Raw genomic sequence first — 72,089 nt, 5'->3', positions numbered from 1 at the left:
ATTTCATATTGAAATAAATAGGCTTCTTGTTGTCCTTCCTTCACCACATTCGCCTGGAATGAAATGTCATCGAAGTTTCGTTAGTAGTTTCACATCAAAGTATGTTTTTGTGTGGATACTGACACTTCCAACCTTGGATAATATCAATGATGAATAGCTATTTAGGATGTGTTAAATAAATTCCTTTTTAGCTCATTAAAGTTTATTTTAGCTTATTAAAGCCTAGTTTAAATGTAAAGGTCTGGCAATGAATGAGACGTCTCTCCTAGCCAGCTCGTTAGCAGGCCAGATAGGTAGGTACTGTAGCCTATGTGATCTGTAGGGGGGTATTGTGCAGTCAATATCCTACAATCTACAACACCAAGATGACAAAAAATGCATAATCCCCAAGACTGCCATAATATAGTTTAATTTATTTGTATTATTTTTTAATTTACCGTACAACCTGTTACATATCCATAGTATGCAAGATGAAAAATATTAGGCTTTTTTATTTTAAACCCATCCATTGCACATATAGTTTAGGATCTTGAAAATGATCTGTGTTATATAATTATCTATATATAGAAAATGTATGGATTACGGTTATCCTTATTCAAAATTTTATGATAAAGGCTTAGTGTTTAGCACTGTGGCCTTGCTCCTAGAATTCAAAAACAATTGTTGAGACACACAGCGGCAGCCCAATTTAAACTATAACAGTCAAGGAATGGTGGACCCCAACACCAATCCCCTTGAAAAGCACTTTACTCACACATTTGAAAGGCATCCAACAAGACTTACATTGTACAAAATCATCAGCAATCTTCAAATTCAGCTCTGATGCTCTTGATAGAAAGTGTTTTAATTAACCTTTATTTATTCAGGGTAGGTTGACTGAGCAAGCATGCTCAGTAGCCTACATTTCATGTCTTTGGATTCTGGGAGGAAACCAGACTACCTGCAGGAAACCCAGGGCACAGGGAGCACATGCAAACTCCACATAGAAACACCCCAGCTGCGATTTGAACCCAGGACCTTCTGTGTTATCTACTACACCAACGTGCTGCCCAGTCTATTCAGCCTCTACTGCCCTATGTTACTCCTTGGGTAGTTCATGATTTATTTTAATTAGACAAATGAGTGCTTAGGCAACGCCACATGCAACAGCAGTAGCCTACACACCTCACCAAAGGTAAACATTACCGGATGATGTTCCACACGTACCCCTGTAAAGACAGTTGTGTAGGCAGAGTTGTATGTAGCTCACTCTATGGGCCTTTTTTTTTAGTATAATAGGAAGTTTGTATTTTAACATTTTGTCAAGACAAGGCCTGTTAATGCCCAATGTAAATGTTTACTGATGTTTTTTGTGCTTTTATATGCCGCTAATGCCGCACTCCACCATCTCATACGCGGACGCGCACACCTCCATGACATCTAGCTACAGCAAGGACCACAATGGAAATAAGTCTTGTGACTTTTTTGTGTTATCCTTGATGTTCTTTTAACATTTTACATTGGTGTTTGCAACCATTTCATTGTCCTTTTAAAGTGAATCGTCAAATAAATAAACTAAACTAAAAAACACTAAGTATTTTCTCAAGTTAGGAGATGGAGGTATGTGTTGAGTGATGCCCTAAATGACAGCAGTTAAGCAGGGAAGGTTATTGATATATCCCCACCTTAGTGGTCAGACAGACATTTTGACATGGTTAAGTAATGGCTTGGCAACTGATTTAAAATAGCCATCCAACTCTGGAAACTCAGATACCTTTTTCACCTTGTCTGTTTTTTTTTCTCCTTCTGAGATCCACTTTTGTGTATATATAAGGCATTTTGATTTGCTTAGTTGAAGCTTAGACTCCTCTCTACTCTCTTCCTTGGCTAGCTAGCTAACCTTAAAATTTCACTGCCAAAACTACCGAAAAGTTGCTGCATCATCACTATGTCATTCTGCATGATCATCACATGATGAAAAATTAACACCTAATATTGGACTACAATTTACACAAACACACTGTATTTCCCAATAATTGCATCTCAAAAAATACCACTAATACCAAATAAATAATTTAACTGAATAGTTAAACAATATGTCTTCTAATGGGCATATAGGCTATGTTTGACATGATCACAGGCTATTGCACAAAGAAAGCTTGATAACCATGAAGGAGATGAGTTTTCTCATTGAAGGGTATATAAAACAGATTTCACTTAAGAAAAATCGTGTGTTTTCTCTGATACTTAATGAGTGACTCACATGCAAAGGCATGTGCAACAATGAACTTTATGATGTCGGGTCTGCCCTCCGTGATGGGATCACTGGCCCCAGTGCAGCTGCAGTGTCTGCTCCTATTCAAAGTTGCTCAGAGAAAACAATATTTGTCACAAAGTGGTAGAATTGTACATGGCTTAAATGTTTTTTTAAAATTTGATCCACATAATTTCAGCTTTGCTACTGACTTAGAATTACTGAAATACTATACAAGTAAAGTGTTTGCTGCATGTGTAAAAAACAGTTGCAGGCTTCAAAAATGAGTTTACACAGTCTAATTGCTCATTTCAATCTTAAAGATATACAGTATGTTGGTGAAGTTTGAAAAGAGTTTACAGAAATGTTATCTCCAGCAACCTAGCAACCTGTATTTTACATGCATTGTATCCCATGGCCTACAAACTTAAATCACATGTTCCATACAGCTTTGGAACCATGTCTGAATGCAAATTAAGCATTGAGTATTACAGGTATCATTCTATACGATGCTCTCAGTACTTACACGGCGTAGAATACACTGGACTTAAGTACATACTGTACACACACACAATCACCATGTTTGCACACACGTGGCCAGCTATCGCATTTTCACGCTATGAGTGCAAAGGTGTCCAGCCAGCCAAAAAACCTTGTGTCATGTAATGAACATTCCAGATCCCTTGATTAAAAAGCAACCGAAGCCTTCACCCACTCAAATTTAACATTCTGTAAAACTATTTATTCATTCATTCATTCATTCATTCATTCATTCATTCATTGTAATTCAGTCACTTACATTGGTGGTAATTGGTATTAAATTAGTAGCTCCTTTGAGCCGAGGATAATGTATCCAGTACTCCCTGCCCCTGTCCACGCTAGCTGGCTGTGGCTCTCTGGGGAACAGAGCCATGGCAGTGCTTGTAGAGACCAACAGAATTCATACTTTCTAAGCTGTTGTTTTCGGTTTCAGTGCGATACAAATCAAGGGCTAACCAATTTTTAACTGCTCCCAAAAGGCAAGAGTTGGTGGCCTTGAGAGCACAAACAGACGGATAGGCACATTTGAGCACAGCCATGCGGGTAATCTCTGTGCCAGCGGAGTCCCTCGCGGACCTTTCCTTTAAAAGATCGGCTTGAAGCATAAGTATAATTTTCATGGGTAACCATGTTTAAAATAAGAGTACCCCTTAAAATAAGAAAAAGAAATCTAACATTTAGAAGTGTTTCCGTACCATATAATTCACTTCACCTGGAAACCCATGGTGCACGTATAAAGGGAATTTAGAGCACAGATAATTCACCTATAATATAACCGTAAAATATAAATGCATGAAAAACATGCACATTTTAAAATCACACCGGTGAGTCGTATGTGATATGAGAGAGAATAAAAAAGGAAAATGTAATATAAATTATCTTATGTGACACTAGGGTCATTTCAGACATTTCAGAAAATTTGCCAGCAGTTCCCGTTAATGGCTCAAGAAGAAAAATGTGTTCTTTATTTCAAACCCTCTGGCATTTTTTTTTTCCAGATCACCATTGTGTAATGTCAAACCATATCACTCATTATAGCACAAATGGTTGTGATGTCAATACTGGAGATAACTCCATTGGATTCTGCCAAGGAGGTAATTGCCATTGTCATGTCTGTTTATGCAATTTGACTTACATCACAGTTTAATGCCATATGAATTGGCTCATTATATTTCTAGCTGGACTTAGATTCAGCACTTTAATCATGGTGATGAAAATGGCTCACATTTGCTTGTGCCCTTGGTGTTGCTGGGTTATTAGGTAAGACCCCCCCCCCCCCCGACCCCGACCACTACACTGAATCTCATCTGAGCCCTGTTGGAGATCCCCCCCCCCCCCCATCCTTCCCCAAATAACCCACTCACAGACCACCAGAGGCCCACCCTGCAGTTTCTGAAGATCTATGGGTTTATTCTGGGAACTGAAGCTTTCATTTGTTCATATACCTGCATTTGTGTTCCAACCCAGTTTTCCGGGATTCTTCAATTCCATCTGGAGAACATGAAAATGCCTCCCTTTCAGCTCCGTATGACTGTGCTACTATGTGTGTGTGTGTGTGTGTGTGTGTGCATGTGCAGGGGGTGTACAAGGCACATTCATACTCTCCCTGCATGCGGTCCTTACACACCACACAAATACCTTGTGATTGTTCTTGCCCATGAACTGAACTGCAGCCAACTGAAAACTGCATTGCTAAATTCTCCAAATTAGTGTGCAGCCCACAAACTGACACATTATTAAGCAAACGCTACTTTAAAGATGGCTGTTCCGTGCCAGTCTTATCAAAGCCATATCACTCCTGTCTTCCCAAAAGACGATTACAGCATATCCTCTCTAATTAAGACAGAGTCTTTGTCTGGGGAATCCTGCATGCAGTTGCATTAATGAAAATTACAAACCCAAGATAATTAGTAAATCTGTTTTCTTTTTTTTTTTGGTACACACTTTTAAAAATTTGGAACGACTGGTGTTTCCTCTGACAACTTATCTTCAAACCTGGCAAGAATGTGACATAATTTATTCCTTTTTTTGTTACGTTTTAAATCGTATCAGTTCGCCTTTGTATCAGATCCTGAGTGCCCAGCCTTGAAAGGAACAGCTGGAAAGGAAGGGATCAGAGAGAGATCTCTCCATTTAGGCTGGTGGAGAGGAGAGCCGCTCGTCAGTCGTCAGTTGAGAAATGGATACTCTTTATCATCCATTTGCTAAATGGGTCAGTTCAATGTCACACGTGATCAGGCCCTCTACATTTCACAAAGCAGCAGTATGCTGAAACAAACAAACAAACAAAAAATTATTATTGTAATAATAAAAGAGAAAGGCATTCTGGTCACAAATAAGTTACCTGTCTCAAAGGCAGATAGTATGGAAGTGCAGGACGATAAAATAGGTAGGGAGAATGTATTTTATTTTGAATTTCGGGATAAAAATAAGCAAATCCAAAATAAGACAAGAGATTAAAATACTAATAAAAAAAGAACACAGAAAGAAGGAAAAAATGGTTAAATGTCACTGATAATGTACCATTGGTATCAATGTTCTACATCTGATAAACAGACAAAAGTCTAGCACTGCCATCAGCATAAAGGGGTGTTCACTCGTACTATCTAAACCAGACTTCCTCTATACCCCCAGAGAAGATTAAACCAAAATACAAATCTCAGGTAATAATGCAAACAACACATGAACAAAACAACATAACTAAATTACATTTTCTGCACTTTACACTCTGAATGTAAAGCAAACGTAATACTGATGTAAAACAGTTAAATACTTTAAATGGACCTGATGAATTAACTTTATGCATGAACCTGCATGAACCCTGTTTTGAAGTGGTGGAACATATTTCTGACCCCAGCACCAACAGCCCCCCCTCCCCATAAAGTACCCTGTTCCAGCTGTAAAGTTACAAATTATAAATTACACAATCATTAAACAGACATTGTTGCATTGATATGATAAATTGAATACTATTAGAATATGATGTTATTTTAACGCAGTAAATTAAAAGATGCTGACACTGCATTGCCCAATAACTCCGACCATACAAAAACAGGCCAAAAGTCATGGAAAATATGAAGGCGGATTAGGTGAGGAAATGCACACTCGTTATTATAAATCCATGTAGCATGTCCCAAAGGATGTGTGTACTACTGGGCATTTATGGTGGTAGATGGAGCTCTTTACTAGAAGTGAGTATAATGGCGGTCAGACAAAGGCTCATTATTTTCAGCAGGCAGCAGGAAGGAACTCAAGCGGTCCTCTCTCATGGCCCATACGTCACTGAGAAAGGGCTTCCAATGTACTATTCATATGTTAACATGCCTACACAGCAAAATAATCAGTGCACAATCATCTCTCCGTACTTTAAAATGCAACAACATATACGTAGTCCCAGTTGCACTCACATCAGCTATGCTACAGTGTAATGAACCGTGAAAGGCACACACTCTCTGAAGAAGGGAGACACCCGAATATGCAAAACCTCATCAGTCCCAACCCCCAAAAATAACTCAGTTTAAACACAATTATAATTGTAATTAAATGTAGAACATAAACAATGAACAATGCAATAAAAACACAAAGCCACCTTCACAGAAGTGTCACAAACAATAAACACCACAACCCCAACCCCTAATTAATAGAACCGCCCTACACCATTAACAAAAATTGACACAACCCAGCACAAAAAAAAAAAAATTCAAATAAATAAATACATAATCCCAATACACAATCTATAAAGATCACACACTCCCTAAGCAATTTACAATACAACTCCAACCCAGTAAAAATAAATATATAAATAAATAATATAATAAATCTACAACTATACAAACCCAGCTGCACAGTAACCCCCACAAACAATAAACAACACTGGCCCACCGGCACAATAACCCCCACAAACAATAACGGAGACAGGCCCACCGGCAAGGCAATAAACAACACGGTCCCACCTGAACAATAACACCGCAAACAACAATTAATGTGCCGCCGCCGCCACCGCTCTCCCGCTCCTGGCGCCGTGCCAGCTCTAAACGCGGGGGGAAGGGGCGCCCGGGAGCGACGCCGTAAATAGACGACGCATATTAAGGCTCAAGAGCTGCCCTCTCCAACCTCCTGGGACAGGCCAGCAGAATAAGGGTGCTATTCCTGGTGAGTCACACCTCATAACTAATTTTCCAGGGAGTCTCACTTTTGGTTATTCTATTTTTTTATTTCAGAGGAAGGGGGGGGGGAGGGGTGTAGAGTAGCGTGAAAGCTACATTGCATTGTGTTGTGCGATGCTTCATTTTAATCCGAGTCATGGGAGCGCAGTAATTTGCCCATTTCTAGACCGTGTGAATGACACTTCCCTGTGTGTGCAGGCCTCCTTTGCCCAGTACTAAAACAAGTCAGACGTGGTTCTCGGTAGAAGTTTTAATAGGCAAGACAATTTTGCCAAACTTTTACTATAAGTAACATACTGCACAAGTCAATGCACATATTCATATTCAGTGCATATATACTGCCCATACAGAAAAGTAATATATGGACATATATAGTCATATATAAACTATACATCTGCTCCCTCTGGATACATGGTGACGTATGTGTACTTCATATAGGTTAGACAAATCTATGCAAAGAACATGTATGCAGTATTGATGAGAAACATATGCCAGATATGGATATACCATCTAAAGTTTTAAGATGGCTTGCATATACTGTATATGTGTAATACATTTCAGACATATATGGCCATATATGAATATGTTCCAGTCCCAGTAAAAGAATTGTCTACAATTATACTGTGGAAATAGCATGCATATTGTACTTTTACTAATAGATATGGAATAATTCAATAAATAGATGTAGAATCAAATGAATAAATATAAATATAAATAAATACAGATAATGTATGGCTTATCTGGTTGCACCAATTCAGACCTTAATGTCTCCAAATTGTACAGCTGCTAGGGAAGTTGCTAGAACTAAGGAAGGCAAACATAAAAGTCTGGTGCTCAACTTTCTTCTTTGGTTGCCTGTTAAATTTACAATTAACTACAAGATTTTACTTTTAACGCATACAGCTTTAAATGGTCTGGCTCCACAATATCTTAGTGAGTTATTTACTCTTTACTGTCCTCCAAGATTGCTTTGTTCACAGGGTGCTGGCTATTTCAAATTTCCAAGTAGATCTAAAATTACAATGGGAGGCAGTGCCAACTCTTACAGAGCTCCTGTCTTATGGAACAATTTTAATTAATAAACCACCCTACACCATAAAAAACAAACAAACAAACAAAAAATCATGATCCCAATGCACAGTCTATAAAGAACACACACTCCCTAAGCAATTTACAATGCAACTTCAACCCTATGAAAAAATAAAAAATAAAATAATAAATCTACAACTATACAAACCCAGCAGCACAGTAACCCTACAAACAATAAACAACTTTAAATGGTTTGCCTCCACAATATCTTAGTGAGTTACTTACTCTTTACTGTCCTCCAAGATTACTTTGTTCACAGGGCGCTGGCTATTTTAAATTTCCAAGTATATCTGAAATTACAAAGGGACACAAAGCCTACTCTTACTGAGCTCCTGACTTATGGAACAATCTTCCTATCCATGTTCAGGCTTCAGACAATCTCTGTCTTTAAGTGTAGGCTCAAAACTAACCTCTAGTCAACCCCAGTGTTAAGGATATCTGGAAGGGGTGAATTATGTGTTCTGTGAGCTGAGCTGACTGTGCTGTTGCCCTGTCCCTGCATTTGAACACTCTGGTTTGCTGTTCTGTGCCATGCTAATTTGATTTGATGGTCAAGCAAACTGGTGACAGAAGTCCGCAATGTAAAATCTCTAAGACAAATTCTCTAACCTGAAATTTAAAGCTGTTAAAGTTAACATCTCATCTATTGCTGGAAGTCCAGAACAGTAGAAAATGCACATGAGACACATTAACCCTATGTCTATTTAATCACCAATCATTCCACTCCTTTGCTAGTACCACGTTCAAGCTCAGGGGCAGAAGACAGTGCCACCAGCAACACTTAACACCTCTGAGACACAGCAGAGCTTCGCCGCTCCAACCTCCCCCACCAATACCATCAAACCCCCTCTGCTCCTGAACAGAAGGTGTGAAATAGCTTCTGAGGAAATTAATTAGCACTCCACTTAAACCACATCATCACCTCGATGGGCCTACAGATCCACTGCAGGAGATGCTGCACTGGCACTACTATAGGGGTCAATGGGGGAAATAAATAAGAAATAAAAGTTATCTGTATTGCTCCTGAATGAATTGAATCCATTTCCTTATAAATAATATTATTAAATGCTTTATGAACATGGAATGTCTACAGCACTCTGTTCAGTACTAACATGTAATATGGGCCAAATATAATTATGTGACAGTAACCGACAACATCTAACAGCGCTAATAACAGTGTTGCGGAAATCATATTATATTGAAATTATATATGCAAGGCTGTGGATAATTTGCCATACTGTCACCCATGGAGGGACAGTTTCAACTGGCAGGATTGTCCCTGTCTTGTCATGCTCCAGAGTGACCTCTTCTGCTCATTTGGGCACCTGTGGACTACCTGTGCCAACTGTGTATGAAGTGAACCTTAACTGCTTGGGTCACACACACACACACACACACACACACACACACACACACACACGCGCGCGCGCACATGCACACGCACACGTACAAGATCCAGAATCCTCACACTGACAAAAAGGAAATGTTTTTACAATGCTCTCATGGGTGATTTTTCAAGACGTGGAACATCAATTGAATAGATAGTATGGACTTGAATACCAAATCAGATGAAAAGCTAATTGTATTTGCCGGGCTTTGGAGAGCTAAGAAATAATGAGGCATTATGTGGTTTAATGAGTAATGCACCATTGATTAACATTCATCATCGCCAATCTCACACTATTCTTGTCACCTACGTAGTACCCTGAATGTATAACGAAGCTCCTTTATATTGTGATTCAGCCAAATATACAGTTGTGCTTAATGGTCTGTTTTGTGCATGTGTATGCACGTGTGCATGTGTGTGTGTGTGTGTGTGTGCATATGTGTATGTGGTTCACACCTTTCTACTTTGAGAGAAAAGGCAATCATCTGGAATCTGGAAATAGTTTTAAAAAAAACAAACAAACAAAATAAATAAATAAATAAATAAATAATTTCCAAACAATTGAATGAACTGATTTAGAGAAGGAACTGCATGCATTTTACTTCAGACAGGGCATTCTGGGGATCCACTCAGAAATCCATGTATGATACATTCATATGTATTTATTTTATACCTTTGTTCACAGGAGAACAATCATCATGAGTCATGTTCTTGAACCTGGGGATAGACTGTGGAAATGCAGCATTATTGGAAACCTCATGGACATCTGTTATTTTTAAACAATTTATTCAGTACCATCAGAGCAAACTATTAAACACCACCTTTTACAAATCACTAAAGTGCATCTGGAGTCTAATCAGCTGAATTTACACACTGTCACATTATTGCATTTAAGGACATAAGTGCTTTCAGATATTAACAGAATCTGCTGCTTTTTTCAGACATATCATGTAAATCAATATAATTAAATAGATAGCATCGTTTTCTGCACATTCAAGGGCTTTGCAAACAGATATTGGAAAGTATTAACAATCATTGGATTTTTCTACATCTCTTGTGCAATTAAGATTTAGAATTTAGAATAAATATGTTAAAAGAATAAATAATGCCAAGAATGGACCTTTGTTCTGTAAAATAAGGAAACAATATCGCTGAAATCTTGAGCTGCTATCAAGCTTGGTAAATCACTGTCACATTTTTTTATTTATTTTAACATTTAACTTTTTTCTCTGAAAGACCAGCATGATATTGGATATTGGAAATGCAGATAGACTATTAATTTAATAATCCTTCCCCATGTTTCATTTTACTGTGGTTATTCGTTATATATAGTCATCTGGACTGTCGCATGGACTGATTAGCCTTTTGAAAATGATATTTACCATTTCCAAAAAGAATATTTACTATTATTCTGTTCCATGACAGTATATTTACACAATTTTCCCATGGTTTTCCCTGATTTACCATGCATCCACATTTTTAAGCTTTGATGCCAGTACTGTGTTCTGAAGCAGGATATTTACCATGATTATCCTTTCAACAATCATTTTATCATCATTCTATTTCCACAAATGACAGTAACCATTTTGCCATTCCCAAAGAGGATATTTGCTATGATTTATACTGATTTACCATGTATTCGTTTATAAAGTTTTCATGCTCAGATCCTGTTATGAAACAAGATATTTACCATGACTAGCCTTTCAAAAATGGGGTTCATCTTATTTCAATTTCCACAAATGATACTCACCATTATTTTACTCCAAATAAAGATATTTACTCTGATGTACCATTTTTCCATTTCTGAAACTTTTAAGCCAGGATCCTGTTATGAAACAGAATGTTTACAATGATTAGCCTTTCAGAAATATAAATATTTACCATGACTGTATTCCCACATAGGACATTTACCATAATTTTATTCAACAAGATGCTATTTTCCCTGATTTACCACGGTTTACCATATTTCAGCTTTTTAAGCTTTTATGCCAGAATCCTGTACGTAACAGGACATTTTCCATAATTAGCCTTTCAAAATGGTGTTTGCCATGTTTCTATTTCCACAAACACACATATTTTGAGGAATCTAAAATGTGTTTTATTTTAACTGCTTAAATTGTATTTGGAAAATGTTGTTACATTTTGGTAAACCAGTCCCCAAGAAAGCATGAAAAGACATTGATTAGCAAAGGCCTTGTATGTCCACTCAACATACTCTCCCTGGTTGTCATTTGGTAATGTCCCAGAAAATGCATAACAACAGAATAACCTGCGGATGGGAACAGAGTGCAAATAAGACAGGCGGTTGAGGGGATTCAGAAAGATCACGGTTTGACTATAAATAGTCTGGGTGCTGTGTTTGTGAAGTTGTTTTTGGGAAATTATCTGACTGATGTTTTCAGTTAAGGTTGGCGCGCCTAACACTGGGGAGAAGATCCTTTTCCATCTTCTTTTACTTCCTGGAAAGGTGAAGGCATGTGAATAAATGTTGACTTTAGAGCTCTGTGCTCTGCAGTCTCTGGAGATTTTATTTTCTTTATTTTATTTTATCTTCACAGGGGAAAAAAAATCTAAATCATTTAACAAAACTGCATCTTTTTGGAAGAGACTGAAACATTTTTGAGACTGATTAAAGTTGTATGGTTCTGTAGTATGGGGCTAAACTTAAAACATGCGGAGTGGCGATACTTCACACCACAAGTGGCTTTGGGGCACAAGAAAACCTATTACTCTTCACATAGAATGCTGAAATGTAACATTAATGTATATCACATTGTCGCTATGTTGATACATAATACTGAAGTCATATTTGATTTCCATGCCAAAGTGTCCTTGACTGTATATGGAACATTTCTACATATATTCACACTGCCTGCATAAAACAGACTCGACTGGCTTGTACAGAGCATCATTTATGAATGTTCAGGATTGAAATTTCAGGGAACAGAGAAGTCCCAAATACAATAAAGATTATGATGGCGTGGGCTGCTTTGGAAGAGACGTAGCAGTACAAACCATACAGTGAACATCCCTTATTAGGTAAAGCAAATATGCCATCTGTGCCCCACTTTACGATGCAGACTGGAGATCCACATCTTTAGACGACAGCATGGCTCCCCTGATCCTCTTTAGCAAAGCTTTTTTCCTACTTTTTGGATTTCCATTTTAGTTATCAGTGGTATACACACAGGTTCGCTGTGCAATAGTGTTTACTTTTGTTTGCAATAATAATTGTTGGTCTGTTCAGCTAAACATTTGTTGAGTATAACTGGGCTTTCTGTATCTTACTGTACCTCACTTACTAGCACTAATGCTTTCCACTTCTGTAAGTTGCTCAGCAAGTAAATGTAATGTAACATAAAGTAATGCAATGTAATGTAATCACTATAATTAAATAAACTGTGATTGGCACTTTTTGCTGATGGACAATTAGCAATCAAACAATTGTTACAGCCCTTTGCACCCATAGCTACCTGATGAAGACCAGATCAATGAGTTTAAATATTCTCACTGAGGGAATGTACAAGCATTATTAAACTCCTGGAGCATCACTAGAAGCAGGACTAAGCAGATTGCCTATAAAGGTAGAGTACATGGAATTAAAACTATAATAGCAAAAATATACACTGACAATAAAATTTGAACCAATCATAGTTTACAGGTGAGAGGATGGAGAGCCAGACAAAGAGGCCTGGAAGGAAGAAGCAGCTTCATTTTCACAGGCTAACAGGCCATCAGACCAAGCAAAATAAATGAACAAGCAGAGAAAACAAAACAAGAAATACGTTTTAAAAGAATGATAAATCAGAAAAAATAGAGAGCTGCAAGACATAAAGAATGTATGCCCTGTAAGCTCAAAACCTGGAATATAGCCCAAAAAGCCCTCTCACATAAAAGGCTCAATATCTGGGACTGTACACCAATTGAGGAGGCAATAGGCAACAGCTGCAGTGATCAACAACCAGCTACACTACAGCTTCTGATAAACCTGTGATTGGAGATGGAGCTACCCTTGGTCCTGCAGCTGTCCTGTGGCTGGAGCTGGAGCTGTCCAACGTCCTGCAGTTATCATGTGTATTCCAGATATGTAAAATACACATAACTGTGTGTGTGTGAGTGTGTGATTAAGACATTTTTACTTTTTGACAGAATACTACAGATGTAAAACAAGGAGCGATATGAAGTACTGTGAACCATGAAAAGAGTGTATTCATTTATTTTTGTTTATCTTTGAGTTTTACAAAGATTGATTTAATCGGAAATGGAGTTAAACCGTTATCTACAAGAGGCCACTTAACACTAAAAGCAATGCAGCATGCTGATTTAATTGAAGAGTAATGTAATATTCAGATGTGAAGATCACTCAACACAGATTGTCTACAAAAACAGAAGCAATACACCATTCAGTGAAACAAAAGCATCTTGTTTAGCTGATGTAATGAAAGCAGCTGCATGCATGGTGTTTGACTACCATCATCTTCATTATCACCACATAAATTGACAGTTCAGTACTGAAGGCTGCAGTTTATCTGTATGAGCATGTTCACAATGTCACGCCCATTACAATTTTTGCAGATGAAAGGGATTTTTTTGATATTGATATTGATCGAAATTTCAAATGAGTCCTGTGTTTTTAATTAAATCATTCAGGGGTATTGGAGATGAGCAGCATGCACAGCCTAATGAATCAGCCAATCAACTGTCTTCAAAGCGTACCCCCATTATTGAGTGATCCCCGGACAGGGTGAGTCACCAGCTACCGGTTCGTTCTTTCTTGTTCACATCACATTGAATGGCTCACTTTTCATGCATTATCAATTACTTTGGATGAATACCTGTGAAAGGTAGAGTGCCCCAAATGGGCATTAGATTTAAGATGTCCTGACTTACTTAATCATTGCACTGCAGGCTAATCATGCTAACAGTGACAAGCTATATTTATTCAGCTCCCTGTGCGTAATATACAGTATAGCAATTTTTATATATATATCCTGAATTTCCCTTCCTTATTGCAAATATTGATTTGACTGTAAATATTCAAATGTCATATTATATTAAATTATATTATGCACTGCCTACGTACATGAATAGCAGCTTCGTGTTCCAGTGACAGATCAGTAGGGGGTGAGAGGGACAGAGGGCGAGAGAGGGAGGAAGAGAGGAGAGCATACAGGGACGGTGGAGTTATTTACGCAGCTGTGCCCCGCTTCTCTGTGTGGAGCTCAGCATACTCTCTGCACATCCGTCTACACACATCACAGCAGACTGCACTATGGCAGACTGCACTAATAGCAACGACAACCGTTGTAGACTATTTTTGGTCTGTCTACTTTTTGAATACATTCTGCACTTACTCACAACCTCTCTCTATCTGCATGTCTATCTCTATTTATAATTCCCACAAATCAAAGTATTCATCAGTTGAATCAACTCAGGTTTTATTCTGGTAGAGTACAAGTTGTCCTTTTAGCAGGTTAATACACAATGAACAGTTCTCTGCAGCAAGCTGAGTTAGGCGGAATGGCCTGTTCTTGTCATTATGTATTCTTATGATAAACCAACAAACAAACATAAAAACAAAAAAATCTGCATCAGATTCAAATTCAATACGGAACTATGTTTCATGAAACATTTCTAAGATAGTTTCAAAAGTACGTAATATATGGGTATGGGTATAAAATATTTAATACATGGCATATCCATGTCTGTGAACAGTCCATTTTGTTTTATTTTAACTTTAAGTTAAACAACCTTTGACATCCCGCTGTGCTGTTTTGAGGATTCTGCAAATGGCTCGCCCCTTCATCAGATTTTCCTATTCACTTTAGCCAGAAACAAATTAGTAATTCAGAGAGCTGTGAAAATTTTGATGAATAAGAATTAGATTTCACTGTAATCTGGTACATGCAGTTAAGCAATAACATTACCTCAAACAGCACATTTATTTCTCAAAAGCAGCATAGCAGATTAGATGTTGAGATGTTACACGAAGACTGGTATTCATTTCAACAGCTCAATCAAACCTAATTAAGTGAAATTTCAGATGGAAGGAGAGTCAGCGTGCATGCTGGGCTTCCCAGAACCAAAGTATGAGAAACAGACCACGTGGGGACAATCTTGACCCGGTAATAGAATCTGTCAGTTATTACTGCTCTGTGTCTGTTTCTTCCTTTTGCATTGACTTGGGGAGGGAGGGGGGTCAATTAAAATCTGCTGCAGATACAAATCTGTGCAACGTGTTTCAGAAGAACCCAAGACTGCTTTGCATTGGTAGTCCCAAAGTAGATGATATTGCATTTGGAGTACATGTGTTCTCCGGCAAAAAAAAACCAATTTAGACACAGAGTTATGATACCAGATACAGAATTTCTTTCCCCACAAAGGACACTCAACACACAGCATATCAATTGAGGACATCACCATCACCATAGGGGAGTATCTAGAGAGGAGCTGGTCCCATGAAAAGGTCATTGAGACCTAGAAGTTTGCCTGTTGGCATTATAGCATTTGGCCACTTAATCTAAAGGTTTCCACAAGCCGGAATAGCTATGCTGGTCTCTCTCCATGTTCTATAACAATGGAGGCACTTGTGCCATTGGTCGTATGCAGAGCTGCAGATCTCAAATCTGTCATAACTGACCCTGACCATTGACTGCATTTCAGCTATGCAGCCCCTTTATATAATACCAAACACAGAATACATTATATCTCATCCGAAACAATATGTTTCTACCCAGTTGGAGTCAGGCTGTGTGGTGGAAGGAAGAAAACAACTCCAAAATTGTCTGCCTCTGATTTTATCCATTGTGATGTATGACTGCTTATGACAGGAAGCACAGTGGTATGCTTAGCTGAGCCTTTAATGAAAGTGACTTGCTAAAATACATCTTCATGCACAGAATGAGAAAATCATAGTGATGTCATATGCCTTGTGGGGATGTGAATTTTGACTAATTTAACATTCAAATTGAATACTGTGTGGCTCGCAAGATCAAAAGTCAAAATAATTGAACCCCAGGCACAATATAAAGCTTAATATATATGTTTCATTTTTTGCAACCAACGATGCACTGCAAATAAATCTGCATTAATTAATGCACAATATACAGTGACATTATATATGACTATAAAGACATATTTTTGTGATTTGGCTCAGTATTTTAATGGACTTTACGTTTTGGTTTTACCATGTAGACATTACGGCACTTTTTATTTCCATTTCAGGGTACCATGATGTTTGGGACAAATGGCTCAACATGTGTTTCTGATTAGTCATGTGTGTCAATTTGCTTCCTTGGTGCAGGTATAAGTGAGCTTATAAGTAATGTCTGTTATTGCTGTTTGTCAACGTGAGGTCCAGAATTGTGCCAATGATAGTCAAGGAAGTCATTATGAGGCTGAGAAATAAGAAGAAAAGAAACAGTCAGAGACATAGGCTAAGCCTTTGGCTTACAAAAATCAGCTGTTTGGACCTTCATTGAAAAGAAGGAGAGCACTGGTGAACAAGCACCCCCTCCCTACAGTCTCGTCCGCAATTACACCCCCCACCCATGACATAATGGAGAATATTGTCTATCTGGCCATTCATAAAAAATATTCTCTGGAGCCTTGATGTCTAATTTTGCTTTTGGAATAGCGTTGTATAGGTCAGCAAAACCAAAAGGTTTCTCTTCATTACATTCACTTACACATTCACTCTGTGGTACCAGTAAAAGACGCTGCACCTGACCAAACATTGTCAACAATTTTTCGTAATTTCTTGGAAAATACTATTATTATTGAGGACTTCGGGCATAGCCAAACCATATGTTTTCTGATAGACCTAGCTGACATTGTTTCCTGGAGTAAAACAGAAGCGGACAGAACTGTCATTGATTTACTGCCTCTATCTACTGAACACAGATCAAATTTCATCATTGCTATGTAAGTATTACTGCTCAAAATATTTTGGTTATATATGCTATTTTTGAAATTGAGTGTCTTTAAATAGGTTAGTGGTATTTTATAATCAGGATATTTCACACTGTAGGCCCTAATGTAAGCGTTCATTTGTAGTTTAGTCATTTTTGGCTGGACTGCAACAGCGGGGCCAGCCCTACAAACGCGAATGTCTGTGACTGAGTGAGTGATGAAGTTACACCATTGGTCGTTCGGAGAGGTCCAGACATATACTAGGTTTTGACCTCGTCTTGTTGTGATGATGCATACAACAGTGATGATGAGAGAGTTGGAACATTGCCAAAACGTGGTGGACGGTTGAAAATTGTTTTCATGTCGTCCCATCCCCATACAAGAAAACATACGAGAGTACAGAGTATAGAAATACATACAAGAGTTAATTATTACACATTTAGGTACTGTATCGCATTGTGACAATATTTTTGCATTATTTTTTAAATCTGATATCAATGTTTTCATCTTAAACCTTAATCAGTTGATTTTTATTTACTACCTTAACTTTTTGAAAACATAAAAAACTGTAGGTTTTTTGACGGCCTCCTGTTTGTTCACTTCCCATTCTTGGTGAGGCAACAGGTATCCGCCCACTGATTGCCACTCATGCTTCTTGATTGGCTGAATCAAATTCAAATTCCTACAGTCAATTACAGCCCAGCAGCCTGTGTAAAAACCCACCTGTCGGCCATCTTTGCCATTGACTTGTGTTGGGTGAGTTTGTGCCTGGTCTAGCATTTATTATTTGTGCGTAGGGGTGCATGGGCTATTTTGATTTATGTCACATTTTCATCTGTTGTATTTTTTATTTTAGTGGCAGATTAGTTAAGTTTGATTTTAAGATGGTCCTCGTTTTGGTTGTTGTTGTGGCCTTTAAATGGAAGTAACATAAGTTAAAAGTGACATGGTAGGCCAGTTTTGCAAAGTACAGGAGAGTAGTTACAAAACGGTGCAACAAGGAGGAAAAAAAGACCAGGATGAGCTCAGGCCAAAACAGCAAACAAAACCAAGATTCCCCATTCACATTAATATGCTTTTAGTTACACTAACATTTCTGTATTCAGCCTTCCCTAGTGTGAAAACAAATGCAAAGTGTTGATACAGTTGTTTTTTTTTTTTTTCCAATGATGCTGCTGCAGTGATGTCTGATTGTTTCATGATCTTAAAGGAATATAGGAACTTGGAATTTATTAGAATGGTTTCAGGTTTTTTGAGTGAAGGGCTTTGGTTCCTTTTTATTATGCTGGTACGTGGTTTTTAGAGAGAAGGTGTGGGAAAAATGTTAGCCTACTGGCAGAGTAGTTTGTAGATGCTTGCAGATTTTAGCTTTGAGCTTAGAAGGGCTCGGTGGTTATCTGTGTTGCAGATGATTAGATGATTGTCTGTAGTAAATGTATAAAATAGGATTTTTGAGTGGTCTGACTGGCTTACTGACTGAGGTTCAGAGTTTGCTATGTCCATGGCTATGATGTCCATAGTGTATGTGCCCTGAGATGGATAGGTGCACCTCTAGCCCAATTCATGCTGGGATAGGCTCCAGTCAACTCCACCCCATCACCCCCCTCGCTGGTGAGAGAAGGTGAGTATGAATAGAATGAGACAGAAGTGAACAAGTTGAGTGGGAGAAATCAGCAAACTGGAGCTGACCATATCATGGAAATAAATCTGATGAAGATGATGAAAATAAGCTGCTGATGTGCTATTCACTTGTGGAAGAGATGCTTGAGTGGATGCAGATGGAGGAGAAGAGCTTTGTTATCCTGCTGTAGAAGTGTCATGTTTTTCAGGTGAACATGCAAGACGGATCATCGTGCTATAGAACTAGGCATGGCCTGGTTCGATGCAGAGGTTGGCTTGCACTACATTGAAGGTTTGGACCAGGATCTCGTCATGGTAGACACTGCAGGCTGTTGCTGGAATGTCCTTAAGTATCTTTTCCATCAGCCATTTGAACATTGCTAGGCTGTCATGGGATGAGCCTGTGCCAGAATAGGGACCTGCCAATAACTGCTGTTGGGGTTGAGTGAGCTGAACCAGTTAGCATGCTGCTATGCTGTCCAGGATGTAGTCAATGCTGGGAAGAGGCTACAAAGCTTTGCAAGTCCCTGTGTTCAACTGCCTGTTATCCACACAGAATTGGAGGGAGATATTTTTCTTCCACACCAGCACTGTTAGGGACTCGCAGTGACTCTTGGATGGACAGATCATGGCTGCTACTAAGCTCTCCCAGACCATAGCCTCCGCCTCCTCCTGGCCCTGGGTCTCGCATTGAGACTGGAAGGATTTTGTTCACCGGAAGCGGCTAAATGAGCTTGGAGAAGGCTTTGTGCTGACAGCACCAGGCCTTGGGTCTCCAGAACGCCACCTTTCTCCACTTACTGCATCAAGCCATCTGAGTGATGTCTTATCCTTTTCACAGTCATTGTGTCACAGTGTGAGCAGTTGAACCACCTCCCAAGGCATAATACATAAATAAATAGTAATTTAGAATAGTTCAGGATGAGGGTTATAGTGTATGACTGTACAACCAGAGGCTGGGAGTGGCATGGTTATGGGGGGCACAGTGTCCATCATTGCTGTTATTTACATCCTTGTGGACTTCGCTGAAAGACCAAGCAGAGGGCCCAAGACAAGATCCAACGTGTGGCAACCACTGACATTAACTTTCACAGACAGCATGACCATCACTACATAGTCAGTGAAACAGGAGAGATCTGTGTTTGAAGACCTGGACAGATCCACTGCCTAAGCCAGAATGACCTTCAGACTCAGCGACTCAAGGAGGCTGGTACTAAAGAGACACAAGGACAAGGCGGATGATTATCACTTGGTTCAAAGTGGATGGAGAGCTGATTCCAGCACAAACCGAGAAGCCAGTCAGAAGCCTGGGGAAGTGGTCTGGCTGCTCACTCTGTGACATGGTGAGTGTGAAGACACAGCGCACACATGGCTGGGTGCAAGGGTGGAGAAGGGTGGTGTTCCTTTGTAACCCAAGGTCTAGTGCTGTCAGCATGCACTCCTCTAAACCCATTCCGGTGTACAAACTCACAGTATCAGCAGTGGAACCAGTTTGAGGACTGCGACTGCTAGAATTAAGTGAGGTGATCAAGGTTCACATTGTGGCTCACAGTGATTTTTCAGCTGATGAAAAGAAGACTTAACACCTTATTCTCCTGGAAGATTTTTTGCAAAGCCCTTAGATGAGGACTGGAGTTGGTGAAGGAGCACAAGCAATACAATTGTGCTGAAGGTAATGGTACCATAGGATGAGAGGTTGGAGGAAGCCAATGAAATAAATCTACTGAAGTGTCAATCACTTAAGGATGAATACATGGGGAAGAGCTGGGCATCTAGGTGCTTACCAGTGGATATAGGATACAAGGCTTCTAAGGACAATGGATGTAGAGGAAACTGAGGATTCCTGGAGCAAAGATAGCAACATACAAGACCGCTTCCAGCTAAACAGGAGGAAGCAAGAGCATCAAACCATATTTGACTGAAGAATGCATAGGAGTGGATCAGCTACCTGGATCAGGCCAGGCTATTGATGACAAAGTTGTCCTCCAAAGAGGGGGTTAGTGGTGGGCAAGAAAAACCTTAGTCTTAGCCAGTGGAAGTAGACCCAGGTTGTTTCCCAGGTTAGTTACTCTGAAGGTACCTTAGTGTTTTTTTTTTTCTTTTTCCTTTTTCTCTGTGGGTGGTAGCTAGCTACTTTAGCTAGCCTCTGCTACATTAACACCCCCCCCCCCCCCCAGATTGGAAGAGGAGTACTGATGTGGTATGTGGTATCAGAGGGTGGCTGGCTACGGCAGGTGATGAAGACCAGGTGCTGGCAGAAGACCCATTGAAGGGGGTGAGGTGATCACAGTGTGGAATGAAGAACCATTGCCAGAATCATGTCCAATGTCCAAGAGGCGCGACAGGATTGTACAGGAGCCCTCCCAATCACTGTTGAGCATGTCACGGAAAACAGATTTGATGACCAAGAATGGAAGCTTTTGGTGTACCAGTGATCCATGGATGAGAGGCTTAATTGGATGCAGAAGACTGATAGAATCTTGCAGTAAAGGTTAATTCCTCAGAGGTCAGTGCTGATCTTTCTGTCCATTAGTTCAAGGATGTAAACGGCAGCTATGATGGACACTGCACCATGTAACTGTGCCACCCCCAACCTCTGTTGTTTTGTAGTACAGTCACACACTTGTAACCCTCATCCTGAACTTATCTATGTATTTCTGTAGGTTAAATATTATTATTATTATTATTATTATTATTATTATTATTATTATATTAATTAATTAAATAAAAATATTAAACTCATAGCCCTAATAAAATTAAAATATTTAATGTAAATAAATAAATAAATAAATAAATAAAAGAAATTAAAATAATTTCAATCAATAGAAACATAAATAATGAATAAAAAGAATAAATAAAATAATAATAAAAAAAACAATTAAAATATATATATTTTTAAAAGCTTCAGGATGAGGGTTACAGTGTGTGATGGTTTTACCAGAGGCTGAGGGTGGACACGATTACAAGGTGCATGGTGTCCATCACAGCTGCTTTCTGCATCCTTGTGGCCTCTGCAGAAAAACCAAGCAGAGGACTGCAACCACCAGCATGAACCTTCACGGATGGCATAACCATCACTACACAGTCAGTGACAGCGGGGAGATGGGTGCTTGAAGACCTGGACATATCCATTACCTGAGCAAGAGTAACCTTCAAGCCCAGAAGTTTCAGGATGCTGGTACTGATGAAAGGCAACGGCAAAGAGCATGACAAAATTTGGCTCAAAGTGGGTGGAGAGTAGATTCCAGTTCTCACAGAGAAGCCAGTCAGATGCCTGGGGAAGTGGTGTGGCTGCTCACTCTGACACAGTGAGTGTGAAGTGAACAACAGACCGTGCACCCGACTGAGTAGAGAGGGTGGAGAAAGGTGGTGTGCCTGTGTAACCTAAGGCCTGGTGCTGTCAGCACACATTCCTCCAAGCTCCTCTAACCCCTTCCAGTGTACAATCTGAGGTGAGGTGCTGACATTCCTACTTCAACAATGAATCAGAGCTTCCCAAAGCTTCGGGACAAGCTACAGTTCAGAGATGACATTGACTGAATGGACAAACACTCCAGGTCAGCAGTGATCAAGGTTCACACTGTGGCTAACTGTGATTAGTAGTGGATGAAGAGGAGACTCTCCTTTTTCCACTGGAACATCACAGCTCTCAGGGTAGGATTGGTAGGAGTGAAGGAGCACAAAGGAACACTTATGTTGAAGCTGATTATGCCATGGGAAGAGAGGTTTGAGCAAGCCAATGAAACCAACTGAAGAACTGCTGAAGAACTGCCAATCACTTAAGGATGGGTGTATGGACAACAGCTGGACAGCTCAGTTCTTAACAATGAGGGTTGGAGTGGGATAAGAACTTTCTAAAGACAGGTGATACAGGAAAAAAAACCTGGAGTAAAGAGGGCAACATACAAGACGATGTGCAAAACCGCCAAACAGGAGGAAGCAAGAGGATCATACTGAAGTGTGTGGAGCACTGGATTAGCTACTTGGCTCAGACCACAGCAATAATAAGAAAGATGTCCCTCGGCATGTCAGAGTGTCACTGAACAAGACCCCTAACCCCTAATTGCTCCCAACGAGCTGAGTGGTACCTTGCATGGCAGGTGTGTGAGTGTGTGTGTGAATGGGTGAATGAGAGGCATCAATTGTAAAGCGCTATATAAATGCAGGCCATTTACCATTTACCATACCTTTGACTAAGAGAGTTATACTCTGCATTTCTTCCATACATATCTCCTGCTGTATAAAAATGACAAAGTTACTGTGAAAAAAAACAAAGAATGAAGTGTTGCAGCACATTTACCACCACCTCCAATACATGCGTGCGCGCGCGCACACACACACACACTGTGATAGAAAAATTATGCTTAGCCACAGCAATAAGAAACAGTAAACAGAAAATTACAAATGTACCTCTCACCCCTCCCATAAAAGATGTGTTGTGCTGAACCGAAGGATGTAAGGGAGGGGGAGAAGATTATACTTTATGCAAGACACGCCTATGAAGTGTAAGCTTATAAAAAAACAAAAGCTTAGTGTTCAGTGAGCCATCATGTAGAAACTGTTTTTTTCTCGGTGTGAACTCTCCTATTTGGCCTAATAAATGTTTGAACTGAATATCATGTGAAAGTCAGAAAACTTGGAGGTCTAGACAATTTCCACCACGACACACACACACACACACACTGGTCACAGTGAAGTGAAAACTGACACGATTCTCTGTTTAACTCTATGTAAAGTATAACTTTGTTTAATCTATATGCACATTATATCAGAAAGGGAGTATTCACATTGTTTAAATCATTATTGGTATCTTGAAATGGATGAAATGTTTCTTTAAGTATTATTTGTTTTTCTTTAGATTCAATCTTGTTTTGTCACAGGAGTACAAATATCAAATGTCAAATGCCAGAAAAGCAAAAGGTGGAAGAAAATGATTTTGGCTTCTGCAAATGGTGGTATGCAATTGATAAGGTCATGACACAGGAGTAGTGTGAGACTCACAGAATTCCCCAGTTTAAATGAAATCAAATTCAGTGGACTGCACTAGACCACCTAAAAGGTGTCATCATTTAAAATCGGAAGCTAAAATAAGTTTTGGAAGAGACCACAAAAGCAGTGGTGTTCTTTTGAGAGAGAGAAGCTTGCTAGGCAGCTCAAAATCATTTAAATTCTCAGTATGATAAAATGCTTCCACATAGGTAATCATTCAATCCACAATTATCATCACTACTTCTGAGAAGTGTGCACATTCCTTGGAACAAATTCTTCCTGCCTTTATTATATTTTATTTTTCTTTATTTTTCATAAATGCACACAAAGGGGTAACACAATGCACATGCACAGTATAGATATATTATCCTTTTATATTTGTAAAACATATTTCTGTATATATATATATATATATACTTCCTACCTTCCTGTTAGATGTCTCATGCCAGGATTTCAACCTGTAACCTTCTTGTAAGACCAACCAGCTATTTCCCCAACAGCACTGTCTTCCATGTCTTGTGTAAAGGAATATATATACATATATATAAATATATATGTATATATATATATATATATATATATATATATTTTTATTTTTTTTATTTTTTAAAATTTATTTTATACATACTACAAAGTGTTTGAGTGAAGCTGAAGCTGTATTGGATCGATCATAGTGCCACACAAATGAGTGAAAACCAAGGCATTTATTTTAGGAGCACACAATGGGGATAATGCAGCAGTTTGAAATCAGGTCCGCATCGACCCCGATGTTTTCTGGCGCAGACGAGAAAAACATAATTGCTCAGTCTAAATCTGATCTCATAAGTATGCCTGCAGACGTCCAGAGCATGAAATGGGTTGATTAGGGACGAATTCTGCAGCCTCCGTGCTCCCCGCTGCATCCGGGTCCACAGCGTGTGTTTCTGAAAGCTCTCCTGGAGAGCTCGGAGAACGAGGCTTGTTTGAAGGGGCCCTTAAGCAAATTAAGTCAGCCCTCTGGTGTGAAGCAGCTGGTGCTGCGAGCTAAATCATATTATGGCTTTCACTTTTATGGCTCAAGAGACACAGCCAGCCAAACAATTTCATTCACAACTTTTGGAAAGAAAGGCCTTATTGAAAAGGCTTACAAACACAGGTAGCAGTGGTTGTTAGACTCATGACATATTGAATAGGATTTATTTGTTTAGTACATCCATGGAAATATATATATATATATATATATATATATATATAATTTTTTCCCACCCAGACTGTGATTCATGTCTGCATATTTTGGATAAGTACACATTTCTGTGATCAATTGAGGTTCAGCAGCAATTATGATAAATGGTAAACGGTAAATGGACTGCATTTATATAGCGCTTTTATCCAAAGCGCTGTACAATTGATGCCTCTCATTCACCAGAGCAGTTAGGGGTTAGGTGTCTTGCTCACGGACACTTTGACACGCCCAGGGCGGGGTTTGAACCGGCAACCCTCCGACTGCCAGACAATCGGTCTTACCTTCTGAGCTATGTCGCCCCAACAATAAAAAATAGTTTCAATTATAGTACACCAATTATAATAAATTGATACTGTTAATTTGCCTCGCAGATTCTCTCACGTAAAATGACTTGCAATTACAATTACATTTTACAAATCTATTTATTGAGCAGCCTGTTTTAGTGGAATTATCAGATTTACTGTACTAACAATGGCCTGTCTGGGATTCAGACCTTCCTACCTTCCTGTTAGATGTCTCATGCCAGGATTTCAACCTGTAACCTTCTTGCAAGACCAAACAGCTATTTCCCCAACAGCACTGTCTTCCATGTCCTGCCTTGTGTAAAGGAATGTGGTGTAATGATGTAACTATACACAGGAATGTGTGTGGCCTCTGACTTCCTGACCACGGGACTGACCCTCTGCTGAGTCATGTTCACCATTAACTCTTTCTGGTCAACCAAGGCATAATTAAGAGTCTGTCCTCTTATTTTTGACCCTGCAAGAGACTCTCTTCTTGATCAATTAAGGCATCAGCTTGGGGTAGGAACTTCCCCTTTTAGGAGGAAAAAGGGAGCCAGATTTAAAATGCTTACACATTAAATAAGTGATCAATGTTTTATTTAACAGTGTTTGATTGACAGCTCCAATACCATGAGCCAATAAAATGTTTTTTCCCCCCAAAAAATAACCCACCAACCAGGTTCCAGGGAATACATGTGGGGTATATCCTGTATTTCCAAACCATTATCGTGTCTGTGTTATTTCAATAAGTTGGGCTCTACAGACATACAGAATTCTGATTGTTGTTTGTTGTTGTCTGGTTGTTGAACTCATTTGTTTTGAATAAACCTGACCAAGCCTCACTACAGTGGTTATTGCATGGAGAATTTGACATCCTGCCCCAGCTTGTAATTAAAATAATTATTAATTATTGTTTTCATTACAAGCTAATTATACCAATATAGTACTGTGTACAGTCATATCAGAATTAATGGTGAAACCATGAATACTGTACAGACTAAAATGAATGAAGAACACTTTGCCATGGAACATCTGGTCATGAAGAGGGTACTGGCAGAATCACTCGCCAGCCCTACAGAGACCATGAGACTGATCGAAGTATAGCTGAGGCAGATGGATGCTGAGCTACATCTAATGAGTTGAGACTGAAATGTCATCTCAGGGCTACCATACTCCCTTCCATACAGGGGCCTGCATCTCTTTGCAGCCTCAACATTAGGAGCTTATTTCTACCAATAGTATAATATATAAAAACATGTTTATGCAACTATAAAAATATAAATGTAAGAATGCAACTAAAGGCTCAATTACGCAGTATGCTCACACTGAAAAGTTACAGAGTTTAAAATGTAGCTGTACTGCTTGGTATTCAACACTAGTCAACACGTATTTCTCTCGCATTTATGAAATAATGGTTTCTGGACAAACACAATTTAAAATTTTAGACGTATCCCATTAAACAGTTGTAGAGTACATTGTAAAAGTACAAACACTTACACACTGACCAATAACACCATCTGAAATTCAATGAGGCCTTTTTAAAAACATGTAATGCTCTGCTAATTGCTTCTACCCACAGGGCAGAGTTGGTCATTTGTCATTGCTTGCCATGTCAAAGTTGCAGTTTGGTCTGGGTTGTGGCAGATTAATTTATATATTTGCCCTTGAGACGCACAGACTGTTCCTGAAATTGAATGGGCTTTTTGGAACATTTCTCAAAAGAACCTAATCCAAACAATACAACGTGACAATGAGAACGTTTCAGTGTGGACTATGTTAGACTTCTGCCATTTTTGTTTCATGCTGGTGGTTACATTTGGTCAACTAAATATTGGATTGAAGTTCTGGCTGGTATCCAAACTAAGCCTATCAAGATTTTAAGAGTACAGCACATTAACAGAAAACTACAATGTTGTTTTCTGAATCTTTAGTGGTAAATTGTGTGTGTGTGTGTGTGTGAGAGAGAGAGAGTTTGTTTGTGGGTGTGTGTGTGTGTAAGAGAGAGAGTTTGTTTGTGTGTGTGTGTGTGTGTGTGTGTGTGTGCACGTGATACTTCAACACAGCATTAACACCTAACACCTTTGGGACAAATAAGAATACCCTCTCTCAAAAATGTGCTGTATTGAGGATGCTCTTAAAGCTTTGTATGCGCGCACACACACACACACACACACACACACGCACACATTTTTGCCAGGAAAAACTTTTCACATCGTCAAAATATGGTACAACGTGAAAAAATCATCTTTGGAATAATGGGTTGAGTATCATTTAGATATTCAATTATTTCATAATTTATTGACTTGTCATATTGCTGTATTTATTAATAGGCATATTTATATATTTATTTTGACAAAAATGGGATTTTATATCAAAAAAGCATGGAATTTGAAATAATAGCACCACTTGCAGTACTTGACGTGTGTCATGCCAGTGCTTTTTCAAAATGGTACTGCACTGCACGTGGCTTCATTTATGTAGGAGTCAGGGAAGCAAATTGGGTTACATCAACAGTCCTTGTGAAAGTTCAGGTATAATGGTTAAAATGTGGATGGAGAAATGTATCCAATGAATTGTGTAGTTAATACACTGGCAACCTGTATGTGTGGATCTAAAATAAAGGATTATTCAGATGAAATACCTTGAACTAAATTTAAATCATACAGTTGTTTTTCAAAAAAGCTCAATCTAAAGCTTAAGTTACAGAGATGATGCATGTGATAAGTAAATGGGCAACTCATGACACTGCATAAAAGTGATAATAATAAATTACTAGGCTGAGAGCACACTTGAATCCTCAGAAACCCATCCCACTGACATTTCTTTACAATTTATGAGTAATATAAACACTAATCACTTCATGAATTTAGAGATTGAAGGTTTAGTAGTAAAATAATAATAACATCTTTTCAGGAAGTGTAATGATTGCTTAGATGGTTACAATAACAGTTTGGCTCATTTTGGTTTAAACCTGATTGATTTAAATAGACAAAGAAGGATGACTCCTCTGCATGGCCTCCTACCCAGATGTTCCCTCACCATGAATCCCCATCACGCACATACACAAACACGATGGACATGCATACTAAGGCCCTGCTGTCATGCCGTGCTTCCTGTACAAAGCAATTTTGCATACTGTATTTCTATTTCTCTTCACGGCCATGGATTATTGTTCATTTGAGTATCTCAGTATTTACGTGTGGAAAATGTGCTTGAAAGGTCACATGATGACACAAATTTGAGATGACAGTAGCTTCCTGAAGACCCAAGCAGGGAAGTGTTATGAAAATCTTACAAATGCTATTGGTTTTGTCGAACCCTGGGGGCCGGCCTAGAACAAGTCATTGGCCCTAACTGAGTAAGTGATTTAAAAACGGACTTACTCCCCATCGCTGAAACGTGCATGTGCGGCTTGCACACTCCAGTCCAGTAGGCAGCAGAATGCATTTGCACTTCTTTGCAAACCGCCATGAAATACAAAAAGCCTACTTTTCTGAGCAAAAGTATTTCAGTGTATTCAAAGGCACAGAAAATCAAAGAGGAATATTTGGATAACAAACCGCCAAAACCAGAGCTATAGGCAACTTTTAAATATCTATATCAGTGATATCATGTCATGCTAATCAGCTCAAATAGGTAGAGATTTTATAGCTAAAGCAAATGTTTCCCAAAGAAAATGTTCAACATTCGTCAGCTTCAAAGCTTTTAAAGTCAAATTTGTTACATCTATTTTTGCTAGCTAGCTAACCTGCAGGAAAACAAGAGTGCAGCAGCATTCATGGCCAGAAAGTCTCACACTTCAGTTTCTGGGAGAGATTGTTCCCCCTGGTGTAGTACCCAGGGTATGGCTCAACTAGGCCTGCCTAGTCTTGTTCAATTTGCATTACCTGTACTGTGAATTGGCTGTGTTGAAGGAGAGCTGTATTCCAATCCAAATTTGAATATAAAAATATATGTAAAATAGACAGTACTACCTAATCTAATCCAAAGGCAGACAAATCTATATCATCAGAAGGATTTACGCAATCATATGGTAACTGATACAATATTACTATCACCTGCTTCAGAAAAAATAAAACATGCAAAAATAACTGAAGGGACAAACAAAGAAAGGCAAAATAAATATTATTATTATTATTATTATTATGTTGGTATGGATTGCTTTGCATAGTCCACATTATAATTATTTTTATTTTTTTTGCCATTGAATTTAAGACAGCAAGTCTGTAGAGAAACACCATGATATTTCTGTAACCTGCTTCAAAGAAAAAAAATATGTAAGAGTATTCAGAAGCCAGCTTGCAGGATGATTTCATGTAGCTGCTCATCAAGAGTAAGCTCTTCACTTTGTGCAAAATGGCACTTAAGATACTGTCGCTGTTGCTCTACAGTGCAACTTGGTCAGACAGTACGTCAAAAGGCATCCACATTTAAAAATACCACCTGTTGGGGGAAGAGGAAAAAAATACACTGCCATTATCAAAAGAGTTGAATCATTTTGGTTCCCTCTTCACATTTTATGCAGAACAGCCATTGCTATATAATATATATGGAAATTACATCTAAGAAACAATTGGGTCCATCCACACGCTAGGAAAGACATTACAGAAGAGGCAACAAGAATTACTCAATGGGTTTTCTCTGGAACAAGTCTATTCTTTTGAGTGATTTAATGGAAAATATGCTATTTTTGCGTCGTCTAAATGCTGCACATTCCGATGGCACAAACAACAACGCCACACAGACACAAATTGTGCGTTTCTGTGCGTGTGTGCGTGCGAGTGTGTATTCCACCTAAGGAAAAGAACATGGGTTGTTGCTACATTATTCGATGTTCTACCATGCTGTGGCTGGGCTGCTCAGCCTCTGAAGGTCACACAGATTTCCTTGTGATTAAGACACATGGTTCTGTAAATCCTGGAATCCTTTCGAGCATTGCTTTAAATAGTTACTTCGTAATGGTAAATCAATAGCAGGGGTTGGGATGATTAAGCTTTCCTCCAGCACCTAATGACATTAAACCCTTCATGCTTTGCACCGATAATGGCTCCACCTTTGGTTTGGCTCATGGCCCATGAATATGGCATGCATGTCTGGAGAAAATACTAACTATATGAATAAATTAATTAATTACAGCCGTGTGGTTACTGATGTTAGACAGCAGAGATATAAGAAGCATGCATCACTTTCAAAATAATTTTAAAAATCCTCCATCCAATTAAAAATAGCATTTATTGGCCAATTTTACACATCGGTATGCATGAAAACAGAACAGATGCACTGGATTATTTACTGTTTGGTGGTGGAAACTGACGAATGTTCAGGAAAGCTGAAAGTATTCATACTGAAAAATGCAGATAAAACAAATCAAAAAAACAAAAAACAAAAAAAACAAAAAAAAAACAAATGCACACAAATCAGTCTAAGGGATGAAGGGGGACCTCTCAATTCATCTATGTAGAATGCTTAAGGATCACATTAGTGTGATTGTTGCAGTTATCCGTATCTCTCTCTCTCTCTCTCTCACACACGCACACACACACACACAAAGAGAAACAAACAGCTTATCCCAATAAGTAGATTTTTTTTTCTTATGAGTTAACAATGTCCATCACATCCCTATATGCATAATGAATGACAGTTCTATTTTTACACCAGACTAGACTTTAGTTTAGAGAATTGCATTTATGAAAAAAATAAACAAATAAATAAATAAACAAGATAAGTTATTCTACTCAAGCAAAATAATGTAGTATCTGACTGCAATTACACTGCTGCACATCCTATAAACTGACTTTGATCTGTTACCAATTACTGTAGTTCATGCCCGGAAATTATAAATGGCCTTTACAGTGGGGTTATTCAGTGGAGAAAAGCTATAATTACTGACAAGGTTTTTGGCAAGGGGCCACATTGCACACCTTCCTACACAATTTTATAGCATCAGCAGGAAAAAGAACGTGCTCATTCTTAATAAAGCTTTCCTTTATGTGAGCTATTATTTTTTTCCTTGATAAAACAAAACCCTAGCTTTAGGTGACTAAATGGAATTCAGTCTCTGTGAAATTATGTATGTGTATGTTATTTTTTTTTTTTGGGGGGGGGGGACGGGGGTAGGCAGTCACCGCATACCGAGGTCTTTCGGTCATGGAAACATGTCATGTTTTACCCTGTGTCTTGTGCTAATCCATACAGCAAAAGAAACAGTTGACTCTGAATTACCCTAATGGAATGTAGAATAAAACATGTTCATTTGGAGATGATGGATTCACTTAAGGTGCTGACCATAATCACTCTGAGAACTTGCACAGAGGTAGGGGTATGCTAATTACTGCTATTTTTTGCTTTTCCGCATACTCTCTTAATGAATACATACACAGTGACACACCCACACACTCCCACTCACACACCCACATACCCGGTTGAAGTGTGCAGACAGATTTTAAGTTACTTAATTTACACGAATGAAAGTAGCTGGACCACAGGAATAGCATTTTACTCACTTGTCATGTGACTGTACATGGTTCTGGAGCTTCTTGGAAAGCACCCATATATAAGAGAGCAGCACAAAATGTTCTCTTATTTACCTCTAATACAGTTTATATGAGCCTGTGAGCAAATGTACTCTCTAAGAATAAAATGTACTCAGGCTGATTTAACACTGAATTTTGCTGAAAATGTGCTTTGCTTGCTTTGCTGATATCATTAAAATACCTTACAAAAAAGCAACCATGCACTGCACTCTCAATCTCCAAGAAAGTATATCTTAAAGAAATGTACTTTCCTGTTGTTGTTACACTAATAGGAAGCTGTTTAACTTATTTTTTCCTATTTATATCTGTGCCACAAATTTGTTACCGCTGTCTCCACTAAGTATACCTTCTTCAGTTCATTATTGGAGGCCCAACTTAAGAGCAAAATATTGTTAATCTATAGAGTGCAATGCATATGTGTTACCGGGTTATTTAACAGTTTAAAATTAATAGTAATATAGAAACATCTTTATTTGTACCCTGTTAGAACACATACCCCTCTGACAGCCTCATATCTGTGACAAAGGAAATGTCCATTATCAGGGAACTGATGTCAAAGCCAGATCAATGTTCAATTAACAGTTCAGTCAAACCTAATTAACGGAGCTCAGCTGGAAAAGGAGACGGCTTACGCAGCGTGTGGCCGCAGAGTTTGAGAGACAGCGCCTGCAACGCATCGCGATGCATTCCGTGAGCGCGAGGCACACCTTTCAGACCGGTGAGGGGGGAGGGGGCTGTAATCCTTACAGCAAACAGAAGTGTGACAGGAACAAGCGTGGAGCGTGAAGCGAGAAGCCGTGCAGGACCAATGACGGCTCTTCAAGGCCGCTGTAATCCTGTGACGCTGTAATGTAGGAGAGATATATGTCTCTGGCTATGAGAGAAGGACCAAAAGGCTGCCATGCCTGACAAACACATAATGTTCCTGATGGAGAGACGAGGGCAGAATACCAAAGGATTGCTTGGGCAAAGGGTATGTTTTGTTTTGTTTTTTTTTTTTTTGCAGCAATTTGTTTGGCTCTTATTTTGCATTTAAAAAAAAAAAAACATTCAACCTATATTTTTATTGTATAAATATTTTAACCAACTTAAAGGAAATCCAATATAGAATTCAATGTTATTGATTTAATAATGTGATGTGAGTCCATATGGTCATTATTTAGAGCCAATAAGCAAACTGCTTCTATATAGACTGGCTGTGGAGGGCCTCTTCAAGTCCAAGTTGCTTCATATCAATAACACAATGCTAAAAGGAAGGGAATACGAATATACTGCAAAAATCAAACAATGGAAATGACTTAGAACAACAGCTGTACGTGGTAAGCAGGTGTTTTTTTGCCACTAAAAATATGACTGTGGCCAGCGAGCTAACCATTAAGAGCAATCACATTGAAAAACAAAGGATATTATGCAGCTATGGAAATGAACACGATCAATGGCTCAAAATGGTCATGCAGTGGCAATACACATAAATATAATATCCCATATTAATGTCAAATAATTTATTTACCTTTATAACACACTATTATTGAAAATTTAAATAAATAAATGTGTGACCAAAAGGCATTTCAGAACAAGTCAGCCTTGTGACCACAGCTGACCCTATGACCGTAGTCGACCGTAATTGACCATAGTTGACCCTGTTACCGTAGTTCCACAATGGCCTACAGTAAATCATGGTCATGTCAGAGGGAATGGGAAATACCTACAGCCTCCAGACCTCTCAGCTCTTTGGCAGTATCCAAGCTATCAAGAGGACAGAACTACAGTATGAAACATTACGACTGAATCCAGCCTTCAGACACCATGGCAAACTTCGTAGAATAGCGGTATTGGTTCAGAAGACATAAAATAATAAAACAAATAAAAAACAACTGTATTGTGTGTTGACTGCAATAACCTGATGGTACATTGATTTGGTGAAATGCTATATGGAGACAATAACATTATAGTAGCACACTTTATAGGCGACAGGCATTTGAACATCACGTTCTTGCACGTATTTGTTCTCTCAGCTCCTCGCCTGGCTGTGTAGAAGACGTGCTCAAGGCACAGTCTCTCAGGACACCTAGACCTACAGAGCAAAGCCTACGGACATAAAGTAATGTGCGGAGAGATGATGTGCGGAGAGATGGACTAAGGTTGTAGCCACGGTCAGCGGTTCATAACTCCAAGCAAAAGTGTTGTACTGCAAGTAAGCTAAAGGAACGCATCCCACCACGGGATCAGTTTATTTACTAACTTTGCTATCGGTCTGCAACATAGCAACAAGTGAACCAGCACAGCTTCCAGTTCCAGCTCCCCAAAAGAACCTATTCACCATGCCAGCTACAAAGGGAAACACAGATAACAGGCATCCAGACCCGCTACCAAAGCCAGACAGTTTCATTTATGCTGCGTTCACCTCGGAACTCGGATATTTTAAGTGGGAAATATCCGACGTTTGACATCATTGCATTAACACAAACCTTTTGGGGATAAACAGGGATTCCCACAAGAAATGTGGCTTCATTTTTTGTTAAGGAGTATGTTAAATTAGTGTATTTATTTATTTATTGTGTGATTTGGTCCAGTGTTTTATACATTTTACATTTTTGGGTTCACCATGTAGAAATTACACAATTTTTTAAACATAGTCCCCCCATTTCAGGGAACCATATTGCTTGGAACAAATGGCTTCATAGGTATTTCTGATTAGTCTGGTGTGTTCACTTGTTTCCTTGCATTTGCTTCCTTGTTTTCAATATCTTGTCTTGATTCCAGATTTTGATTGCCAAAAGCCCCCAAACACCTGTCTGACAGATCACAAACACTTTTCACAAGGCAGGTGTGGATGTGTCACTGACTACTGTGCACACAAGACTTCACACACAGAGCTCTGTATGCTCTTGTATCATACAGTGTAGCCTCTTCTACACTGTATGATGCAAGCCACTAGTTAGGGTGGCCAGGTTACAGCTTGCTAAAAGAGGCTGCAGAGTTCTGCATAAAGGTATTGTGGACAGATGAGACCAAGTTTCACCTGTATCAGAGTGATGGCAAGAGCAAAGTGGGGAGGCTAAATGGAACTGCCTAAGATCCAAAGCACACCCTCATCTCACCTGTGAAACATAGGTAGGGGCATTATGGTTTGGGTATGTATGGCTGCCAGTTGTGCTGTCTCACTTAATTGATGTTAGCCATCGTAGAATGCATTCTGAAGTGTACAGAAGCATCTTATCAGCTCAAGTTCAACTAAATGCCTCCAAACATTTAATGGCACTTCGTCCTAAAGCGAGACAATGGTCCCAAACATACTGCAAACCAACAAAGGAGTTTAAGGCAAAATTGGCTAATTCTTTATTGGCCTGATCCAAATCCAAATGAACATCCGTTTCATGTGCTGAAGTGGAAACTTAAGGCAACTTGCCCCCAAAACAAGCAGGAGCTGAAGATAGCTGCAGTACAGGCCTGGCACCACAGAAAATACTCAGCACTTGGTGATGTCTATGGGTGACAGATTCCAAGCAGTCATTGCATGCCAAGGATATGTGACAAAGTACTAAACATAACTACCATTGACACAACATTAATATGTCCTAAATAGTACGGTGCACTGTGTAAAAAAAGTGTATAGTAAAAAGTTATTTCTACACAGAGAGAGTGTGCAAAAGTGTATAAAAATACCCTTAGATAAGAGCTGAAAATCTGCACTTTAACCACATGTGAATTGTTAGATTACAAATTTAAAATGGTGGATTACAGAACCAAATCCAGAAAAAATGTCACAATCGTGCTTTTTCCACACATGTGACTCACTGCAGAGGCAGAACATGCTCACCCTTGCTTTTAATAGGCGTGCTTATCTCACCAAAATTTTTTTTTGATGCGCGCTAGCTAGTGTTTGCCAACTGCCAAGAACAGGCTGTCTGGGTAATCAAAATAAACACAGGACATCACATCTTTACCGCATCGCCTGACTTTACTCACTTCAAAATAAAGAAAATATTAATGCATGTGTACTGGTGAAAAAAAAAAAATCTGAGGGGAAGACCCAGCAGCAGGTCTGCCTTTAGAGATGTATTGTGTCCTTCTCTGTGTCATACCTAGTACCTTTTTCAAACGACATACCTCACCAGCCATTACTGTTATTTATATGACCAAAAAGTATTTTCTTTCTGCAGCAGATGTGTTGTCAAAATAAAAGGTTAATGAGCATTTGAACACAATTCAATTCGTGCACAATTAATTTTTGCTGGGTTGGAAGTGGCATCAAGAGAGCACCATCAGTCCGTGAGTGAGGAATAATGCTGCTTTTCGGACTAATTTACTTAGTCACTGCCAGAAATGAAACCAAGCGTTCAAGACAAGGCACGCTTGGTTTTGATTGACTCTGGGCTGGTATACTTTGGGGAGCCAATGGGTTGTACAATTCAACAAGGCCCTGTGACTCCAACTATGAATGCACAATCACCATCAAAGAAACAGGGAATTGTGGGAAATACATCTTTACGCTGTAAACCTGAAAGGCAGGGAAAATGGACATTTTCCGAGTTAACCCGTAAAAATAACCCGTCACCTCTCATCAGGCCGAAGGCGAGAGAGAGTGCGGCTGTGTATTCAGAGAGCAGCATCTGCGTCTCCTCCCTGCGGAAATATGGGGGGAGTGCAAATAGGAGCACTGGGAGCAGATAACGCTCGTGTCAAATGTGACAGGCTTGCTATTTGGATGAAATAAGTATTCATCCTTACAACATGATTATGCATTCAGCCGGCTGTAGTGGTAACGGCAGCAAAATAAAATGGCGAGCGTTCATTGTTAATTTGCCCTTCTGTACAAATCGCAAGGGGGCGAGGGGGAAAAAAAAAAAACCCTCACCCGAGTAAATTAGATTTCACTGAGTTTCATTTGGCTGTTACTAGCCTTATCTATTTAAATGTTTTGTGTTTTGAGCAAAAGTGGCTGTTTAATGAATATTTAAGTAAGCGTGGATAAGGGTGTTTGTCAGACAGATAAATACAAAATTGTTGTCCAAGAAGTTAAGTCTTTATCTCTCCCTGAGTCTGAAAGAAATGTGTTTGAAAGTCAGGTGCCTACAAGCGGTCTAAAGAGAAGAACATAATGCTGAAGCAGCAGGGAAGAGTAACTCCGTAAATTCCTTTGGAGAAGATGTTACAGAATGATTAAAATGAATTACATTCATACATGCATTTTTTCATGTTTTCTTTTTTCCTTTGAGGGATTATTTTCTGTATAGACATGTTACGAAATTCTATAGGGCATCCTGGAGAAACCTTGCATTTATGACTGGTTACGGTTTACTGATAGAAAACGATGTGCCTTAGATATGAATATAAATACCTGTGTCTAAGCATTACTGAAATAAGGAGATTGTGTAAAATAAATAAAATAAAGTTTAGAAAAATACACTTCTAAAAAGATTCATTCATGAAAATTATTGAGAAATTCGCAACCTATATTCAGCTAATGCAATGTGGACTTCTGCTGTTGCCTGCAGAAGATGACAAACAGGGACATGTCCAGTTTGTCAGATGACAAACATTTTTAAACATTTTATTTTGATGTATTTGCTTCTTTTCAGGACACCACAAAATAAATTTAATGGTTGATGGCATGTATACCATGCAATGTCATTGCCTGGCCTGCCTGGTGCAGCTTTTAGTCTTGCTGCTCTGTGGTCACTCTTCCAGTGATCTGATATCTGTGTGCAGAAGAGCTTGCATGGGATCCTGGCATTGAACATTCCCTCCAGTTGTGCACCTCCAAGTGTTTAGACATCTTTTCTCTTATTGATCATGTCATCGTTCCCAAAGTATTAATTTTGCGAGCGATTGAATTCCACCTTCGATTCCTTTCCCCAGGTGAGGCATTATGTCCGGTTCATATTGATAATGTATGATAATATCTTCCAACACTTCCAATTCTCTCACATCGAATATCAGTCTTCTTTAATGCGTTCTTTAGGGTCTCCATTTTTAATTCAGCCAGCCGTGTTCCCTTATCATGGGGAAAATAGGACTATAGGGCAGATGCTTGGTGCTTTGGTTAAAGCTAATGTTTTACATTTATTTTAGTAAATGTGTCCAGCACTGTGCCCTTATACCGGGTGGTTTAGTTTGTTCTCATTTGCTTATTGCAAGTTAAAAAGAAAAAGGAAACTCAGGCAAAACATAACCTTTTTTCCTTACATATTGCATTGGAAGTGAAATCTGTTGCTTCCATATAGTAAGCTGGACTCTCACAGGTCTTACTGGTCTGGTTTCTTCAATGTTGAACTCGAGATTACTGACAGAGCCAATTTTGGGTGGAGGAGTGGGGAGGGAATGCAGCACAGGATAGTGAGAGATTTGTATACAGACTCTTTATATCTGTCCAGTGGCATTCTGCAGCGGAGGACGCAGCCACCAAACCAGGCGGTGAGTGAAATAAAAAGGAGAAAAACACACAAACTGGCCAACAGCTATCACTCCTCTCTTCAGGGGAAATCAATAAAAATATAAAAGGAAAAAAAAGCCACACAAACACAGAGATCAAACTGTTTCAGGAATAGAAAAAAATAAAATAGAATCTCCCAGGCATGGCAGGTTTTATAAGGGCCTAACGTAGGCAACGAGCAGCACCTGAGCTGACTGTTGATCAGCCACAGGTGGGCATGCCTACGTGTGAGGCTGCCGCTGGCTACAGAGCTGTGGGCTCTTATACTGTGGGAGGGAAAAGGAACAATAGAAAACAGCCAAAGAAGAGGCTGTACTCCACAGAGATTAGCATTTTATATTACCATGACCAATTTAATTTCACAATTGAGATTAAAAAGACAATAAACCCTGAAAATGACAATGAAGATAGTCACAAACATACAAATGTCCTCTATTGATCTCTCAATGTAACAATTTGTTTGTTGAATAAAGATGTGGAAGGTATTTGAATGTTATTTAAAACTTTATGTGTGCCAAATAAACAAATCTCTCAGTCAGTAAACTGTCAATTAGAGAAAGCAATGCAATAATTGAAAAGTAAATTACGTAACAAAAAACGAACCAAAAAAATCATCCCTTTTCAGTTTTCATTTAATTCTCATTTGCTTTCTGCTTCTTGGTTGTGGAAGGAAAAAAAGAAGATTTTCTGCATGATTGACACAACAACCTGCACACTAAGCACCACACTCCGATTGGAGCAGCAAATCAAGTCTGCAATGAAAGGGGATCCTTCACCTGGAAAAGCTGTCATGAGGAACAGCTGCTGCCTCTTCAGTCAGGCTTTCTGATATGGAGGAAGAGGAGGCTGGCACTCTCTCTCCATGGGCGTGGGTGGAACCAGCTAACTCGGGAGTGTCAGTCTCCTGTCCCAGAGGGAAGACTTTTCTGGAGGATTTTCTGATTTGAATTATATAAAATTTTATTTCTGTATTACTTTTTAACATTGCCACCATCACAAAGATGCTTTACAGGCAAATGGAAAATTTGGATAGGTATGAGCCCCCAATAACAGTATGTGTACTATTTTTTGGAGGCTTGTGTATCCCATGTAACAGTAACTCCACAGAGAAAAGAAAAAAAATGAAACGATATATAAATGAATCAGCCACCAAGTTTGTCCCTGAAAACAAGCGAGTAACTCAACAGGCAGAACATTTAGTTATGTTTTGAACATCCTCTCTATCCAGAAAATTCACTTTGAATTGTGTGCAACATTTTGAAACACTTCTAGGTAGATTAGTGCATTTTTGTGAAAGTGTTGAGACAGAAATGCTAGGTTGGTAGTGGAGTAATATGTTACATTTAGTTAATATATGCAATTAGCCACAGTATAAAAGCCACACACACAATCAGCCCATCAGTGGCAATATTTAGGACAATCTGGAACAGGATGTTCAGTTTATATTAAAATGTTCATAGGTAACAAAACATGTTGATGCTCTTGAACAAAAAAGCATGTGGACTCTTTGGCCTATCAGTGCTGGAACTACTCTCCTTCTCGTTTCTCGGCTGGTGCAATCTCTTCACTCCGAAGAATCCTTATAGAAATGTTGATATGGAAGCCCATGCCACAATTTAATTTGCACTGCAGTCTCAGCTTGCATTCTCCATAGGAAATCGTTCAAATAAAAAATGAGATTAGACATCACTTTTGAATAATAATTGGGTACTATACTGAGGTAAAACCTTTGGAGTCATAATGTCACTGTGCAAGCTGCTGGTACTTGAGTAGTATTTCTGTGCTTTTAGACCACAAACCCGGAAGGATCTCATACAAACCACTGCAAAGTTAGAAACTTCACTAAGCATCTAAAATATCCTTCATTACATACGAAAACATGCTGATTGAAAACATGCACTAAAGAGGAAACGCTAAAAAAAATTTAAAAAAAAACCACCAAGGAAGTGAGCTATTAATTCAAGATAGGGATTCCCACAATCAAACTAGGACCCTCTGGACATGTCCCTGTGTAATGCAGGAATATCAATCTTAAAATCCCGGAGGGTTGAAGTGTCTGCCGGGCCATGATCGGGATAACAAAAACTTTGCAAACTGTTGTAAATGGAGACTTACTGCTTCTGGTTACGCCAGCAGTTAAATCATAGCGCCCCAGCGCACTCACAAAATGGGAGCAGACATTTACAAGGATTGTTCCTGAATGTTCTGAACTGTTCAGAACACAGCAAGGCAAACCTTAACAAAGTGTTTTACATTTTGAACACAGCATTGGTTTTCCCTCAATTTCGGGGCTTAACTCCTTAAATTTGGTTATTGCTTTGCTAGAGTCCACACACTTTGTTTCTGGGTACTGATTGAAAGGAAAGCACAGAAACCCGCAGGCGTTGCAGATGCATCCAGGACCAGAGTTTGAGTTCCCCAGTGTAATTTTTTAGTTTTTGGCTAGTATAGTTACTTCTAGAATCTAATGAGCTTATAATTACTTTCAAGTCAGTAACGAGGCTATACTATGCATAGCTGATTAATTGATTTTATTGACAGGTTTGGCCACATTGATCCTGTGAAAATGCTTGGTTACTGAAACCTAGCCTCTACCCATGGAAAACAAAGGCTTTCCAATGCCCATGAGCCAAACATGCATTCTTAGTTAATCAAGCACAAATTGTGCAAAAGTGCATGCTCTTAGTAACCCAAACTAATTAGAGATTTGGCTGCAACACACAGGGGTCCCTGGAATTGATTTTAGGGTCATGACTCTGAAAAAATAATACCATACAATGTCACATACAGGCCTGGTACCTGTGACTCTAGCTGGTCTGATGTGTGGTAGCCATATGAGGACATTCTCAAACATTTGTACCTCGAGATTGTACATTCAAATGAGAAGGTTTTGCACCGCCAGGTGATCTTGACTATACACTCGAATATTTCAGGAGGTTCATAACATTGGATGTATTTCAGCTACTGATGGAACAAACAAATTTGTACTCTGAACAGAAATCTGAAAACTGCAACAATGTATAGACTATGTGGATCACCATGTGAATGGGTCTTTGCCAAATGTCTGGAAATCACACATAATAGGAAAATGACACAAGGCGGCTGATCACGTCACAAAACCAATTTCAGACCCTGCTGGCATACCTACGTCTTGTTGATAATTCTGATGTGTCTACCATGCAAAAACAAGATAAATCCACCTGTTTGTTTTGCAAGCTTGTCTTGAAGTTATGCCACAGAAGTACATCTCCACTGATGAGCAAGTAGTTTATGAAGCAAATCTTGTTCAATTTCACCTGTCCTTTAGAAGCATTTTTTTAAACATTCTGCAACAGGATAGCTTTTTCAAGCTGTCTAAGAGTGATGCGTTAGGTTTTGCAACAATGTTTTTTATCAGCAGATTTCATAATTGTAGTCAAGTTAAACGGTAAAACATGTTAAACATGTACTTCTGTTTTTTTTTTTTTTGTTTGGCAAAAAATAATCATTCTCTTGTTCATATGAGCTAAACATCAATCACTAAAGCCCAATGTGACATCACATAATTTTACAACCTAAGTGGTAAAATTTTTAAATAGCTAGAGAAATGTGCTCCTTGAAGTCCTTTTGGTCTGTTTTATATCCCTAATAATTTTCCTTTATGGTGAAGTGGGTCTTGGCCTTCATGGTATAACCAGGCTTGTGTCTGCACTTGTCAAATGTACAGACACAGACCTTTATTCAGTCTGTATTTGTATGAAATTTTGACCTACAAGTAAACAAAAGTGTTCCAAACTGTTATTTATAAGAGAGTGTAAGTCATTTCCATTGATTTTAGAACTGGTCAAACAGTTTGTGAGAGGGAAAATTGCCTTTAATTGTGAAAGCTTAGACAAATGTTGATTGAACCCAGACAATGGTATGGATTTGATGAACATTTTATAATGAGCCCATTCTGATTATGTTACCCAGTAGATTGCTCAATCGCTCCCCCATTATAATTTCTCTGTTTTCAACGGCTGACACCATCGGAAATTCTCTGCTCTAAACTGGGTTTCTTCCCCCTGGGAGTTTTTTTCTCAGCGCCGTGTGTGTGTGTGTGGACTTTTTTTGTCTTTTTCTTCCCACAGTTTATTTTCCCCTCATTGTCTGGTTGTTTGGGCGTTCAGTTCTGGTGTTTCCCAGTTTTTCCATTTTCCTGTCAACCATATTTGTGTGACTGTAGCTACTGGAATCACGTTAGTTTTAAAAACTGAATATACTGAATTTGTTGTTAGTATCGGGCTACACAGCGTGCAAGTTTGTGTTTCTTTTCTTCTCGATAATAACCAAAGTTAATTCACTAGAGCAAGAACACAAATGCTTGCATTTATCTGATATGTGAAAGGATAAATTGTTTGAATCCAGGCTATTGGTATTGGAAATAAATTCAACCCTCAGAATGAATAAAGGTTAAAAGATGTTTCGCCAAACCAGCACCTGCTGTGTGCTCTGTGTAACTTAAACCCCCGGAGACAATTCCGCATGAGCTTTCATACATTTCTATTCCATTAAATCTAGCAGTTTCCCCAAATGTCATTGTGGTGTCATTAACTGGCTGGTTGGGTCTGTTTGTCTCTCCCCCCACCCCCCTTCCACCCACCCACCATTTCACAAATGTGTGACGGGGGCCCACAGGGGAAGAGTGGAGGCTGGGAATGCTGCTGCTGATTTAGTTAAATCTCTGTTGGATGGAAGATCCGCAGTACAGTTGCTGTCTAATATTAAGCATTATGGTAATGGTCCTTAGGTTGCTTGTGGGGAAGCACCACTCTGGGGATGGGAACAAGGAATTGCGGTTTGCCATGTGTGGTTGACAGGATGTCCCATATTTCAAAATAAATAAAGAAAAAAGAAAAAATAACTTCATATAATTATCATTTTAGCCTTCCAGACTTCCATAATGTGTTGGCTGTATGGATAGCAAGCATCACTACTGCAATTAATTCACAAAATAACTGGTAGGTGGTATATAATTCACAATATTGCACATCACAACAGCTCCAACACTCCCCAGCACCAATGTATAATTTCAGACCTCATAAGAGACTGACTCTGGATCAGTCCTCAATAGAAACACACTGGGACAGATTTATGCATGTCATAGGGTCACCACAATCTTGTTGCAGTGTACCATATATTATCTTTTTAGAACTCTGTAAGTGCTTTTGTTCATCCACCTATCCATTAGCTATCCGCTTATTCCTGGTCAGGGTCACAAGGGGTGCTGCAGCCTATCCCAGCGTGCATTGGGCAAGAGGCAGGAATAAACCCTGAACAGATCGCCAATCTATCACAGGGCACACACCCATTTATTCACACACTCATGGGTAATTTACACGGGCAATTTAGAGTCTCCGATTAGCCTACCTGCATGTCTTTAGATTGTGGGAGGAAACCGGAGTAACCAGAGGAAACCCACGTGGGGAGGACTCCACACAGAAAAGCCCATTGAACCCACGACCTTGTTGCTGTGAGGCGACAGTGCTAACTACTGCACCACTCTGCCACCCCATGCGCTGTTCAGTATCATTATAAATCATCCAGGGGATATTTGGGAATGGAAAGAATCAAGAATACAATATACAATCAATTATGTATGTATGTATGTATGTATATATATATATATATATATATATATATATATATATATATATATATATGATAACTGAGATGGCACAACTCAAACAATTTTCAAGGTTTGATTATAAATTCAAAAATAAGAATAATAGAGATTGAAAGACTTATCCAACTGGCTAATCTAAAGCAAAACGGGGGAAACGATTTTTCAAAAGGTTCAGCCTAACTTGTACCAAAGGAAGGCCTGATTGTGGCTGTACTAACACAAAGAGTCTCTTCTGCTTTCCTTGTCTGCTGTTCCTGAATAGTGTCAGTGTGTGGACAACCCAAGAATACAGTGACATCAACAATTTGCCAGTTGCCATTTCCAAGCATGAAAATCCTTCAGCACATATGAATAGTGAAACTGCATTGAATACCTTTGATAATTCACAGGTAGACCTTGCATTGAATGAAGGCAGATGTCGGTTTGTACAACAGTGACCAAATCCGTGACACCATGAATGCTTTGGTGAACGAGAGACACGTTTTCATAGATTCTATACACAATTTTAGCAGAAATGCATCGAGATGAAATTGACTGATAATGAAACTCACAGCAAGCAGCCAATTACAGCAGAAAGAGCTTGCATCTACTACAATATTCTAGACAACATTAATGTACAGCTGAAGGCCTGTTTGATCACTTTGATGAGCTTTATTTCATTGGTTTGGTAGACTGCAAAAAGTTTGATGAAATGCCACGCCACATTGATGAGAGGAAACTTGAGGGTCTTCCTAAGCATGGAAAGTGATTTGAATGAACATAAACTAGTGGAAACGGTCCTTGAAGCATCAAAGTTGGTCCTGACCATTCCTGCCACTGCTGCTTCAGTGGAAAGGATATTTTCAACTTTGAAATGGATTGGAACGTACAGCAGGACTAGTTCTTGTCAAGGACGACTGTCAGCCCTAGCCATTATTTCTATTGAGTCTCAACAACTGTTCAAACCTGAAGCCCAGAAGGGGCAGTTTTACAATGCTGTTATAGAAGCCTTCACAAAAAAAAAAAAAGATTGGTGCATGGACTTCATTTACAGGTAGACCTAGCCTACAGAAATGAAAGTGCTAACTTTTCGTTTCGTGTTCCTGTTGTGTGGTGTGTCTGCTCATGTATTTCCTATATTTGTTGTAGCTTACCTCGTAAAGCGCCATCTCATACTCTCATAGCATTTATGTGCTAATAAACTATGTAATTGATTCTATAGAGACAGACTAATTGTCCGGTTTGATATTAAAACTTATCCCGTATATTCAAAATTGTCTCATTGTAGTCGAGAGTCGGACATTTTGCGTGTTGGATTCTTTGTCAGTTTACATATTAGTTGGCTTAACAATGATATTGCCTCCATTTTATAAACATGCACTCTCTCTCTCTGCAGGTGTGCGTGTTTAATTGAGAAACTTGGTACTGAAAACTTATCCGAATAATATTGGCCAAATTCGGGAGGAGAAAACATTCGGAGAGAGCGCATTATTCGAGTAATGCCAAATATGGTATCGGGACCATCCCTAATTTATATGTGAGTGTGTGTGTATGTGCGTGTGCATGCACGTGTGAATATAAATATGTGCATGTGTATATACAGTAGGTTACAGGTTCTATATTTTTTATCCTCATGGACAGACTGTAAATGTATTAATTTGCAGATTCACAAGTGATTGCTCCATAGCTTTGCACCAGCTGTTAAGGCAGCTAAGCCCCTGAAAAGCTTTCCCGTTTTTTCAAACATAAAAAAAGTGAAAGCGAAAGTTTAAATTATCCAAACACTGAATACAGTGTTTTTCGGCTTCACTTGTGGGAAAGTAGAGTTTTCATTTTGATGCATCTCAGGTTAATCTGGAGTAAGAGTTTTTTAGTGAAAGTGAACCTACACAAATCATCTTCTGTGAAGTGTTCCAGTATGTCTATGTCAGTGTGGCTGCAAAAAAAAAGGAAACCAGCAGACACAACTGAAAATCTTGTGTCCTTATTTCTTAGAGCTGTGGTGTAGCATAATGGTAGGGAGCTGGGCATGCAACTCCAAGGTTGTAGGTATTATATCCAGGTGAGACCTCCTTAAGAAACGTACTTAACCTGAATTGCTTCAGTAAATATCCAGCAGTATAAATGGATTGCATGTAAGAACAATGTAAGCTGTATAAGTCACTCTGGATAAGAGCGAAATGCCTTCAGTGTTAAATATCTAGGGATACTGAGTCTGAGGTTTAATGAAATCTGAGCAGAGATACCATGCACTGTTGGTGACTCTGACTTGATCCAATTAATGTGGTTTATCATAGAAAGCAAAACTAATTTTTTCCTATGATTGACAGCTGTAAATCTTACTTTCCCCTCCTCACCACTTCTTAGTAGAAGAATTACAGAGAATCTCAATACCTACCCTGCCCCTCATCTTGCATTGGACTGAATGGTATTTTGCAATTACTATTTAGCTGTGGCAAGTGCGTGCAATGAATACCAAACACTTGACTCTTCTTCTTTCATCTTGTTTTATTATTATTGTGGCAGTAATAGAAGTAAATTTAATTATAAAATGCACATTGATTTTGTGAATTACATGCAGTTTGTGATCACTAAGAAATATTAGAAACATGACTTGATGGTGGAATACTCATATACTTTATATGTGCACATATAATTAGTGCAACTACCACTTGAAACCCACGCTACCTGGCAGAAGCTATGTTCCATTGTGCACTGTCCCATGGGACTCTTGACCATAGTTGGTGTAGGCCTGTGCAGCATTGCATTGGAGCAGCAAACACGTACAGTATGTCTTAAATAGGAAGCACCACTAGGGAGACCGCATTATCATTACAGTTTATCCACAGGGTATGTTGTCAGTTTACATTAGCCAATTATCTTTCTGTGTCCTGAATACACTTCCTAGTATGCTACCCCAGCGTGATATCCCAGCATCCTTAGCATTTACAGCCACTGGTCGCTGTGGCGTTGCAGCCCCGTTTCCCTCATCAAGCTTGTTGCCATCCACTTGGAGACTCAGGACCATCCTGTTTTTATCACAAATAAGGAAAATGAGCATCTGGTGCAGCAGCATGACTGGGCAGTTAGGCACCTTTTTTCAGTGTCATTGTGTCTGTCAATACCCATCTTTCACAAGTTCTCCCCTGAGAGGCTGGCAGGACCTAGTCAAGCCTCAAGATCCACAAATAATCAAAGTGCATATTTGAGAAAAACCTGGTTTCATTCACTACTGATCTGCAATCTGCTGCTCTACCCTCAGCTCTGACCCCAGCAATTTGCAGAATATTTTGATAATGGTCCAGGATCATTTCTAAATGTTTACATGCAACTCTGCACATTACGTCAGTAGCACTCAATTCAGGTACCATCGACAAGCCTTTACCACAGGACAGTATAGTGACATTGTTAATTCATTCAAATTGAGTTTGCCCGTGCTACACAGTGACACTTAATCCCATTGGTGTCTTTGCTGGGGTGTGGGTTAAGACCCGTGTTTACATTTTTAACAACTGAAATTTTCCCTCTGTGGTCACTGAAATGTGCTGACCAATCAGACATTAATGGTCTTTTTTTCAGTGTTTGTTTTGTGTTCATCTACTCCCTTAACACTGGAGTGTCATTTTCTAATCCCAGCATGGTGATATGTTTGCTGAATCTCACCTCAGTCCTCAATTCCATAAGCAGCCCAATAATTTACGGTACTTGTTTCTGTTTGCCTTTTTATGTTTATGAAATGACACATTATGGCTGAAGATTGCACATGTGCCCTTTGATAATTACTAATTGACCAATTTAGCAAGTGCAATTGGTTGGAACAAAACGCAGCACAAACATTGGTCCTTTGGGAACTGAGTTCTACAACCGTGTATTAACACTTAACACAGAGAAGTAGGCCCATGCACATGGTGTCACTTTCAGGACTTGTTTGTCCTTCTCTAGTGCAAAACAAAATCCTATATGTATCAAAACTATTATTATTATTATTATTATTAGTAACACATTTAGTATTATACCTAGTCATATATATGCTGTGATTTGTTTTGCTCATCATATGAAACAAAAGGCTGTAATTCCTACATCAATCACTGGATATGGATGTGAATACCCCTGAAGCTGACAGTCTGTAGTCATATTAAACAACACAAATGGTGTCATTTCCAGAATACTTTTCAGGCTGCACAGTATATGAAGTGGACCCAGTTTCCCTTCAGGAGCAGAGTTGAGTGCCACTCACTTTTAAAGGCACCCTTCTAGAGGTAAAACATTGTTACTACAGAAAACTACCATTTCCAGGCCATTTTCTATTCAGTTAGATAACAAATGAATAAATGTATACATATGTGAAAATTGTGTTAAATATATAAAGGTATAACAATTGTGAAAAATAAATATATAAATTTAAGGAAATTGTGATCTGGACATTTGAGTCAGATTCAGATGGCTTGTTTTGCCACCTGAATGGAATGTGTGGGATAATGAGCTGTTTTATGAAGTACGACTTCTATTATTTGAGCGTGTAGTATCCAAATGAACATAATCAGCCTCAAGTGCTTTTACTGATTTTCTTTTTCAGTATTTATGAGCACACAATGGACAAAATAATCTTCAATGCGCCAAATGTGGAAATATTAGGGGGTAAAGGTGAGTATACAAATCTGATAATGTTGTTTTGTGGAACAGTGTCATTCAGTTTGCCCAAAAGCACTTGTGGAATCTTTAAATCCTACCCAATAAAAGTACTGCTTTATTCTCTGACACTTCAGGGCTTCATTTATCAATTGTGCATAAAATCTTCAATTGGATCTTGCGGAATGGATTTTGGGAACTGCCACACTCGGGGTGTGCATAGATGACACTACCTGCATCAGTTCCACCAACAAAATAATCTGTTTTCAGATGGAAAACCAGAATTGGGTGTGACATAGACTGGAATTTGTGTGCAGGAGCCAAAGTGCCTATTTTGTAATGTACACTGGCAATTTAATTGGTATGCATTCAAAAAGATTAATGAAATATCAGTAATCATGAAAAATAAAAACTAATTTCTTTTTACGGCTGATTTACAAACTGCACTACCCTAGATGTTATAAACTCCCATTGAGTTCAACAGGAAAATTAATCAGGAGAAACAATGCTTGTAGTATCTACTGCATATCTGGTACCAGCACGGTGGTTTGAGGCTCATTTGATACCTTGGACCCTTGATGACTTAAAGCCATTTAGCCAACAAATATGTTCCATACTGTATCAGCATAATTTACAGCTGAATCTAGTCCCACCGCCCAATTCCCATAGAGATCCATTCAAATGCAAAGAGTTTTTGTAGGACAACCTGAAAATAAGATATCCAGACTCTGATGATGTTGATAGGTCACATACATCAGGAGGTCATGGCATGCAAATGATATGCAACCAAATACAAAACATCACTCTTTTATTTGACATTATGTTAACGTGTTTACTGTATAAGTGACTTTCCCTGTTTCTAGCTTTTCCCCAAAAAGTTCACTGCAGCAAAAGTAAACGAGCAAATGGTGGCACAGGAGGTCTCAGGAGTGCATTTGTTTAATTCTTGCTAATTTTCTGACCAATGATTTGTAAAGCTTTTTTTTGCCCAGGAGTTTACACACCAATTGTGGAATGGCCCTTTTGGAAGGTCATTACAAAAAGTAAAGCAGCCTGTAGAAGAATGGTAGAATAAAGTTTCAAATTTAGGCTGTGAATCATGCGTGTGACTAGAGCACCAGCTGCATGCTGAAGGAGAGAAATCTCAGCAGATTTCACAGAATCCTAGATGTCCTACTTTAACCTGATAAAGCCAACTGGAGTAATCTTCAGATGGTCTGATCAATGCAGAGTAATGCCTCTGCTCAGTGCGCACTGATAAGTGGCAGCAGTAGAGACGGAGAGAGAATCTGCACAAAAGTATGAGTCTTTTTTTTCTTCTTCCTCCTCCTGTGTTTGCAGATAAAGTTCCTGAAATAACATAATTCAGCTATCAGTAGAATGCTACTCAAAATAAGTGCAGCTACCATTATTTGTCTGAAACTTTCTCAAAGCTTCTCTAAATTTTTATACCTGTAAAAAAAAGATCCCAGCTTTACAAACGTTATTAAAAATATCGTCTAGCAGGTTTCCCACCAGTTTTTATATATTTTTGAATTGAATACATTTGAATACACATTGTTTGAGTTGCTTGTTTGGGTAAAACAAAAAAAAGGAGGGGTTGAAAAAGACACTATGAAACTTTAACGTTTTGGCGGGAATTTAAAACTAACTTTGGAAAACTGAAAACTTTTACAGGAGTAGACTTATTACTTGTACTAAAGTTTTCCCTTTGATACAATTTTGCTTTTGATCTTCTCTGCATTCAGTGCTTCAAGGGCAGTGTAGAGAGTATCTGCTGACAGGCTGAACTTACAGACCCTCTGGTATCCTGTCACAGCCTCACTAAAGGTTGCAGATGGCACTCACACACGTTTTACTTTTAAATGAGGTCAGAGGTTATGATTGAAGGAAGTCATTAAAGCATGCTATCCAATAGTGCTGCTCTGTAATATCCTTTGTTTCTGCTCCACTGACTTCTGACATTATATTTAAATACCATGACACAACATTTCCCTCACTTCAGTGTTTAAGCCACAGATGGGAAGCCATAATAATTACCAAACAAGGCCTCCACCGTCTGGATAGCTTGCTTCAAGAAGTAAACTGATTAATGCTAAAGGCAACACTACAATGACCAAAGTATACTGGAGGACAAACTGCATGAAGTCTGCACACCACTAAATATTGTTCCATGGGCTATTCAGTTCTTTCATTCACAGTATGTTTAGAAATATACAATACTGATTTAAAGGATTTTGAGTGGAACTGAAATGAGAATTTGACATTGTTTTTTAAATTGACTGCTGAAAACAGGGTACAGACAGACATTATGTTCTACACAGATTAATGAACTTGCCTTATTTAAGGTGGTTTAATATTCACTTCTCTTGAAAAACAATTCCATTGAAACATGGATATTGGCTAAAATTGTATTGCAGTCCAATAGGAGGTTTAAACATAGGCTAGGATTCACTGACCACATATTTCTAAATGTTATAAATAAATGCAAGTGTCACTTCCAACTTCACAAACTTTAGCAAATTGACTTTAAAAATTATGTAGCTTGCCAAAATGTGAAGGACACTTTGTGGAAACCTTTCAGTGAATGGTTATTCATAAAAGCCATATAATTATTTAATAACGATGACATTGCATATCCGTAACCAGTACACCGGCATTCATGAATGCTTATGTTGATCACTGGAAATAGGCACTTGGTGTGTCACTTGGTATATTACATGGCCAAATGGATGTGGACATCTGACATCCAACATCTCATCCAAAATTATTGGTATTAATTTGGAGTTAGTCCATGCTTCTATAACACTCTCAACTCTTCTGAGAAGGCTTTATACTAGATGTTGGAGCATTGCTGCATGGATTTGCTTCCATTCACTCAGAAAACCATAATGAGGTCCGGCACTGATTGGGAAATTAGGCTTGGCTCGTAGTTGGCCTTCCAATTGATCCAAAAGGTGTTGTATGAGGTTGATGACAGGGCTCTGTGTAGGCCAGTTAAGTTCTTTCACACTGTACTCGACAAAGCCCTTTCTATAGCCGCGTTTCCACTAAAATTACCCGGAACTTTTAGTCCCAGGAACTACTTTTCAAGGAACTAAAAGGTTCCTTCAGCCCATGGTTGTCTGCGTTTCCACCGCGGTCTAAAGTCCCACGAAGATTAGGCAAATTAGCCCACTGACGTATGAAAAAACGACGTTGTCGTCGGTCCATCTGTCCTATGATTTCTTCTGTAACCCCATACTACCACCGAAGTAACCTACATTATTTTCTAATAACCGGGACAGCCCAGAGGGGTTTATTCCACTTATATACAACGGGTTACCAACAATGATTATATATGGTTACTTTTGTATTTATTTATTTTTTTATCCAAGACGTTGGCAGGCTATAACCAAAATTAGGCTACTGCGCCGCATAACATACAAGTTTGATTTGAAGTTATTATGAAAATAAATTGGTTTGCGGCAGCATATTTTTAAACATGGCGGCTGAAAACAAACACAAAAAAATGCTGCAAGTACTCGACCAATCAGAAATGTTCAGCGCTGCAAGCTCCACCCAAAAGGTTCCTGTACTTTTTCGGAAAGTACTACCCCCCGAGCAGGAACTTTTTGGGGGGTAAAATAAAGCCCCCGGAACTAAATTTAGACCCTAGTTCCTGCGGTGGAAACGCACTGAGTTCCTCAAAAGGTTCCTAGTTCCGGGGTAAAGTTCCTGCGGTGGAAACGCGACTTATATGGACCTGGCTGTGTGCTCTGGGGCATTGTCATGCTGAAACAGAAAAAAAATTCTGTGCTTTCCCCAAATTGTTGGGAATGCGATTGCATGTTGTAGCATTAAGATTTGCCTTCACTGGAACTAAGGGGCCTAGCCCAAACTATGAAAAAAAAAAGAAAAAAAAGCAACAGACCAAAGGGTGTCCAGATACTTTTGGTCACATAGTGTATGTGATTATAATGCCACTTGCTGCATGAGTGAAGTTGTAAAATACCATATGCCTGTTCACAGTTACTGACATAAGCATTTATGAATATTTATCTAAACTAGACTTTGAATTGAATCCAAATTTTGAACCAAACTGATGAACTTCTGACTGCTGTTGTGGTTCATCAGGATCACAGTCAACTTCCACATATTTTTGCGTGTATTTCTGGCATTTGGATCCCTTGGTTAAATCCTGCTGTCACACACACACACACACACACACACATACCCACACACTAGTGGATGTATATAGGCACACATTTTAATGCTCGTTAGCATACTGAGCCATTCCGCATTTGCAACTATTCTCCCCTAACTGCCTCAGGCAGGGTAGTCTGCTCCAGTTAATGTTGTTATCGGTAACCATCCTGCACATGAATATGGGCCGTATTAAGGGGAGAGGGGAGAAATTGCAAGTGATGCTTAGGCGCACTGTGAACAGACCATTAAAGAACCAATAAAGTACTGCTGAGGTCCCTTTGGGCCAAAGAGGAGTGTGATGCTGTGATCTAGAGCATCTAAGGCAGTGAGTGGAGAGAGGAGAACTGAAGCACTGAGCTGAGTTTGAATCTGCAGACATCAGCAAGTCGTTAACTACTCTGACAAGACAAAGACAGTTTTGTTGCTACGCTTGGGGTCTCAACCCTGGCTGGAAAACCCTGTATAGCTGGTTAGAAGAGAGATGGGAGCACTGCTGAGGATCAGTGACCTTTCCTGGGATTTTTGAGGTTAGAGGTGGGCCATTAGGTGCAGAGAAACCATAGTTCCTTAGCAAATGGGTGACAGCAGCTGGTTCAAAATCAAAGTGCACCGGGCTTTAAATAATCAATAGTTTAAAACTGCAATAAACTGACAGGATACATAACCACACCACACCATGTCCGCCAAGCAAAAACATGACAATAAGTTGTAATCATTCAAATCCTGGTAATTTTATGGAAAGTATTAACATCAGTATTTTTAGCATCAATTTACCATTCCAATGACCATACATTGAAGACACTTATTTTTAATAGCTTGAAGGCCTTGAACAAAATGTTCTGTTTCAGGAGTCTTGTTGGCATTTTACTATCAATGTATGTAATAGAGGACATTAAAGAAGAAACCCACATGGCCACATCAATCCAGCCAGAATCACTGGCCTGCTCCAGGTCTGATCAATATGCTCTGGCCAAAGACTAACATATTACTACTAAGAATCTTTTGAAGAAGCTCTCCCATCCATGACTTTGAGCACGGTGCTTTATTCAAATACAGGCAGTACATACACTCTGACGTAAATTCAATCTGAAGCCATGCTCCTGACTGTTGAAAGTCTTCACTTGTCCACACAGGCATTGGTAGAAGGCCTGCAGCATTAGATCCGTGACAGTCATCATCTCCAACACTGGTGTGGATAGTTAACTGTCTAAGCATATACATAGAGGCAAGTATGACACATTGAAACACAGTGTGAAGACACCAAAACAGCATTTCAAGCTATGCTGAAATAATGCATTACAATATTATAAGTTCAGGTTACATAGCTACAGCTGTTTTCTTTGTGGAAAAGGGTAATGCGTTTGGTTGCTCAGGAAGGGGATTGTGTATTGCAGATGGGTCATAATGCAATCAGCCACGTTCAGGAGCTGCCTCCCCTTCTTGCCCCCATGTGGTATGTTTTTATCCTTGACATTTCAGACCTCCTGGTCCAATGATGACATTTTAGCCAATTATGAGAAAATATGCCTTCTATCTGTGAACTTACAAAATCGTCTGCACACATAAATTATTATTGACTGTGCTCAATTTTCAAGCTGCAGGGAATGCAATGCAGCCCAGCATCTCTGAAAACAAACAAACAAAAAAGGTGTTAATGGAAAAATACTTACTATTACCAAAATGTAACTAAGGAGAATATCCTGAAAAAAAAAAAAAAAAAAAAAACACTCATACTACTACTACTACTACTACGCAGAAGAAGAAGAAGAATAAGACAAATTAAATAAATGCTGAAAATATGTATTTTCTCCATAATTTATATATTTGAATATAATAACCTCAGGGTGCGTATTTCCAATAGCCCAGTCACAGAGCTCGGATCCAGCCCGCAGGCCCTTATTTTGGGAGTAGGAAGAGACAAACCCCCAATGTTAACAAATGTTCTAATCCATATCCAAGGAGGTGTGCTGACTCAAGCTCGGCCAAGAAATAAGCCCTCAGTGGAGGGGAATTTCAATCGAGGGGGAGAGGACTACGAGAGACTCAAGCATCTTTTGTGTCCTTACAAACTACACATTATACCGAGGAAGTAGTATATATTTTTTGCAGCTTGTCACAAGAAAACTCACAAATTATTTTTTTTTTGAAAAACTGATGTATTACATACGTGTTCAAGAGAGTGATTAGGAATTAAAATGCAAACAGAACAAAAAGTTGATTTTGTGAAAAATTGTTTTGTATGAATACAGCCTGAGTCTTCATGGTGATTTGTTTTGCATATTTATAAAGCTGATCTGACACTTGTTTGGGAAGTTTGCTTTTTGAATTGAATAAATTATTCATTTTTCATGTAACATTTTCCTACACAGACAAAAAATACACTTGGTAATAACCAAGTTAGCTTGTTTGCTCTGCTTATCATTGTTTTGCTAAATAACAGTATGATTCTTTAACGGTGCTGACAGTTATCAGTTTTGATAAATGAAGTATACAATTGGAAAGCTAAAAACCACTACAGATGCTCCCCAAACTACCATGAAAAAGACCACCTTTCTGAACAAATGGGAGCAATCTTGTTCCTTATGGAAACGCATACTGTGTTTGCTAGCCTAATTACTGCTTTAGAAGCCAGTATTTATGATGGGCAATTTATACCGAAGTGCTTGATTGCCTTAGCAAAATGCATTCCTAAACTATTTGACTAAATGGTTTTTAACATAACACAATTAAATAAATACTCTTTGTTAGAAGTTGGGTGATATTGCAGGGTGTCAAACAGCCATCTCCTAATCGGTCAAAAAATGAATTAAAAAAAAGAAAAAACTTCAATAGTCAAGCTTCTTGCATGACCTGACCCTTATAAAATGGTATAGAGTCACCCTGATCCCATTTGTAAATGATTCATGAAACTTGTTTGACGATTTTTTCAGTGGCATTGTTAACAAACATGCCCTTGTTAAGAAAATATGGATTAAAAAATCATCTTAGTACCTGGTTCAGTAGCAAGCTGGCGGTGCTCCTACAAAAAAAAAAAAAAAGACTGGCTGGCTTAGGGTGCTCCTGTCTAGATCCCCAGTAGACTGCTCGCACACAGCCTGTTTGAAAGGCAAAAGCTGGCTTTTTCAAAGAACAATTCACCTTATATCATTCTGACCCAAAAAGATTAAAAAAAAAAAAAAAAAGATCTGACAAATAAATAATCTGTACTCAGTTGCCCTTGTCACTTGTAGTGGATGACATTATAGTCACAGATAAGATGCCTGTGGCTGACTTTTTTAATTAGCACTTCATAAAGTATGGTTTCATTGTCGAGTCCACTACATTTGGAGCCAAATAAAATGTCTGCTGAATTGCAGAATTCCTGAGGGGGTCGTCCACCAATAGCTTTCTGTGGTTTTCTGCATTAATTGTTTGAACCATTTCATTCCAAATACTGTAGGTATCGCTAGTCAGCCACAGCCATTCACTGAATACAGTCATCATTGGTATGGCTGGGTGTTTGTCTCAGAAGTCGTGAGTGTCACAGTGATTTTTGATATTTTTTGGCAGTTCCTGACCTTCCCCATTTTTTTGTCATTTCCACAATTTCCCCGTTTTCAGTGCTTTCCATTATTTTATGATCGTATGATGGTAACTGACAACCTTAAACATAGCCTGCAGTGTGATTTGTGGCCTATAGGCCAAAGTATTTCAACCATATTGTCAAAAGCTGGGAGAAACAAAGTGCATCAATGTGTACAGAGTCTGGAATGCACTGGGACCAAGATTGCCGTCCTTGTCAGTTGTTGCAATCAGATGTTTGATGGCCCCTGTTAACAGTGTTGATGCCGAATGCTCCTTCCCCCGTTATGGTAATGTTGTCTGTGACAGCAGGTGCTCTGTCAGGCTCAAATCTCACAGTGCAGAACATGCCCAAAACAAACTTTTAAAAAATGGACACAGGTAACCATGTTTTAACATTGCAAAAAAACTTTCAGTCGTGCACTGAAGCAATTTAATGCATCAACCAATCAATGCAGTTTACTCAAAACATTAAGCACTTGCTACTGTTGCACATGCTATTTCAATCGTTTCCCATTGCTGCACATGAGATCTATTAATTAAGTGATCAAATTTGCCATGACTCTGGCCAATATTTTCTGTGAAAAACACCCAGGCTTAATTATGATTTGTTCTCAACAGATCTGTTAAAAAATAGTTTCTCCCAATTCTCAAACCAAAGTGGAAACAAAATCAAATTAACATTAAAATAAATTGATTTTATTGTTTTTACATTACATTACAGGCATTTGACAGATGCTCTTATCCAGAGCAACGTTCAACAAAGTGTATAACCATAACCAGGAACAAGTGTGTTGAAAACCCTAGAGGGAAGTACAGTACCAAGTACGACCGCATAGTTTCACTTGGACCCTGTATTGTTTGTATTTACTATTTTTTTTTAGTTACTCCTAGAACCCCAATAGGCTAATTGACCAGTAACACATGGTACGGAATTCAAGTTACATAAAATGGTAACTAATATTATTGCTCATTTTAAACAGTATACATTTATACATTTTAAATAGTAACTTGTTACACAACTCTATTACTCAGCAAAGTAATAATATTACGTAACCCCCAAGACAACTCAGAACACAAGTCTATATGTATCCAGTTCTGTTATTTACAGGTAAACAATATCTCGTAGGTAACTAAAACATATCCTCAATGGGAATTATGATGTGATCATTCGATAATAATAAAATAACCTTATCTGTTTATGAAATCGTTGAACTCAACTCACATTAAAAAAATGATATTGCACTGGATTACATTTAATCTTGGTGGATTTTGACAGATATGTGAGTTTAACCTGACTGTATATGTGTAATAATATGGTTCATTATTTGATCTTTATTATTGATCAACAGTAGAGGTCAGGTTCCCTTTCAGCTATATTTTGACAATAGCTTTTCAATTAAATGAGATGCTGGGCAATCTTCAGTCATGCATAACCAAGCAACAGACTTTATGGATTGGCTGATGTGGCAAACATTATTTTCAGTCTTGTTCCGTTTAATTAATTTTTGTGAATTATTTAGGAAAACATATGGAAATGTTTAGCAAGCCAAGTTGTGAGTGCAGGTTTGATTGTTTTAGGTTTTTCATAATTCATATTATGCTTTTGATGTTGCATACAGTGAGCTCTATAATTTTTTGGACAAGTAAATATTTTTTTGACTGTCATTGGCGCAACTCTGGTCCTCATCTTGACAAACACCAATAGCAGACTCCAAAGGCAATCTGAATAATTGCCTAGAAATGATTGACACCTAACCGACATGGTGAAACCAAAGTGTATAAAAATACTCTTTAATAAGAGCTGAGAATTTAAACTTTCACCACACGTGAATTGTTTGATGATTAAGTCTAAATTTGTGCGGTGCAGAGCCAAATCAAGAAAGAAAAAAAATTTCTTTGTCCCAAACATTATGGAACACACTGTGTATACTCTTGAGTCTTGAGGAGTGTTGTTTGACAGGCACTATTACTCATATAAGAAAGGTGAATGCTCTTAAGTTCTGCTACTTTGTTAATCTGAATAAGTGCATCTGCTACTGTAATGTAATGTAATGTAATACTCCCGACTCCCACACTGGACCACCACCCTTGTCTACCACCACTAATTCCTCCTATAGAAAACCATGTTATATGTAGCCCACAATTCTCCCTCCTATTCCCCACCATCTGGCACCTCTCCGAGCTGATAAAATGCATAAAAATGCATTTAAAACCTTGTTATACTGTAGGCAAGTTAGTAGATGAATAGATAAATAAATAAATAAAAAATAAATAAATAAAGGGGAATGGTGACTTGCAAATGCAGACAGCTAATTCTGGCAGAAAATAAACAAATACACATTTTTTGTGTCTAATATTATCAAGACTTGTCAATAGGAATTCTAGGTCTGCAAGAAGTGGCTTAACTTTGTTGGCTCTCACCAAAAAAAGGAGTGTCTTCCAAAATGTTGAGCTGGAGAAGGCCTTGTTTATTTGGTTCTCTGAAATTAGCCCAAGACATGTTCAAGTTACCTATGATGTTTTTAAGGAGAAGTCATGTGATGCTCACAATTCGCTCGTGAATTGGGGGGAAATGCTACATCGGCAGCCACACAGGCAGGTCTGTAGACAAAAAATACAAATAAATAAATGAATTCACCCCCGCTTACTGCTGTCTTCAGCCCTTGGTTTTTAACTGCCGGTATATCACAGGAGCACTTTAATTTGCCAGGCATAATTACAGTCATTGTGTAGCTGGGAATTGCATATAATGCAAGAGAATAGAAAAGTATAGATGACCTTAACATGACACCATATACTATTAGCACAGTTAAAGGAAGACATTGATACAAAGCTATACCTTTCTCAATCTAGTTTTGTATAGAAAAAACAGACTTTTAAAAATGATTTAAAAAACACTATCACATGTCACATATTATACTAGGCATCAACACATATTCAAAATTTGATGCCTGGCTTAGCTTGTTAACATTCAGTCCTAATTAATTGATACTATTGTTGGACAGCAGTTCTTTATTCCGTAAGGTCTTTTCAGAAACGCTGAACCAACAGGATAAAGAAAAAATGTGTTTAAGAAGCTGGATAATGTTCCGCGAGAAGCCTCCAAGTCAGACATGTTGTTAAATTTAAATTGATTGGCGACAGCATGCGTGATCAGCAGGATCTGCCGTGTATTTTAATTAATGTCGCTTAACTGGAAGAGGGCACCTGTGAAAATTAAGGCAAAGTACCTCTCCCACAGAAATGCTGTACTCTTTATTACATCACAGATGCTAAATGGCCTTTCAGTGCTGACCCAGGCCAGCTAAAAAAGACCTCACCCCTGGAAGGTCTAAACCATGTCATGACACTGCACTCTCTGTGTCATTAAATAATAACACGGATGAGGCTCAAACTTGTGACTCAAATGTGGAGAGCTTCATATTGAGAGATGTATAGAGACACAGTATTATAACTTTTTTGATTTCTGATTACTTATTTTACATTTTGTCCATGTTAGTTCACCACCACTAGTGCACTCTTATTTTATGGTATGCCTTGCGTTAACTATGCACATTGTTTGAAGACTAAATAACATGCTTTAGTCAAACTGGGGTTATTAATATAGTACTTTAAACACTCAGTGATAGGGACGGACAACCTCCCGACAGTTTTTCCACCATTCGCAACCAAAAAACTAGTGCTCAAAGTTTAGCACTAGCAGTTTTCATTCATGTGGATTCTCTCTGGATGTCTCTGAGCTTCACTGAACTCTCTTGGCTGCACTGAACTTCTGCTCTCTGTGAACCAGTGTGTGTCACTGCAGCTGGAGAGGAGGAGACAGGTCCACTCAGTTTTATGCTGTGGGAATCCAGACGGTGAAATCAGGGTCTCATTACAGGCACTCTAAAAAGCCCTCTTACTTTGAGGAGTACAGCAATTGCCTGGGAACATTACAGCTTTCAATATAGCAGACTGTCAGATGCTGACCTTGGGCTGCAGTATTATTGAATGACTCATATAATCTTAACAACAATCGGATTCAGCATACTTATTCTTTTTTTAACTTAATTTATTAATCCAAAAGATTAATACTTCAATGTAACATTTTACAGAACATTTTAGAAAATACTGATGAGAGTAAACATGTAAATTGCAATGATGGGAGCAGGTAATATGTCTTTCATTTTTAAAATGTGATATTTTGGGCATTGTTATGAGCAGCACACGTATGCATTGCTTTTTGATTGTCATTTCCCTGAGGATAAGATCTTTGACAACATCGAAGTGCAAAAAAATTCAGGAACACTAAGCATGGATTCATACAGGTATATACAGTAGGGCCTACAACAATTTTTGTTTTCTGATTAACTTAGAATGCAAATGGGTTGCCTCTTAAAACTTGCATCTAGGTTCTAATTCTCAACCTCAAACACTCCTATGTGTTGTACTTATTCAGATTATGGTATGTTTCATGGTTTTAAGTTTCCATTCTTAGTGTTTGTTATGAATGTTATGCATCCATGATTTGCTATATAGCCTACTAGCTTGTCTCAGAATATTGCTTGCCAGGTCTGGAGTTATTACTCATAGAAATAAATCAGGTGACTGCTCTCCTGTTCTCCAATATTTTAAGTTACCCTGGATATGAGTGTATGCTAAATGGATGTAATGTAAAGTTGACTGAAAGACTGGGAGTAGAACAGAGGTCTTCAGTGGTTCGAATAGCCACAGCTCCCCATCCTGAGATGAACAGAAAGCTGAGATCCTGCTCAGCATGATTCTCAGAACTGTCTTAAGTTGCCAGTAGCAACAGCCATCGCTCTCTCTCTCTCTCTCTGAATATTTTAGGTCTCAATGAAAAAATATGACATACATGCGTACTTATTTTTCATTTTTATTTATTTATTTATTTATTTTTAACTTGGGAGTTTAAAATATCAGTGTCATTAAAACCATCTTTGTCTCAGATCCTTATTATTATTATTTTTTTCATTTTCCATTTCCCTAAGATTTTTCAGTGAATCACTTTATTTTTAAAAATCCAAAAGATTTCTGTGAGCTATAAAAGCTATTTATGTTTAATGTGAGTTCTCATGAAAAATACCTCAAGGAAATTTTCACATTTTCTATTCTCGTAATACGAGATTGCTTTATTACTCACACACAAAATATTCATAAACCATGTTAAGACTTTCCACTTTCTGCATTCCAGTTATGTGTCTTGTAATTCAGTCTTGCAGTAGGAAAATCCTAAAGGCCTTCTGTTACTTAGCAGTATTTTACGTTATTTCTTTCCATTTTTAAAAAATCTAAATCATCTCAATTAGTAAAGAGACTGTGACCAATTATGCACAGTCACAATTCAGCTTACAGAGAGGTGGTAATGGCACGTGTACTTTTCGACTCATGGCACTATGAGCCTGACCTGGTTGCCACCCTAATAAGATCCACAGGTCCATCCTTTCAAATATGCTTTGCTGATAAAGCAATGAGCAGTTCAATGGAACTTCTTCTGACAAATAATGAGTGTGTCTATGGTGCTCTATTTGCAGGTGGGGACTCAAGCCAACACCGATTCTAGCCTATAACATAATGCTGGCTGAAACCTAGAACCAATTTATCTAACCCTGGCAGAACAGCACTTGTTGTGTCTCCACACTGTGTACTCCTTCTCATTCAATTCATGGCACACACATATTCACACATGAACCTGCTAATATAGGGTCCAGCCTTTGCTGTGGTGACATACAAGGAAAAAGTAACCACATCGGGGTCTTTAATACGAATGTGGGAATGTACAGTGTGCTCAGTGCAAATACCCTATTCAGTCGACTCCCGTTATGCAGACAGTGTATTCTTTCCATGCTACCAAATTTCTGAGAACAAGTGGCCCTTAAGACATTTTTTCCTCTTTGCTGGGTCAGTCCAGTCAAGGATTTGATTTGTCGTCATGTTAGTCTCTCAGCGGTTATTTCCTTTGATAAGGCCCTGCAAAAGAAAGACAGGGAGGTTTCCAGCTTTGTCTTTTAGATTGTGGCCAATAATATCATTCCTCCTATTTCTTTTGAGCGTTTTTATGTTCATGTTCTGCTTTGATGCAGACCTTTGATATTTTTTGTCATTCTGCATTGCCTTATTTAGTTTCTTGGGTTAGCATACTTACAGTAGCTACTCCACAGGAGGGTTAGACAATATTGTCTTCATATGTTTAGGAATGCATGATAACCAATTACATTTTGGCAACATCCCAGCTCCTGAGCCAGAATTATGCCCCTGCCTGTGTGTGTGTGTGTGCAGCTTTAATTCTCATGTGGATTTCTCAGCAAGGGCCTGAATTGCAAAGCTATTTAGAGTAAGTCACTATAGATAGAAGCAGAAGAAAAAAAAAACAATTTTGCCAATGGCCAGTGTTTTGTCTTCTTTGATTAATTTTTGAGGAAGGGTTGTATCATTTGTCTTCTTAGTCTAATACCCACCACTTTATCATTCATTTCTGCAATTATATATTATTTGATTGCACCATTCACAGTTTAGGACTAGTTTCGTGGTACATTTTTTTTAACCAATCTATAGCTGTTGAGTGAACAGCACACCTGTGTTCTGTGCACTTTCTACCCCAGAGTCTGAAAAAGCTTATAATTGAGCCCATTATTCCTAGAATGGTGTCATCCATGAATGATAAGTCCTTATCAATGGTGATGTCTACAGCTTATATGGCTGTGCATTTACTAATGCAAGGCAGGTTATCTGCAGGGCAGAGCTTATTTCCCCCCCCCACAATCTCAACCATTTATTCCTTCTTTTAAATCAGGGGTGTCAACCCCAGGCCTGGAGAGTTGGGACATCTACAGATTTGTTCATTCTTTTAATCACCAGGCAATTTATTCCCTGGAAACAATGGGCTTATTTAACCCAGGAGTGAAATGTTTTAGTAAGTTTGAGTCATTAAAAAAAGTAGGCAATGTACAATGCCACAGCCATTAAAAATGCAAGACAGCATAAATTCTTATTTATTTATTTATTAAAAATACATTTGTTTGTAGTACCAGTAGTCCCGCTCCATGACACAAAACATCTGCAAAGGAGTGTTGCACAACACAGTAGTACACTGTTCAGATTGAACTGCTTCTTCAACAATAATAACTTTTGTTACATCTGGCACATTTGTTCACATAAGTGTCCCACATGGGAGTTGAAGCTGTGACCGTCTGGCCAACAGATTAATTAAATACAAGTTGCTTGCTCTTGCTGAAAAAAATGCATTCTGTTCCCCATAAAGCCCTCTTTTCATCTGGTGTTTTAGCAACGGAGTGGTTAATAAATGATTTCCTATGAGTTGTAGTGATTTGAGGGGTTTTCTGTACGAACACAAACAGAATGGTCTAGAAGATTTATCTTGTTTATTACAAATTAATTTAATTCATCATAATGTGGAAGTTGTGTATATTTCAGCATATGAAATCTCAATTCTAACAAGGTTTTTCTACTGGCATTTCCCTATCTTGAATAAATGCATGAGAACCTCAAAGAGATTAATCAAAGCAGCATTAGAGAGGAAGGCAGGACGCTATGTTCAAAGGTGTTCAAGGTCCTGGTTTGACCATGTCTGTATCGCTAGTGAAGACTAAATTAAGTGGAAGAAATGGAGAGAGGAGACTCAAAGGCAAGGAGTTATGAAAGCCAGAGCAAGCTCAGGAGGTCAAGGTGACCTGCAATCAGTGAGTACATATAGTATTATTATTACTAGGGGCCAAGCACCATAGGTATGTAGGAACCTATTGTATTTGCAATTTTTCTGCCCACTATTATTATTTTTCTGCCTTGGGAGCCCCTGGAACTGCTTGGTGGATTTTTGTGAAATTTGGCACACTGATAGAGGACTGTCAAAGGCATTACCTCCCAAAATTTAGGGTCAGTTCATCAGCACTAGCAACAGGACAAATGTGGACTTTTGGATGTAACTTTTGGATCATTTGGCCTGGAGTCATGATACTTTTTTCTGGATTGGACTTTCCACCATTTTGAATTTATGAAAAACACATTTTAAACATCTCCTTTGTGAGTGTTGGTCAGATTACCACAATATTGGGCATGTATCATCATCTAGGCTGACCAAGTTAGTTGCTAGGTCAAACAATATGCTCACTGTAAACAAGCCAAACAGGAAGTGAGCCATATCTCTGCAATGCTTTGTATTGATGCCAAACTTAGTCCCCTTGGTAGCCAGGGGGCCTAAGGGGTGCCCACCAAGCATCATTGCGCAAATATACACAATGCTAAAAACAAATATAATATGAGTTTTGGTTGTATTGTTCCTAGTCTAGGGTTAGCGATGCAACATGATAGGAGCAACCAGACTAAAACCGAACCCAACTGACACTGTTTTTAACTGGCCACAATAATAGTAATAGTATTATTATAATAGTTTTATTTTTAACACAGAATAAAATTGGCTTCAGGATAAATTAACTCTAAAATAACAGACAAAAACCATGCATAGAAAGGAAAGAGACTAACCTAATGATTAAAGAAAAAAGCAATTGACAACTCAACCTAACTACACTCAACATAAACAGGAGAAAATAAGTGAACAGAAAGGACGGTTCACCCCTGCACTTTGGCCATGTCAATCCAGACAAAAAGAGGGAACAAACAGCATATTAACCCTCTCGCTATGTTCCGTTTATGACATACCTGTTGAGAATCTGCATAGGTATTTTAATGCCACATATGTGCACTTTTAAAAAGGCCAAATCTCATACCCCATTTTGGTTGTACAGATAAAACGTTTTCTTGCTCTCAGCCAAAAAAAAAAAAAAACTTTCCCATGAGTTCACCTGCCACCATTTTGATGAAGACACACAAAAAGGAAGTGAGGTGTAATTCTTGAATGCTTGTCTGTATCACAATGAAATTTCAAATCTATCTTTGACTAGAGGTCCTGGGGGTGCAAAGACAGAACTGGGAAAAACTCAGTAGTGCCATCTAGTTGCAAAAACCCAATTAGCCATATATCTGGGTCCATCAGTCCTGCATAAGTGAACCACATCTAATGGGAAAGGAAAAATCATTGCATTATTAAAATTGCCTGTCAATAAAAGGCCAAGGCATCTCCAAATTTGGAATACCCAGTTGTATTTGTAAACCAAACTGCTTTGTCAACTCAACTGCTGCTTCTTTCCTCTCCAAAGTCCCAGTTAAGCACAGACATTGAGGATAACACTGCATGTGCAGCTTGTCCAGGCAGACTGCTGGTGTACCCCCTGGGTGCTGCTGCTGTAGCCCGTTATGCCACAGCCAGCATCGACACAGGCCAGAGTCCATTGAATACCGAGGGGCCAGTGCCTTATCAGGACAAACCGCCCAGCAGCCCCTTGACTGAAATATTTATGTTATCTCATGCAAATGTGTGACGCTTGCAACCCCTTTCCACCATCAATATTCAGTCAGAAGATGGCTTTAATGAAAATAAATGAAAGCTGTTTTTGGGTTTTTTTTATTTTTATTTTTTTTAACTGGAGTGTCCCTTTAAATATTGTCAAGACCTCAAAGAAAAGGATAAGGAGGGATTAGCACAGCTAATTATAATTTCAGCATGTAATTCATATCAAAGTGGCAGATCACAGATGCTATCCTTGAGTGCACTTCACTATTAAAATGAGGTTTTGTCTGAGTTCAAGGAGGCCTTATTGCTATCAAGAAAACTTTACCCCAGAGAGACAATCCCCTCATCTCCAGAAACTGTTTGTTTTGTGCCTGTGGAGGAAGCTGCCCTAACGATGGTTCTTCTCTCAGCCACAAACTGGAAGCTTTACTAGTCTACTGAAAGTTAAAAAAAAAAAAAAAAAAAATTATATATTTATTTATTTATTTTCTGGGTTGGGGTTATGATTCCCCCCCTCCCTTTGAATGGAATGCCCATTCATGCTTATGCTGCATTGCGCCCCATGCTGTCGAATCTGGAGTGCAATTACAAACGTGCTCTCCTGTAAAGAGCATGATGGCAGCTGCTGCTTCATATCACACCACAGGTCACAGGCTCGCACAGACGCGAGTGTGAGAAGGACGCATACCGTGCATCTCAACACGCGGTAATCTCAGCCAACAGAAACCCCGGCTGATGCGGGGCTACCCCTCGCAGTCGGCACTGACATGGCCCAGATTCCATACCAGATTGCTGGGCTCATTCAGAAAAACAAGCAACATCATTCTGCCAATGGAGGCCAGTAGGGCAGTCACAGTCACAACAAACTCTCCACCCTTTACCATTACTTTGAATCAGTGTACCTCAGCCCTGTTACTGGAGGGCTACAGGGTGTACAGGGTTATCTTGTTACTCAGCACTTAACTGATCGATCAAAGCAGCAAAATGCACAGTTAATTCACCTTACCTAGTTTCTTTATTGGGTGCTGATTTTGAAGTGAAAGCAGACCCTGCGGATCTGAGATCTGGGCTCAGTATCAAACATTAATTTATCACAGTTTTTTCTTAACCATAATTGGTAACAATAATGCGGGTGTCCGATACTGTACATAATGCAGAAATGTATATTGACATTGGCAGCTTGGTATTATTTGTTGTGCTGAGCCAAACATACATATTCTTGCCAAGTAGAAAGGTTATTTTTCCGATAACTTTGTATCATTGTGAGGAATTAATTATTATAGAGTATATTCATCGCCTCCACGTACACAAAATATAATGAGTTGAAAGGAAAAATCAATGTGAATACATGAAGAGATGTGGCTGGTATGAGTGTCATCATTTGGCCATGGGTTGATGGGAAACTCTTGGTTGTATGGAGTCATGTACAATTCCCACATACAGCACCACACACAAAGGAAATATTTTATTTCTGCATGTGTCAGGTGCGAACTACGAACTTTTGTTTCTTCCTCTTGACGAAGAAAGCTGACATTCAAGAACAGGATTTTGTGTAGGTTTTTAAATTTTATTTTGGGAAGAAAACAGTTTGGGACAGACTGGAGTGGCAGTGGTTACGGAGGCAGTTGACAACACGATCTGCGTGTGCGTGCAGTTTTGTTTTTATTTGGGATTTTTGTAGGCCTGCTGGCATCAGGGTGCAAGCCATGGCTGCAGCCAAGCGGATGTTCCTGCTTCCTTTTGTGTCTGAGTTTGGGAGCCTGTGATTGAGTGGGAAGCTGCTCCTCTTCAGTATCCAAAGGGTTTCCTAGAGGCAAGATGCACAGCAGGGGGCCGGAGGGGAAATCGGCAGGTGCTTCATAAAGGGTGCACAATCTTTGTCGCGGTCTCATGTAGGAGGTTTTTTTCATGTGGTGAGGAATTTGACCTATTATCCGTCATTGTCAGTTTGTTTTTTTGAAATGATTAATTTTTGGCGAGATTGAATAAATGAGATTGAATGGAAATGGTTAATGGTGACATTTGATGTTGCTATTATTCATGCTATGGAAATACAATGGGGTAAGCTCCACAACATTATTTGTGTTATACCAAAGTGAAGTATCCCTTTAAAGGCAAAGAGCCCCCAAAACAGGAACTGAAAATGGCTGCAGTACAGGCTTGGCAGAGCATTACCAGGGAAGATACCTAGTGTCCGGTAATTCCTATGGTTAATATTGCATCAGATATGAGAGGCATGTTGATTATTAAAAGTCTTAATATAACCCCTAGAGAGCTAAAATGTTTTATCTCCTTTCTCTCATATGAGGGGTTAAATATTATTGGACCTAATCCATTGACCTCAAACAAAATGATGCCACCTATCCTGCCAGCCAAGTAAACAGGTAATATCCCCCTAAATAGATATCTGAAGATTGCCTGATCTCTCTCTCAGGAACAGTATGAAGCTTGAATGGCCATATATTGAGGAAACAAAAATATGAACCTTTGCCTTGCAAAGGGAGAAAAGAGGAAATGACAGAGACACACTTCTCCTGGACCCCTTCAACCCGATCAGAGGAAAAAAGGCAAGCAGTTATGATGAATGACACACGCTTTTTTCAGTCATCTTTTTCCGGATACAAATTTAAGGCGCTGGCACCTTGTATCTGGCAACAGCCAGACACTGTGCAGTGTATCTACGGCGTATCTGATAGTACGTCACTCCGTGACACATGCCATCTCTGCAACATGCCGTTAGTGATATGCTTCACTGCACCGTGCCGAAAGTAAATCAGAGCCACCAACTCTCCCTGAAAGGCACATCTGAGCTGGGACTGTCCCACCGGATATCCAAAGATATCCAACACCAGAATGATGTATAGGACAAAACTAACAACAATGAACACACTGCAGTATTGTCCCCTTGCACTGCATATATTCGTAATAATAATCAAAGATGACAAATGTGCATGATATTCTCTACTGCATATATGCTTTATATATATATGCTAAAACTGACCTTGAAAAATAGTTTACAAGGTTTTGAGATGAAATAATTCATGGGATGGCAAAAACACTGCATATATGAGTTCACAAAAATTGAATACATTTTTAAAAGAAAAGTATTAGAAAATCATAATTGTGCTTACAGGGGCAGCAAAGAAGTCTGATGAATTTGTTCGTATTATTATTATTATTTATTTTTTTCCCAAAGCCATAATGAAAGATTTGATTAACTGCCGTGGAGTCTAAATTATAATAAAAAACAAAGGGTCAGGATCAACGTTGCCTGGCAACCATTAAATTGAGTTTTATGTGAAGTGCTTTATGTCAGTCAATTAATTCTCCTGGAATTCCTTGGATGGAAACCCCAGCACATTAAGTCAGAGCCATTCTGATGAAAAAAATGCTGACAAATAGATAGCGCATGGGGGCGGGGGAGTCCCAGGTGGGCCAGTCAATTGTCAAGATGCTCAGCAGCCATTTTTCACGAGAACTTTCATCACACAGGTGCAGGGAGAGTGGGAGGGAATTGTTAAATCAATTAAACTGGAGGAGAATTATGCTTAAAGAACCTGTTTGGGAATTTGGCCAGTACACCAGGGAGCCTCTCTGCTCCTTTGAAAAAAAACAGAAAACAAAAAAAAATCGGCATTAAACATTTAATGACCACAGTGAGCCAGTATCCGGAATTTACAGCTCCTGACAACACACTAAGCATATTTTTCTCTCTCAGCAATGGTGCCAATGATAGATGCATTTTCCCTCAAATCAGAGCTTGCCTTTCTATAGGATTGGCCTTCTGAGCAGAGCGGAGGCTTGTGGGTAGAATTGGCTGGTGATTGCAAATTAAGAGGAAGAAGAGAGATAAATAAAATGCCTTCAAATTATTTTTTTCTCATCAGTACTCTTAGATGGAGAGGAGAGATGTGTGCCAGCTCTTGCTAACTATTGAAGTCAACTTTTAATCTTCTCCTATACAGCACCCCCTTCCTTTCCCAGACAAGTCTAATTATTATTACATTATCTTTCCTGAATTATCCTTAGAGTTCCCAAGTTTTATCACTTCTCACCTCATCAAAGGGAACAAACAGTATCTATCAGGAAAATTAATTGTGTTTTCACAATCATTAACGTTACTGCGGGCCAGATTGGGGGCAGAGTGGTGACATCATCTTTGTTCAGAATAGGAAGCGAAAGTACAGCGAAAAGACTGGTTTTCTTTTGGTCTTTTGTATTAACTTACATGCAGAATGCCTTAGGGTTATGTCAAATATTATACAGCTCAATGCTACAGATCAAAATCATTAAAAGGCCCACATGTTGACACAAAAATATCAGACTGACTTAAAGCCAGCACTTTACTCAACCAAGGTACATGTTTCTAACGGGACAGCATATGAACACAAGAATGAATGACATCATAACCTCTTTAACTACCAGGATTAGCCAATGAACAGGCTGGTAGATACTGTGTTCTGCCCTTGCAGAATGTTCACATCTAAAAAGGGTATTTTGAGGGAATAATATCAATGTGCAAAGCAAATTATCTAAACTGACAACTGAAAAGAAAAAAAAAACAGAATGAAAAGTCAGCATTTATACCATGCAACTGACTGCACTGCAGGCTATTCTGCTTAAAAGCGAGCTGCATGGCTTCCAAATAAATACAATACGTTTTGACTTTGAAGACCCTTTTACACTATGGCGAGGTTTAGAAGTTGAACGGCAGGCTCAGAGTGCATAGACTTTCCCCCCCACTTCTGCCTGCTTCTTCTTGCTTTCCACCAGATTGTCCTGAACACATTCAGGAGTGAGGTGATGTGGAGGGTAGCAGCCGTAACTGTGCCGGAGAGATTAGAGGGTGCGCCTCGGCCCCCCAGTGTGAGCCCGTCTCATCCACGGAGCCCAACAGAGCCATGAGAACACCTGACAAAGGAGGAGAAGCACCTGTGCGAGACACACTGGGGTGCACAAACTGGCAGGGGGCACTCCACCACTTGGAAAGCATTTGCTATATGTGTGCTAATGCGTAGCATGCTATAGCACATTTAACAAAGTGGTTTTTCACAGTGGGAATGGGTGAATCGCTAATATGTATTGAGGTGGCAGGTATACCATCCTGCCAAGTTACAGCCTGGTGGGGTGGCATGCCCCATACCTATACAGAGACTTTGGCACTTTTCCGGGTTTCCTACAGAAATAACCACAATGACTACAGACTCTCAGCCCTTAAGAACATGAACTTCTGTACCTTGTGACCTCATGTAAACACACAGAATTCAGATACAACTTCACATGTGCACACATTAAAGCCCCAAACATCGGTTATTTTATGTTTTTCCTTCTTTTTTTGCCCTGACAATAACATTATCACAAATGCTCCAGTCCCACAATCAATATTTCTTCTCATTGGACATTTAGCTACATCTGCCAATAACAACACTCAATTAATTTAGTAAGGTCAAAGATGCCAATTTCAAGAAGACACATGGACAGACAGGCAAAAGGACGTTGTAAAAACTTTGTGGTCACCATCTTGGTTTTGTGTTTAAGCTAGCTAGCTTGCTAAATAATAATTGCCCAAATGTGCTGTAGATTTATAGCAACTTGAATACAGTCAGCAGCTTCATCATTACAGATATTTTACACTGGATGTCAACAGTGTACTTGCTGATCGTGCTTGAAAGTAAATCTGGAAGGAGTCACATTTGACTTTGACAGTGAACACAAAATATAAACATTTCCAATTAGCATTAACAATAATCATTGCATTATTTGCTCATTTCTGTGAGCAAGTGACTATTTTCCACACTACAGGCCACAAAGTAGTACATGAGATCTGCTGATCAGAGGAAAGGTATCACACTGTGTGTCTTTCACTTTGCTTATACACACACACAAGAGTGTGAGCATCAGTCCATGGTATCCATGTACGGACCAGTGTCAATTTTTTCCAACTAAAAGAGGACTTGTGTCATTCTATACTGTGGACCATTATATCCAAATGTGGGCCAATTTATTAGACTTCATAATAGACTGTGGGCCCTGCCTTAACAGTCAAAGTGAAAGTGTCAAATGCTAGCTGTAACTCAAGGCCCTGGCAAAATAGGGGGTGTCCAACTCAACAGGCTTTAGTGCAGCTATGGCACAGTTATAAAAGAGGCTGGTTTGACAGGAATAAATTAGCTGAGGGTGTGATGGGGGTTTGGATTCATCATGTTGCACCACAGCCAACTGCTAATTTTGTCATTGCCAAAAAGCATGTTATGAGTGACTCCACTACGAGCCTCTCTAAGAACCTTTACATGTCATTTCAAAACAAA

Source organism: Anguilla rostrata, chromosome 15 (genome assembly GCF_018555375.3).
Source record: "Anguilla rostrata isolate EN2019 chromosome 15, ASM1855537v3, whole genome shotgun sequence".
Taxonomy (NCBI): domain Eukaryota; kingdom Metazoa; phylum Chordata; class Actinopteri; order Anguilliformes; family Anguillidae; genus Anguilla; species Anguilla rostrata.
This window is presented reverse-complemented; position numbering follows the sequence as displayed.